General features: G+C 38.5%; 6 protein-coding genes across 10 annotated transcripts in view; 4 read left to right on the top strand and 2 right to left on the bottom strand.

Moving 5' to 3' along the window:
• LOC131437978 (27 kDa hemolymph protein-like) overlaps positions 1-2361 on the top strand; it is a 6121-nt gene extending 3760 nt beyond the window's left edge. Inside the window, exons 3-7 of the mRNA XM_058607692.1 lie at positions 1045-1357; positions 1413-1576; positions 1641-1794; positions 1858-1987; positions 2053-2361. Of these exons, the coding sequence (XP_058463675.1) occupies positions 1045-1357; positions 1413-1576; positions 1641-1794; positions 1858-1987; positions 2053-2160 (869 nt within the window). The 3' untranslated portion in view covers positions 2161-2361. The remainder of the gene's footprint in view (positions 1-1044; positions 1358-1412; positions 1577-1640; positions 1795-1857; positions 1988-2052) is intronic.
• Positions 2362-6515: 4154 nt separating this feature from the next.
• On the top strand, positions 6516-12202 carry LOC131435931 (27 kDa hemolymph protein-like). Of its 2 annotated transcripts, none has more exons than XM_058604237.1 (6): positions 6516-6766; positions 11079-11129; positions 11199-11651; positions 11709-11859; positions 11921-12044; positions 12102-12202. In XM_058604237.1, exons 2-6 carry the CDS (start codon positions 11084-11086, stop codon positions 12120-12122), a joined length of 795 nt encoding a protein of 264 aa, XP_058460220.1. In that variant the 5' UTR covers positions 6516-6766; positions 11079-11083; the 3' UTR covers positions 12123-12202. The 2 variants fall into 2 exon arrangements, with proteins under 2 accessions (XP_058460220.1, XP_058460219.1); XM_058604236.1 differs by having other exon boundaries at positions 6518-6766; positions 11074-11129.
• Positions 12203-21050: 8848 nt separating this feature from the next.
• LOC131439558 (uncharacterized) lies at positions 21051-52038 on the bottom strand. 4 transcript variants are annotated; one of them, XM_058610713.1, is made up of 6 exons: positions 51777-52038; positions 37996-42975; positions 32808-33484; positions 32619-32745; positions 30605-32551; positions 21051-23945 (listed from the first exon to the last, which is right to left on the bottom strand). In XM_058610713.1, exons 2-6 carry the CDS (start codon positions 42908-42910, stop codon positions 23131-23133), a joined length of 8481 nt encoding a protein of 2826 aa, XP_058466696.1. In that variant the 5' UTR covers positions 42911-42975; positions 51777-52038; the 3' UTR covers positions 21051-23130. The 4 variants fall into 4 exon arrangements, with proteins under 4 accessions (XP_058466696.1, XP_058466694.1, XP_058466697.1 ...); XM_058610711.1 differs by having other exon boundaries at positions 51785-52038; XM_058610714.1 differs by lacking the exon at positions 51777-52038 and adding an exon at positions 51412-51764.
• A 6674-nt stretch (positions 52039-58712) lies between these two features.
• Positions 58713-59412, top strand: LOC131438095 (protein PBDC1). The gene is made up of 2 exons (XM_058607898.1): positions 58713-58853; positions 58910-59412. The coding sequence occupies exon 2, from the start codon at positions 58937-58939 to the stop codon at positions 59390-59392; it is 456 nt and encodes a 151-aa protein (XP_058463881.1). The 5' UTR covers positions 58713-58853; positions 58910-58936; the 3' UTR covers positions 59393-59412.
• Positions 59413-59464: 52 nt separating this feature from the next.
• On the bottom strand, positions 59465-60450 carry LOC131438096 (NADH dehydrogenase [ubiquinone] 1 beta subcomplex subunit 7). The gene is made up of 4 exons (XM_058607899.1): positions 60329-60450; positions 60124-60269; positions 59770-59938; positions 59465-59704 (listed from the first exon to the last, which is right to left on the bottom strand). Exons 2-4 carry the CDS (start codon positions 60233-60235, stop codon positions 59608-59610), a joined length of 378 nt encoding a protein of 125 aa, XP_058463882.1. The 5' UTR covers positions 60236-60269; positions 60329-60450; the 3' UTR covers positions 59465-59607.
• A 3714-nt stretch (positions 60451-64164) lies between these two features.
• On the top strand, positions 64165-68739 carry LOC131436601 (vacuolar protein sorting-associated protein 8 homolog). The gene is made up of 4 exons (XM_058605416.1): positions 64165-64382; positions 64458-65995; positions 66063-67548; positions 67609-68739. The coding sequence occupies exons 1-4, from the start codon at positions 64281-64283 to the stop codon at positions 68272-68274; spliced, it is 3792 nt and encodes a 1263-aa protein (XP_058461399.1). The 5' UTR covers positions 64165-64280; the 3' UTR covers positions 68275-68739.
• Positions 68740-71615: the final 2876 nt, after the last annotated feature.

The following is a 71615-nucleotide window of genomic DNA, read 5'->3' as shown; positions in this document are numbered from 1 at the left end:
CTAGTTACACTGTTACAATCATTTGAAGCAAAAAAACTAGTTGACCTGTCATGCAATTGGCATCAGTCTGTTGAATATGTGCAAAAGTTCATGCTTGCGTCCTGAAATCTTACAGGATTGTTTCTGTATCAATCAGAGTAGACTGATCAATAGGATATGAATATTACTCGGTTGTTACGGTTGAAAGATATAGATTAGCGGACCTTACACGATCATTAAAAGTGTCATTACTACCAACTAATATCATTTTAATGAACGTGTATACGCAAATTTGAAATATCATTACTTAGTCATCATTAAAAATGAAAAAAATTATTCTCGTGTAAAGGCCGCTATGAGATTGCGAAAAAAAACAATTACTTTTTTCAAAATATTCGGACTTCAAAACATCACATACAGGGTGTCCCACGCAAAAGTTTGCAATAACTATGAAAAAAAAACAATAGATTTCAACAATTATAAATTTATTTGAAATGTTTATTCATGAAAAAGAATTCGGTTCAAATGACCCCCACGGGTGGTTTGGCAGTCAATCCGATCCACTCAATTTTCGAGTACATTTTCAATTGTTTCTGGCCTTATGTCATCAATAGCAACTTGAATTTCGTGTTTGATGTCTACAATTATTTCTGGATGGTTGGGGTAACATTTCTCTTTGACCGCTCCCCAAAAAAAATAATCCAGCGGCGTCAAATCCCAACTTGTCGAAGGCCAATTCACATCACTATTTCTGCTTATTATTCGATTTTTAAAGATTGTTCGCAGAACATCGATTGTTTCGTTGGCTGTGTTACACGTAGCGCCGTCCTGTCGAAACCAAACATTTTTCATAAATAAATTTCTTGAATCAAACTTTTAAATAAATGTATATAAACATTGAAATCTATCAAACCGTTTTTTCATTATTGCATTTTTAAATTCGTAATTTTTCGCGGGACACCCTGTATGAAAGCGATTTGTGCTGCTTGCTTGTTTTTATCTCACATGTAATGTAATTTTGAAAATTATTAACAATCTTGTTAATATCTAAATCTGCCGCTGCAGCTTATCCAACGTTCGCCGATGACATTCCAGCGGAAATCAAGGATCTGGACATAGAAAAACTTAAGGAACAATTGCCGGAGGGTTTCATTCCTCCGGAATTTCAGAACATTACCTTGCCGAGCCTGGAAGATATTCAGAAAATAGTGAAAGATAAATGTTCGAAGGCAGCCGGCAGCGATGCTGCATTCGAACAAGCGGAACAGGCCGGACAGCGATTGAGTGAATGTCTGAAAGATTTGATCGACTTCAGCGATCTGCAGAACGAAATCAAACTAGCCAAACCAACGGGCGATCTGGATACAGTGTTTAATAAGTAATGTTTGCCGTAATGCGTTACTATGAAAATGTTACCAACATTAATGTTTTAGGTACTGTCGCCGGCGATCAACAGCGATCGAGTGCATCAACACATTTTCCAACGATGTTGAAATATGCTTGGATGACGATGAGCGGGAAAGTAAGCGGGTGCTGGTGAATATTGTGCACGGCCTGTTGAACTTTGTTTGCCACAAAGATGGAGATCAGATCGCACGTAATAAATCACACTTTCATTTATATATGAGTTACATAATAATTTTCACAAACTATCACTCCAGTCTTTATCGCCGAGGAAGGTCCGGAATGCTTCCAGGAGCAAAAACAACCTCTAATCGATTGTTTCAACACGACTCTCAGAGGATATCTGGATGACCCAACACCCAGAGCATCGGAGGGTATTCCAAAGTTGGTAATGGGTAAAAAACAATGCGAGTAAGCCAGTCAGTTAGCAGGAAATTTTTCCACAAGTTTTCATGTGCTAAATTTCTTTTCCAGTGACATGGACAATCTAAGAGAATGTTTCGTTAACGTCTTAGAAGACTGTAGGGAATCTACACCGGCAAATTTGGTGGAGTCCTTATTCAAATTCGTCCGGAGGGAAACTCCGTGTGCCAATTTTACGACGGTAATATTTACAATCGTGTTAAATATGTTTTGATTTCTTACTTTTTTCATACAATTTCCAAAAAGGCACCACATACATCTCGAAGAAACTCTGCTGACTTGATGAAATCATCGATACAAGTTATATTACTCACCTGGCTGATGGTTTTCTTGGCGAAATTCATGATTCACTGATCCATTGAAAGGTTGATAAAGTGTTTTGGTATTTCATGTGATAGGAGAGCCACACAATGGCTACCAAGTGGAAGAATAAAGATGCACGAGAATTTTTATGTTTAAATCTAAGATATTAAGAGTCTAGGTAAACCGGAAACTTGAATACTTGATTCGTTGTGCGTGTACATCAATAAAATCAAATCTTTACATTCGATCGGAGTTTTTGAATATCACTACCAACCAAGATCTTAGTAAAAGTAGATCTTCTGATTGTACCGATCTATCGAGAACTCCTAAGCAGAAAGTTGACATGGTTTTAACATACAATTCGAAAAATCTTCTTATACACCACAACCCCCCGACGAACGATTATCAGTAATTGAAACCTAAGGCTATATAAGCAGATATAATAATAATAATTCGTATGCCCGAAAGTTTCCCAGTTCGGAATGTAAGTGGCGCAAGGTAATACGAAATCAAACGTTGAATGCTTTGATGAACATATCTATTCAACTATTAATTTTTCGTGCGTTGTGACGTAATGTCATAACTTTTTATCAGTACTACACAATAACTGATGGATTTATAAAATTAAAAAGTGATGCAATGAAATCTCTAATATCAGCAACGAATTAGAGATTAGATTGATATTTGTTGGCTATTAGTTACGATATAATGTGCATTTTTTCGGATACGTCATTTATACTATCATATCTCCGAAACCAGGAGTGATAGCCATTTGATCTTCTAACTTAATCAATTACACGATAGTAGCTTTCAAAGTTATTTGAAATCAGTTTAGACATTTCCGAGAAAATCAGGCAGTAAGAAACATCTTTGAAACATGCATGCACACACAGACATTTTCCTATCCTAGCATCGAGCTAAGTCGATTGGTATATAACACTAGGGATGTCTACAGCTCTGATCAAAAGTCGGGTTTTTCAGCAATTCTATAACCTTTCAAAAGAGAAGGGCATAAAATGAATCGATTTATACAAGCTCTTACAGTTTTTGTAATTGGATATTCATCGCCGTAATCTTCGTAAATATTTTTAGTTTCGGAACCCCTATGCTAGAACAAACTATGCCCATCACAGTCCATTTAGAGATAGCCCCCAAATAACCGCTACCTGAACCGTTCAGTATGAGCCAAAAATAACGTTTTCGTTCGACACGTCTGTAAAGAAGTTGCACTTCGGTGCGAAACAAGTGTTTTGCAAATAGCATTAATTATACGTCTGCTTAGCACTTTATGTTAAACTGGTAGGTGGCATAATACTTCGGCATAACCTGCTATGCACTGGCGAATCTTAGACGAATCGAAAAGAAAAGTAAATACAGTCCATATATCAATTTTGTAAGGATAGAGGATAATTGTAGAGGAAAATAGTTCAAATATTGGATAGTATAACAGACACATAGGAAGAAAGAAATGTAAGCTGTTTATCACGTAAAAAACCTGAACGGGGCAGAAAACGGATGTTGTATTCCTAACAGCTTCAGGTATAATTCTAGACAAGAAACCCTATCCTGAAACAGAATAATTATGTGCAATGATTGCTCATTTTTTTGACAGGATCCTTTTCGTTGTTCTGAACGTTTGCGTAGAATGAAATCTAAGCATGAGATCTACGGCTGCATTAGATCCTTGTTTACCTCGAATTCCGCCATTTCATCAATTGAGAGAGATTTTTCTATAGAATTAGAAACTTTAGAATCGTATTAGATTAGGAATAAAAAAATTGTTTTCCCCTTTATGGGCTACTCTGGCCGACGAGGGTGGTTACAACGCTCCGCACTTTCCATACCGGACGAACTAGGCTATGGTGCCCAAATGAACACTAGTAACGAAGGAGGAAACCGACCTATCATTGATAGGTACCTTCCAGCATGTAACCTAAGCGACAGATTCCTTTACGGTTATCAATTTGCAACGAATATCTTCTAGTGCAAGTTTCCCAGAGAGTTTGTCATTTGGACAGGAAGTGTGTGCTTCACCCGGTAACCAGTCAATCATTGAGTCGTGCGTCTGTATCGTATTGGTATTTTGTCATCCTACCAACTGCTTCTGTGTCTTGAATGTCCTCGTCGATGAAACTTTGGAAAATTTCGCATTGTATCCGCTTCGGTCTTGGCCCTGCTTTCCTATATAGTATTTTATGTCTGAAACGGTACAAACGATTATTACTTTAAAGTTCCTAAATAGATGTAGATAAGTCTGGTCTACTGACACTATTCATTTTAATCTACTCTGATTGTTTCTATCTTTGTCGACGTTACGTTACGTTTCCTTTTCCCCCATTGCATTGTTTTTTTTACTATGCCGGAGAAACCTATTAATATCTCAAGCTAATAGATTATCAAGAATAAAGAAATAATAATAATAATAATAATAATAATAATGACCATAACAATAATAATAATAATAAAATTGATAGTAAGAATAGTAGTGCATTTACCTTTTACCAAATCGTAACTTACCGAAGTTAGGTTATTACATAAAATACCTATTTTTCGTCATTTTCTCGGTTTCTAGGGTTTTTTTCCTTGGCCTTAAATCTTCGATGATAATCTTTTATTTCAACAGTCTCGTATCTCGTCAAGAAAATAAAATAAAATCAGGTGTTAGTGAGCTTGTTAAATGATATAATGTAAGGATGTCCATTTAACACTAGATTGCCCAGGAAAGTCACAATATGTACACAATGGAAGGATTGCTTAAAATTCTTTGATGTTTTGCCTTTCTCATATAGAAAGGTTATGCAATCACTGTGAAAACCGGCTTTGAACCGAGGCCCGGAGGGCCGAGTGTCATATACCATTCGACTCAGTTCATCGAGTACGCAAAATGTCTGTGTGTGTATGTTTTTTTAAGAGAGAATCCAATCATTTTTACTGCTTTTGAGATATTTAGGTCTCTATTAAGTTTTGAGCTCTCTAGTGTTGAGCACGCATCCAGGGAACAAGAACTACATGTATTTCGCAAATAAATACTAGGTGTGATTGTATGAAATGGTTCACGTGAGCCGTTCTCTTCCAGAAACACACATCTCACACTTTCAGTTTGAAAGTGACGTCCGTGTCAAAGTTAGAGAAATTTAGGTACATTCAAATCTTTCCTGATTTGAGAGTGTATCCACATCTGATCAATCAGTTTCGCCGTCATTGCAATTTGTAAACATTAGTACCGATACCGAACCGGATCGGAAAAGTTTGAAAGTTTCTCGACGGTTCATAAGAGGTCAATTTACTCTTATTCCTGATAACAATAGTCCTTTTTTTTATTAAATTCGCCAGTTCAGGACGAATGTTATATATTAACATTCATCCCAACTGGATCAAGATTATTCAAATTGGTGACCAAATCCAGGCATAAGAATGCTCAAAACCACCTAATGACCTATTGTCAATTTCAAGCAGTATTAGTCCTGTCCACTTCGTGATCGATTCAGATAATATAATTGATTTTCATTTTTTACATTTATAAGCGAGCGATCGATCTAGGTGCGATCCGACTTTGTCAATACGTAGTATAAATTGACTCCCACCCCCATCCGACAAGCGGGGGTACGCGCCCTGTAGTTCATCATCAAAACTCAGGGTAGATTACGAATCAAAAAATTGTAACAACAAATATATTATTCTAATTTCGGTATGTTCAACCAGTTTCGGTTTGGCAGACCTGTTGCTAACTTATTTCCAATCAATCGATCGTATTCGACACTGAACGTTAGTTGTGATGAGTCCAAAAAACAAATTCATTACAGCAATCATCCAGATTGCATAGATGATAAGGAACTACTACATCTCAATTGGGTGTAATTTGAAACTTGAAGGGATAATTGGTATGGCGAATCAATTTAATTCTTATTCTACATCATTATTCGTATCGAACGCAAGCAGCCCTGTGTGGTGCGCGATAGTTGGTGCAAATGAACTTTCGTATTGTTATACGATCATAAACTTTGTATCAACAAGTGCCGCCGCATTGCTTAGCATATTTACAACGAACGGATGCTTGGTGCACTATCTACACTATATACCTCAATTTCTTTTTATGGGTGCGCTTGTTCTACTTGGAAGCTGCTACGTCACCGGTCACCGTGACCAAGACAGATTATTCGAAACTTCCGGCCTTCTCTCCATCCTCGTGCTCGAACTTAATAAACCGTATCATATCTGTGTGATACGTAAGGTGGTCCATTCATAAACGCAGCTCTATTATCCCGGTACGAGTGTGCGCAGCATCATCCGAGTGTTGCATCATTTTTGTACGACCAGGCGGTAGTGATCACACATTCCTCGTCGACTTGTTATCAATGGTAGCGCGAACACTTTCTTCATCACGGGGTAATCATCAACAAAGGAATATCGATCGGTCGTCTAAATGGATCATTTTTTATTGAGGAATAATTTCCTTATGTGTTGGAGCTTTCGTTCAGGATTAAGTTCCATACTACGCTCTGTAAATATAAAACGCGATTAACCAGTGCTGACTAGTGCATTACTATTCCGCAGGCAGATCGTAGCAGTGCGGCAGGACGGTTCACATTGAGTACAAAAAAACGGTCGAACTCGCGTTAACAGCTCGCCCGGTTCTCGGTTGATAACAGTGAACAAAGTAAGTGTGTTCGAATGCGAAGAACTGTTGGAATATTTGAAGATCGAACCGAAAGCTAGTGTGGCGCTAGAATTTTCTTGAAGACTTCCTATGTTAATGTAGTGCAGTTATGTAAAAGATGTTGTCGATAAGGAGTTCTCCTTTCCTCCTCCTAGAGACTGATAAGTTTTGCCATAAGTGCTAATCATGAACACTTTTCAGTTACCACAATAACACGACATCAGGAGCATCAGAGGAAACCTCGTCAATTTTAGGTTTTTGTGAATAAGTGCTCCAATCATTACAATATTCATTTTCAAGTAATCAACATCATGGTTCTACATATGCCAGGATCTTTAGTTACTTAGTAACCAGAAAAAAACAAATTTAAATCTTTTGTCACATTAAGGACTGCAATGGCAGGTTGTCTGCTAATTGGCATGATCGACTTTAATTTCGCATAATCATGCAAATTCGACTTAGTACGGTCGTTGATTCGCCGTTATTGCAACAGTTCAACTTCAGGATGTGTCTGTTCCACACTTACCTCTAACTTTCTCGTGCAGTGCTACAACATGCTCGCTTTTGCTATCTTTTAATCTTCGACTAACTGCAAGCATTCACCGCAAATCAATTAATAAATTTCTCAGTTCGGTGTTCTCATCGCTACAGTGCAATAGAACTTGTATTTCTTCGAGAGTCTCCACTCCAAACGGCCTAGTAGAGATGACTCCTGGTTCCATTTATTCCTCAGTCGTTTGCTTTGCAACTGCTTGAGATTATGTCTCAGCGGTGTGGTCCGACATTCATTTCGATGGAAATATGTTTCTTTACGTGAATACGTCTTACTTTACTATGAGACACTTTTTTGAAATTCGACCTGTGGAAGAATGGATAGAACTTAATCTTAAATAGCTCGAGTTGTATTCAACGCAACAGTGTGATATAACCAATATTTTAGTTTAAGGTAGTATCAGTTTCGATGTCCAACTGTACTAGTATACAAGGTAAACCATCGTCGAAAGTCGATCATTACTTCTAGTGCGGTAGACAGGGCTGGACGCCGTAGTGACAACTTTCCACCAATAGCAATAACAACATCTCCTTCTGCGTGGTGTAAAGTATCATTTGGATTAGACTCTGAGACTGAGTTCTACAACTGAATTCAGAACCTGGAATTTGGGCCACCTGAATTCTGAATTTAATTTGAGATTTAGAATTAAGTTTTACAATCCAGTTCCGGATTTAGTTCTAGAATACAGGTTCAGAAATTAAAACTAATGTCGTTTTCGCTTGACTAAAATAACCCAGTTTACCAGTTTCCTGGGTTATTATAGTCAAGCGAAAACGACATTAGTTTTAATTTCTGAACCTGTATTCTAGAACTAAATCCGGAACTGGATTGTGAAACCTTAACTACTGTTTCGAACCTAGTTTCCACGTTGTTGAACTGAAAATAGAGTCAGTTTCGTACCTGGTTTTTTATATCAGGTTTGTTCAAATTCCCGTTGCTAACTGCGAAACCAAACACATTTTCGTAAAAAGTGTTTGTTTGATAAAACTGCCCTGGGTAGTTTCAGTTTTCTCAAGCGAATACGGGTAATACTCTGGAACTAGATTTTTGGACTTAGTTTCCTCAACAGATTTCAAAACTGATTTTAGTTCCTCTGTTTGTTTTCGGAATTCGAATCAAAAATCCTGATTTGGAATTCAACTTCAGAATTTTGGAACAAGATTCAAGATATGAGCTTTAGATCTGGATCCCGGAACTAAATTTTAGATCTGAAACTGAGTTTTGGAATTAATTCCTAAATTCAATCTCGGAATTTATTTCCAGAATTCAGAACCTGCATGCTTGAATTAAATTCGGAGCTTGGGTTCTGGAACTGATTCCAGGTTCGGAAATCACTTTTTAGTTCTTTAATTCTATTCCAGCACTTGAATGTCCAGTACTCAGGTTCAGTTGTATATAATCAAATGATGACATATAGCACAGCAGTTTTTCAAATAGTTGGAGCAGCTTTCGAGCAGTTTTTAAACAGTTTTTCTAACAGTTTTTAGGATACTTTTAGAATAGATTTTTGGCAGTTTTTGTGAAGTTTTCAAACAGTTTTTCAAGTAGTTTTAGATCAGTTTTCAAATCGTTTTCGAACAGTTTTTAGAACAGTTTTCGAGCAGTTTGTAGTTGTTTTCGAGCAGTTTTTCGAAAAGCTTTTTGGAGCAGTTTTCGAACAGTTTTTAGGATGCTTTTAAAATAGTTTTGTGGCAGTATTCGAGCTTTTTTTGTAGAAGTTTTCAGTTTTTCAAGTAGTTTTCGAGCAGTTTTTAAACCGTTTTCGATTAGGGTTAAGAACAGTTTTCTAGCAGTTTGTAGCTGTTTTCGAACAGGATTAAAAGCAGATTTTAGAGCAGTTTTTAGAACTGTTTTCGACCAATTTTCATACAATTGCTCGAGTAGTTTTTCGAAGCAGCTTTCAATGCAGTTTTCGATCAGTTTTTTAGCAGTGCTCGAGCAGTTTCTTATCAATTTTTTAGCAGTTTTCAAGCAACTTTTCGAGTGGTTTTCGAGCAGTTTTTAGAGTAGGGGTGGCATTAGCAACCAAGTCAAATCGACTGTTTCGTACAAGCGCTCTTACAAAGAATTGTTCGTTTCGAGGTAATGCCCCAGTTTTCGATCAGTTTTAAAGCAGATTTTTGATTAGTTTTCGAGCAGTTCTTGAACAATTTTCAAGCAATTTCTGAACAGTTTTAAGCATTTTTATCTGTTTTCCAGCAGTTTTTTAAATAGTCTTTAACTGTTTATGAGTAGTTTACAAACAGGTTTCAGAACAGTTTCCGAGTAGTTTTTTGAGCAGTTTTTATTTTTTTAGCAGTTTTTAGAGTCGTTTTACGTGCAGTTTTAGAGCAGTTTTAAAAACAGTTTTTTAAACAGAACTGTTTTCCAGCAGTTTTTCAAGTAGTTTTCAACTGTTTTCGAGTAGTTTACAGTCAGTCACATTTTTCTAATTTTTAGATACCTACTTTCCACTACCATCCATCGGGGTCCCTAAACGCGCATTCATCCTTTGATTGTCCCTTTAACTGCTGTTGTTGATGTCCTTGTATGTAAGCGTTTTTTGTCTCATTTTTGTTTTGTTCAAAGGTCTATCCAAAGTATTTGGGAAAGTACTTTACGTCCGTACGTTGCCGATATGTATTTTTTTCATTTTGACATGATTCAAATTTGGCTTATCTAAGATCAAATACTGCTGTTTCCAAAATCAATAACAATTGACACTGGTCGTGCCCTCGATATTGTCGTTGTTTATTGTTCTTTAGATTTGCTCATCTCGAGACCGGTAAAACATTGTGCTTTGTTTTTCAAACCAAAACCAAAGAGAACTGATGATTTAATTTCCAGTTTATAGATGAGGTGATCTGCAGGAGACCTAGTGGATATCATTGCAAGGTGTTCTGTCATGAAACATTAATTGATGTGTGGTAAAACGGTGGGAAAAGTCCTAAAAATTAGATAAATAAAATGAGGTTAGAGCCTCTTTCAGATTATTAGTGAATTAGAGGTATCGAGTGTTTCGTGCCACTGTCGACGAAGTCTGCATCAACAAGCCCACCGCACCGTCAATAAATAGTCGACCGAAAAGATATGCTACAAAAGCAGAATCAATATTAAGTGTGTACACAATATTTTTTGTTAAAACCACGAACGCGAGCGCACCTCGGAAGCGTGTTTGGAGTCATGCTGATACGGAATTAAATGGACTTTTGGTCTCGATTGATAACTGTAGATGAAACCTTGATTCACTACATGTTTGAGAATCGAATGAGTGCCCGGCAATGGACTAAAGCACATCACAATGGAAAACATACATCAACAGCTGTGCATTATTGCAGCGAATAATGGTCGAAAATCATCGATTTATGGTTATATTCGTTTCTCAATATACCATATTCTTATTTCAATATACAATATTCGCCCGTTTTGTCTTCCCCGGAGTATCATCTGGTTGATGGTTGGTTGATGGTTGATCAGAAGATGGAATTAAAAAAAAAATCAGCTCTCGTGAGGAGACCTTTCGTAAAATTATTTTTCAAGCGGTATCAAAATGTTGGGAAATCAGATTTCTCATTCCCAACGAGTACAGATTTACCGCATCTGATAATATACTTTGTATTTTAACCATTTTTCACTCTCTCCAATCATTGCTCTTCAAAAAACGAATTGACCTCATTTGCGCCTCTTCGAACAGCAATAACAATATCGATAGAGTTTTTTCATCAATTACTCGTTCAAATTATGATAAAATTGATACCATCCGTATTGATTTCAGCGAAGTAAATATGATGAACGTCAAACTACTATCACTGCTCATCGTAGCAGTTGTAGGTAAGTCAATCATATTTAAATAATCCTTAAATTCCTTGCGCTGATCCGGCCGCCTATCCTCTCCTATAGGTCCTTTTCTTACACTTGGCGACGAGATGAATCAGATAGACGTTGAAAAGCTTCGACAGCACTTGCCGGCTAACCTGCAAAACCTATCGATGCCGAATCTGGACGACATTGAATCTGCTTTGAAGGAAAAATGTGTCAAAGCGGGCGGATCCGAAGCGTCGTACGAGCAAATCAAACAAGGTGCCAAGGATTTGGCCAACTGTGTCAAAGGTTTGGTCGATGTCGATCAGTTCCGGCGTGAGGTAGAGGAAGCGAAACCGACCGGTGATTTGGACACTGTTTTCAACAAATACTGCCGGAAGCGAAACACGCTACTGGAGTGTGTCAATACGTTTTCCAACACGATTGATCCGTGTCTAGATGAAGATGAGGAACGCCATAAAAGCTACGGGGTGGACGTGTTCAAGAATCTGCTCAACTTTGTCTGCCACAAAGACGGTGATCAAATTGCTCGTAAGAAAGTTCTTCATCTTTTGACGTTTGATTTGATTATAAAACACTTTTTTTCAGTTTTCATTGCTGAGAAGGGTCCAGAATGTTTCCTGGAACAGAAAGATGACTTGATCAAGTGTGTCAACGATACTTTTTCGGGATATCTAACGGACGTTGACCTGTCCGTTACAACCGTACCGAAATTGGTTATCGGTCCAAAGCAGTGCGAGTAAGTGGACCTTGTCACTAATGTCAACTCGAAGTGTGTCATTAACTATTGATTATTGCAGAGACTTCACCAAACTGCAGAACTGTCTGGTTCGTGAATTGGAACAATGCGAGGAATCCACTCCGGCAAATTTGGTCGAATCGCTTTTCAGATTTGTTCGAAAAGGGTCACCCTGTGATCCGAAGGTAACGATATTTTGACATGATATTCATAGTGTGATACATGTTTTTCTTCATCAATAGGGAAAATCCGGACGCAGATAAGCTGTAGGTTGAAACTCTTCAATTGTGATAAGCTGTGAAATTGTAAATCATCGAATAATAAAGAACTGTTTCAGCATAAAGTTCAAGTGGCTTAAAATACGATCACAGTACAAATTTTGAAAGGAAGAATGGAATTTTAAAAGAAAGAATGGAAAATAAGGACGTAACATATTATCTTACTAATTATTCGAAATTGCTACGTAACCAAGGCCAATGTGTTTGCTCTGCTGCTTGTTGTTGAAATGGGAAATATCATGTTCAGCGAAGTTCCGGACCATTTGATCGTCCTGCTTACTTTAATTACTTTACTTTAACGAGATGAAAGATTTGGGTGTCTTCCTCGATGAGAAATTGACGTTTAAAAAGCTGCATTATTGCGAAGGGTTTTCGCTGCTTAGGGCTTAGAACTGGAATCGACAAGCACTTTTCAGACATTGACTTACACTTCATTATTTTTACATTATTTCACTTCTATAAGACTATATAGTTCAGTTACAAATAATATACTATGCTTATATACTATGCATAATTTGCACGACTATGAAGCAATGCAATTTGATTTTTTTTAACTTTGTTAGATCAAGATTCGATCGAACGGATTAGTATTTGCGGAATTGGTTCGATTGTTTTTCTTTTCGGATTTGTTATTGAAAGTCACAGTAGACCATGTCAAAATAATTCGAGAAATTTTTTTTTTCTCTAACACTTATTTTACGATTAATTGATACTCTGAAGTATATTAGAATCGGTTTTTACAAAGCGTGTTTTATAAATAATTTTTATATTACTTTTATCAATGCTGTTTCGGTGTTTGTACCATGTCATACCAATCGAGGAGATTTTGTTCTGGCACAATGAAGTCATCTAAGTGCTCGAACAAAATGTCTATTTTTCTGAAATCTCTTTCAGCATAAATCAAGCAAACCAAATTTCTCTCAGTGCGGAGACACGGATAGCGTTATAGTGATACCGGATGTGTTTTCGCCTGAATATTCATTGACGTTGTTAGTTTTCAAATTAATTTTAAAATTAAAATTTCATACTATACCACAATTTGTGTTTAGGAAGAACGATAATATAGGTCAAGAATTTTTAGACATATTTTGCAACAAATTTTACATGATTCCTCCGTCTGACAAATGAATTCAGCCAGACTTTTTTCGTTTTTATTCTTAATTTAACGTACTAGCAATTATCTATCGACATCAGGTTCCAGACAGCTTCCTGAATTTATTGGCTACCGATCTATGACATCTTTTATTTGAATCTTAGATGGAGACAATCGATTCCGTCATCTTCTAGAAAAAATGAATGACATTATTGGTCACGCACACATTTGTTTATCGCGACAAACTGATTCGAATGGTATACACTGAAGTCTTTTTTATGCGAGTTTACGTACCGCATAAAAAACCCACATAAAAAAACCTCATCACTCTGGAACTTCGCATAAAAAAAACCTCATAAAAACAGACCGCATAAAAATAGACCTTAGTGTATTAGTGTAAGGAGTTATGTTCTTCCAGCAGTCATTATTGCTATAAGCAACTTAAATCAATGTAATTAAGAAATTTATTTTATTTCGAAAATACGGCCATGTTCTTAAAGCATATGCCGTATTCGAACTATTATGTTTCCAAAAACGAACCGTGCTTATATCAAAACGAGGCAAAATGTCATAAAAAAGAGTACTGTTTTTAAGTGCCTCCAAACAATTGCAGAAAACAGTTTTGAGAAGCGCTCTAAACTCCTGCTACTTACACAAAAATATCGATATCTCTGGTCAAAATGGACGGATTTTAACAATCTATGTTGAATATCAATTACCGTGTGAAATTTAAATTCCAAAACATATTTTGTTTACAAGGGCAATTGTGACTGATATTGTTGAAAAACAATAAAATTTGACATATAACTTCGTACAATTCGAAAACTAAACATCTGATTTCAAAACATTTAATAGCGTTCAGGTTGATGAGGAGACCTTCCATGTTTGTTTGGACTAGTTTAACCAAAATCGGTCCTCAAAGATCTCGAACTCTTTGTTAACAACACATATACAGACACACACACACCGCTCAGTTCGTCAAGGTGAATCGATTGGTATATGAAACTTGGCCCTCCTAGCCGTGTTGTGTGAAATGCCCAGGTAATTTTGACTATACATTTACCGAGCATTTACACATTTTTAGCATTCATTTGTCAACAGAAGGCATTTCTGGTGTCACTGATTACATTGTTACACTCGGGCCTCCAGCATTAAGGAGTGTATCAAAAATAAGCTATCCACATACATTTGTGTTGTATGCATGTATTTGTGATGTTTTTTATGTTCAGATCACAACATGCTGTGTATTTGGCTGTTAGCTTTCGTATGTTTACTTGTTTGTGCGGTATTACTATACGAAAATTGGCAAAGCGGTTTGAAATTCATCATGCCAGTGGTAAAACCATCATTAATAAGTTTGGAGAACACTATTCGTTGGATGAGCTACCAGGAAGAGGCAGAAAACCCGGTTTTTCAAACCCGAAACTAGTTCAAAAAGTGGTATCTCTAGTCTTGAAGAAAAAATCAATGTCAATACGTGATTTGGCCAAAAAAGCAGGAACGAGTGTCGGAATGACCCAGCATATCGAGAGGCGAAATCACCTGAAAACCTACAAGAAGCAGAAAACCTCGAAACAAAGTGTAAAACAGAAGAAGCGATCAGCAACAAGGGCCCGGAAATTGTATTCGCGTCTTCTGCAGTGTCCGGATGCATGCGTTTTGATGGACGATGGGACTTATGTAAAGGAGGACTCAAAAATCCCTTCAGGTTCACAATGCTCACTGTCGTTGTTGGGGAGGATGTGAGCGATGTGGACAGGTCGATTCAAGTAGAGAAACTCGGTCGAAAGATACTGGTAATGCAAGCAATATGTTCCTGTGGTTTGAAGTCAACCATTTTTTACACTACCGGAACTATAAATGCAGAAATCTATTGATCTAAATGTCTCCAGGAGAGATTGCTGCCTTTATATAAGAAGCATAGTACACCTCCACTGTTTTGGCCGGATTTAGCGTCGGCTCACTATGCCAAAACCACTCTCAATTGGCTTGCGGAAAAGGGTATAAATTTCGTTGAAAAAAATATCAATCCACCAAATTGCCCTCAGCTTCGACCCATCAAACATTACTGGGCAATTGTGAAAAGGGTTTTCAAGAACACTGGTAAGGCAGCTGGGAACATGCAGGAGTTCAAAAAACTTGGTCTCAAGCGTCCAAAAAATGCGATGCAACACTTGTCCGGAACTTGATGAAGAGCGTTCGATCAAAAGTTCGAAAATTCTTGAAGGAATAACTTAAATTTCATTCGGTTTTCATTATACTCAAGTTCAACCTCGTGCAATAACGGATCAATTTTTAGTTTGAATAAAATATCGTTTTTAATCATAATTTGAAAGAAAAATTTGTGGATAGTTTATTTTCGATACACTCCTTATTTGCTTTATGCTTTTGGACCATTTATGATATTCAAAAAGCAAAGTCAAAGCAAAGTCTTGGCATAACATTCCTTTTGTGGAATTTGGCCTTTCTGTTTCAACAGACTTCGCAGCCGATTCTTAGTGTACAAAATCATTGCATGGCTAGTACTATGGATCCTACTGACACTAATGGCGTTTTCGTTTTTAAATTGCACTACACCGGTGCAGTGCTACACTGAGGCATGAATAAACGAACAAAAATGACGAAAACATAAACAGTAACCATTGACTACAATAAACTATTTCATTGCACAGAGCTACACCAAACTTTTGATGAGTGCTACACCAGTGGCATCGGTGCAGAAAAAGTGTAGCACTGGTGTAGTGCAACTGGTAAAAACGAACGGTTTCAGTGCAGCTTTCGCTACACCAGTGTAGTGCAATTTAAAAACGAAAACGACATAAGCATCCTTCCAGGTCGGGGCTCGAACATACGACAACTGGCTTGTAAGACCAACGTCCTATGAATTGAATCGCCAACCCGGGATAATTTTTGATATTCATTAGGACCAATTCAAAAAAAAATAATAATAAAAAAACACAGTAGCAGCAGTCCCTTGCTTCAGTTCTCCACTGAATCCTTGATAAGATTTGCTTCTATGAGCTTCTATTTTAAATCAACACACAGACATTCCTAGGCTATGGCCACAGACATTCCACCACTTGGTCACTGTTTTTTTTTGTGCTGATTCAAACAGATTTTAAAAAATTGTTGATAAGTGTGTTCATGTTTGTGTCTTATGAATTTAGTTGCAGTTTTCGTCATCATTGTGTATTTGTTTTATTTTTTTAATATGTATATTGTACATACCTACATAACGCCACCGGGCGTTTCCCTGCTCCAAATAAACAAATATATACATACACACATACACATATAAATAGATAGATAAATACATAAATACAGGGCTTTTGTGGAAGCACGCGAGGACACGCAGTGCCCCTAAAAAAAATATCGAAAATATCACCCTGACTCATCTGGGTATTTTTAAGCTTATCATACATATCAATTCGTAAATGACTTTGATTATCAACTAGCCAGACCAACAAATCGGAATAATAGTAACAAAAAATTGTGCATTAGCGTGTCCCTCAGAGAGAAGTGAAAAAAGCCCTGAATACATGCAAACATACATATGTATATGTACACACATAAAAACATCATAATATTGAATTACTATTTCAATTCTAATAGATTTTAACTAGGGTTAATGTACCAACAGTCATCTCATTAGTAGAGTCACCATGTTAATTTACCGATTACTTGATGGTTATGTGTATGAGATGACTAATGGAGGTGAGATAAAGATGGTACCGCTACCCTGCTTTAATCTCTACTATTGGTCGATCGTTAGTCCTGAGCTGAAACGGTGGTCTTTATTACCGTTCTCGCATGCACTTCCTCTTACATTTCACGTACACATCAACTTACCCATCAGACACTCTTACAAAATAAACTGGATGAACATCGTTTGACAGCTATAAGTGGTTTGCTCACATGTTCAGTCTATATTATTTTATTCTATTTTACAATATTGCATCTCATTCCACTATATTATATGGTACACAAACCACCAATAAACGTCAAAGATGAACTTGATTTACCGTTCATCTGCTGCCATCGTGTGAAACCCAATTGGGATACGTTCATTCCACTTAACACTGGTAATAAGGGCTGGTAGTATGAGAATGAAACATAAAACAGAGCTCAGTTAAACTTTACCGGCCTCTCCAACCCCGGATGTTGGAGCGTAATGCAATCAACATCTTATTCAAGTCGTTATATATCTTATTTTTTTTATTCAATAATGAAGCTAAAAACTGTTACACATATCTTTATCAAATTGTAACGCAAATTGATTGTATCTGATGATGTTTGCAATACCATCAAGCCCATCAACCACGGGAGGGACATTAGGACCAATTCAAAAGATAGACCTTTAAAAGATAATGAAGAATATTCTGTTTTTTTTTTATTACAAGTCAGGACTATTTGTATAGATAGCAGGGCTTATCTTTGGTCTTTGGACCTAATTTGTCAAAATTTTTACAATTTGATTTACAAATTTCATTTGTAATGACTTAATGTTGGATTAGCATGAGTTTTACTGGTTTCGACTGTAATGTGCATTCGGCTAGCGGGTACGACTGTATGAATTTCAATGCACCTTTTACCAGCCAAGCAAATGTGTACTTTGAGATCCAATGATTCTCGGTTCAAGTATCTGCGGTCGCTATTATTATACATATATTTTTTTATTTTATTGAATTTCATGTCATGGAATTTTAGACACAATATTGAATGATCTTACTTGCTAAGTCAAGCAAAGTCTTGGCATTACATTCCATTCTTGGAATTTGGTCTTTCTGTTTCAACAGACTTCGCAGCCGATTCTTAGCGTACAGGTTTGGTCATTTAGGGGTTAGCCAAATTTTGTGCTAGGGCACATAACCGTTTTTATTATTTTTACGTTTCGTTTTTGACTCATCAGCGCAGTCAAACACAAAACGTAAAAATAATAAAAACGGTTATGTGCCCTAGCACAAAATTTGACTAACCCCTAAATGATTAAAAAAATATATTTCAAAATCGTGACGAGATCGAGCAATAATTTAGAATAAACAATTCTAAATGAAAATTCGTATGGCATATGACAGTCTCTATACTTAAGTTAATATAATTAACCAGCTGGAAGACCCTCAAAACAAAGTACGAATTTCAATTCATACTTTGTTTTGATTTTGATTCAATTTTGCACCGAAAGAGTATTTCAAGACAATGAATGTTTTTGTGAGAGTCTCGATTATAAAATTATAAACTCGGCGAAGGACGCATTTGGTTTCACCCAAGTTTTATAATAATGGGGTTCCAGCAGCACTGCTTTCATGTATGAATTGGTCCGGGGGCAAGATGTACCTATTTGTGTGCCCCTAACTAACTGAATGACTTTTTTTGGCTCGTCAGAACACGTTTATATATTGTTTATATTATTCATTTCCTAATAAACGAAACCGTCACACTTGTATAAACAAATTAGAACGGTTCTAAATCGAACAGAAGTAATAAATACGCAAGCCGATCGAGTAATGTTCGAAAATTGAACAACTCGAACGAATTATATTCGAGTTCATACCCAACTCGAACGGAATGCAGAATGGAAATTGCACATTCGATCGGAGTATTTCGAATCGATCAACGTACAAAATAGGGGTGAATATTAGAACTTGGTAATGATGGTCGAGCAGCCGTTAAAACGGTAAACGAAAATCGTTGGAACACAGATTCAATCACAAGAGTCGCATACTGATGCTTCGAGGAACTGCTTTTCAAAGGTAACAACATTTTATGCGAAATGTTCTCACTTACCAGGGCTGGCAAAATCACGATCAAAAAAACATCAAATCACGATCACTACTGATCATGAATCACTTGTGATCTTTCCTTCAAAGATCACTACTGATCTGATCTTTTTACGATCAGTTGATCAGTCATCTCCAAATCACATCTAGGACGATCGGCAATGATCTTCCGTTACACAAAATCACTGCTGATTTTGAAACACAGCTGATCTAGATTTTTGTAAGATCAATCATTGGATGATTTGATCTGTTTTGAGCATTGTGACAAAAATCAAACGTGATCGTGATCAGACATGAATGCAAATTGATTTACTTTTTAAATCGTTGATGTTGTGTTTCATCTGGTGAGGGGTGCGAAAATTGATGACAATAGAAAATTATGCATCCAACAAAAGATTAGCGGTACGTAATAGGGCGTGTCAATGGGACTTCAAAATCAATAAATTTTGATGTTTCGAATGCGTGGAGGTGTTCAAATCGGTGAAAATTTTCTATTTTGTCGCTTTTGGGAATCTAATGATGGGTGAAAGAGCGTGTCAATGGGGTTTGAAAATCAATAAGTTTTGATGTTTCGAATGAGTGGAGGTGTTCAAATCGGAGAAAATTTTCTATTTTGTCGCTTTTGGGAATCTAATGATGGGTGACAGAGCCTGTCAATAGGATTATCAATCAAAAATCAAATCGAATCAAACGATATCAAAAGTTGTTTTATGTTTCCTTTATATTATATATTTTTATATTAGGCCACAAGGCAAACCTTTTGTCAACATTTTTACTTGGGTAAAAGTTAATAAAAAAAATCTTAAATCTAAACGAAACGAATTGAGTCAAATGAAAAAGTTTTAATTTTGTTTACGCGAGAGACTGTTCAAATCGATGAATTTTTTCATATATGTTTCTTTCAAGAATGATGGGTGAATAAGTGTGTCAATGGGACTTGTAAACGAGTTAATTCCAACGCATTGAATGCGGGAGGATGTTGAAATGGATAGTTGATCATTTCACACGCAAATAATTCAGCATTATTAGTTGGGTGATAAACGTCTTAATTTAAAAAAAAAAACAATAGATGATATAAATGACATTCTGTGAATCGATATTAATTCTAATGGCACTATATGTGAAATGAGATACAAACTGTTTAAAGAATGTATGATGGACAGCATAATATCACTAATTGGCATTATAGTCGCTCTAGGGACTGCTTTAATACCGGCTTTAGCAAAATACATACAAAAGATACAAATTAGAGTTCTAATTTTAAATTTTATAACTGCATTACAATTCATGTTATTACATTTCATAAAGTAGAAATCTATATTCAGTTTCAAAATTATTTTCTATCAAATATATAAATTTGTTTGATTTTGATTTGATTTTGATTGGATTTTGATTTGATTTTGATTTGATTTGAACACCTCCACGCATTCGAAACATCAAAACTTATTGATTTTGAAGCCCCATTGACACGCTCTTTCACCCATCATTAGATTCCCAAAAGCGACAAAACAGAAAATTTTCACCGATTTGAACACTCGCACGCATATCACCTGCATTATGCAAAATTTATACAATTGTATCATTTGCTCACCCCTTTGTACAATTTTTGCTGATCCTCATCAAAAACGATTTTCTACTCAAATCATTTCTGATCGCATCAGTAGTGATTTTTTGGAATTAAAATCTTCTCTGATTTCCTAATTCCATAATCATGATCTTACACGAAATCAAATCACATAAGGATCAGATGAGTGCGATTATGTAACGACGATTTTTCTTTAGGCTAGGATCAGTAGTGATCAAATCAGTAGTGATTTTTTAAAGTTCAAGATCAGTGATCTTAAGATCAGCAGTGATCGTCGATCACTGGTGATTTTTGATTTTTGGTGATTTTTCCAGCCCTGTCACTTACCCAAATAAGCCAGAATAACCATACGATTAAAACCTCTACCACAGGCACTTTCAATTAAATAAAAAAAAAGATTAATTTAGTTAATACTTGCACAGGAAAGTCATCAAAACAGAATTCAAACATCATCGGAATATTTTTAAATACTTTGTAATACGGTTTCATACATTACTCTATTATCGTGTTAATATTATTGTAGTCGATATCAGTTAATTATGCTGTACTGATTAAAATAATCATACCAATTGCTACCACACTACGCGCGCAACGGTTCTGCGCAAGCAGAAAGCTCAGAACCCACTTCAATCATCGTCACAATCCAACACTTCTTCCAACATTGAATACAATTAATGTCTACAGGTCGTGCGTATGTTCAAATTATCGCGAAAACTAACCCAGTATGAAGAATTACGACTTTCACTTTCATCACTTCGTTTGCTTTCTTTATACAAAAATACTAATAGAACACAAATTCCCTAACAGAAAAGATCACTGGAAAATTAGAACCGTTGACTATGCGGATCCTCACCGTCACACAGCTGAAATTCTGTACTTCACGGGACGCTGGTAATCAGCACGGAAATGAGTGAATCTATACGACCGTTATGACGTTTAACAGATACATCCTACACAGTTGAAAGTAGTATGCCGTTTCAACATTAGTTGGAATAGTTATCTACGGGAGCTGACATTGGAAATTGTAGGTATAGGTAATAGTAATAGTAAGCAGTGGTAATTATTTACTTGATTCTAAACGACAATTGGGATAACTTTTTTTTGCTTGCTTTCACAATTAGCAATATCTACGTTAAAACGATGTTTTTTTTCTTAAATGCGTTGCTTCCTGGCTGTGCAGTTCAACTTCGAAAGAGTTTCTTGGTTTGTCAGTGGCTAATAAATAATGATAAGTGCTAAATCGCTACGCTTTCATGCTGTCTAATGTTATGAAATATTTAGGTAAAATGTATAGTGTCGATTAAAACATTCATTGCGGCTTTACTAAACTGGATTGTGTATGTTCTCTTTCATATTTTTATTAGCAGTAAATTTTATTTATTCTACGTAGAAGCACTGTCTCAAGATCTTACTATGTAGCAAAAGTACCACTTCCGTTCAGTTTCAATGCAGTCGACACAGTTTTCGTTCACAGTTTTCTTTCAATAATGCATTCCGTTTTTTTTTTCATTACTTAGTTTATTTACTTAGTGTGCTTTGCCAACAGCACTAGCGAATTCTGTTGTTGTTATATAAATATCTAAAAGCCTAAAACAGTAGTAAATAAAATTTACATAGAAAACTCAGATTCAACAAAAAGTCATTGCACTGTTTGGAGGGGTACCATTCTTTCTTCCGTTATGTTCTTCTTTGCATCGAACTAACGTGAACAAATATGTGGGGAGAAAATTAGTTGTGGTTTCAGTATGATTTTTTTAACTTCAGAAACGAAAGATAAGATTGTCAAAACAGAATCTTCTGAACGCGCATATGTTGTTTGCCAAGACAATTTCAAAGAATTAGATTCTTTTAACAATTGTTTCGAATAAGTGTCCATTTCGTTCCGTATTACATTGTAACCATCTTATCACACAAACTCCCAACTTCAAAGAAACTTGTGTTCTCTCAGACGAACCGATGAAACTCACCAAATGAAAGGCCGTTTGATGGATTCCTGTTGATCTTCCAACAGTTGTTCGATACTCGAGAGAACAAGCTCGGCGAAGTTAATGAGTTTGATGACTAACCCGACATACGGATGGACATCTATCGTTTAATATTCGTTCACTATGAATAGTTTTTTTTAATATTGATATAAGATTTCCGTTTTGCTCAGATTATAAATTATAGCCGTTCATTATCAGTTTTTCCAGTTAGCAGCGAATACTGGATTCAAACCGCTGACTTTTTCTGTTATTTTATTATTACTCTGAAGGGAAGACGAAAATAAAATATTTCCAAAACTTTATTAGGAACACGTGGCCTATCTACAAAACGAATATAAAATAGATTCTATATTTTCAAAACAATATAGAAAATAGAGAGCATGATACTAGCATACATTCTACGCGATAAATGTCTTCCGTGATAAAAGAAATTTTCGAAAAGGAACATTGTACAAAATATTTAAAAGCATCTTTCCTCAGGAAAAAAAAAACAAGAAAACATTTCTCAGCCATCCAATAGAGAGCGATCGCCCAGAAGACCAGATTAATCGGTTCATTGCCACTGTCCTACACCGGGCTGACTAGGATAGGGTGGGTAGTTGTAGTTCGAGGGTGGCGGAGGAGGTGGATACGAATGGTACTGGGAATCGGATGGGGAGTAGGGAGCACCAGTCGTCGGATAGTAAGGGTATGTCGGTGGAGGATAGTATCCTTGAGTTTGGTACTGGGAAGTCGCTTGATAAGGATATTGATAGGGATTGGTTCCACTTTCCGGAATATAGGTCGGAGGTGTTTCATAGCTTGCAGGGCTTCCACCGGTGTTTCCGGCAACCGGAGTAGGAATGCCCGGAATGGCGGCACTCTCAGGTCGATGGAAAGCTGATCCATTCGAACTGACCGTCTGAGTCGTACAAGGAGCATTATTTGTGGCGGTCGTAGTGTAGGATGCGTACGGAGTAAAGGAAGGAGTACCAGCCGAACTTGGTTGCATCTGTTGATAGCTTGATGCAGTATCAACTGGACTGGCAATGGCCGTACTGGTCATGTAACTCTGAGATTGCTGATGCGATTGATTCTGCTGATGTTGGCTTGAAACAGAGGATGAGGGAACGTGGCCGTGGGACGATCCTCGCGATTGGCTCCTCACTTGCTGCTGTTGCTGCTGATGATGATGAGGTGATGCCGTCGGTTGCTGCTGCTGAGGTTGAGAAGTGCTACTCAATTGCTGTTGGTAGTAGTTTGTAGAATCCGTTGGAACAGTGGTTGAGCTCATCGTCGTCACTGTTGATACTGATGAGGATGGCGGTTGATAGTAGTTGGAACGATTCACTGATGATGGTGTGTTGTTATTGGATGCATATGAGGAACCTGAACGCAAAACAAAATGTACGTTTGGAATAATATTTACTCTTTCATTACCTAATCTAGATTTATTTCACCCAAGCAAATTACTACCAATAAACTATGCATGCCAAACATAAAATAAAAAATTAATGGATAATAAATGGAATGAGTTTCAAAAACCATAAGCAGTAAAAACAAAGAAAGTTTTAAAAAACGGGTGGGTAATTTCACATACATAACTGGAGAATGTGAATACGAATAAGATATTCATAAATCTTTCACACATCCGCATATCGATAATCGTTGACGATGGTTCTAAAAAGAACAGATTTGTGCAATTTTTCCGAAGGTTACATCTGTTATTTTTTGTCATCATTTATTTATCTACACCAGAATCTAAATTCAGAACTAGGACTTAGGAACTGGAACTGACATCAAGGACTACACTCGGAAACTAGGACATGCTCAGAATTCAGTTGCAAAGTTCATGTTAGGAATCCAAATCAAGAATTCAGTTTCAGTATTTAATTCTAGAATTTTGGAACTGAACTCATTTTCCAAATTTAATTATAGAACTTCAATTTTGAACCTGAATTGAGGAACTGAATTCTTGGAACTTGGAATCTAGTCTCAGAGTTCAAAGTCCGAATTTGTTTCCTGTAGGCAGGTTCTAAATTCTGAATCAGGAAGTAAATTCTTAAGCAGAATTCAGGTCTAAAGGTCATATAAAGAACTTTATTTTAGGATTCTGAATTTGAATAAAGGAACTAAATTCACTTCTAAAATCCAAATCCAAAAACCAGTTCCAAAAATCTAGTTCCAGAACGATTTATTAATGTTTAGTTGAATTGACGTGAAGTCGCCATACCTAAGCTCAGTTTTGCAATGACTGGGTGGCAGGGCTTGCATATTGAAGCAACGAATATGAACGAAAGGGTTTCACTATCTGTGCTATTCACACACATTCGTATGTCAGGTAGAATTCACAGCGCAACCCAAGCCAGGAGAGCTGCTTCGTTCGTTCATTAGTTCATGAATATGCCCGCTTGCTGAGACCTATGCTTCATGAGGTTAGCATTTGATGAATGGTTCTCATATTGTAGATGCCTATGAGGAAACTAGTTTCATAACTTTTAGTTCCGATGAATATTAATTTAAAGAACATTGCTTTTAGTGTTTCTAGGATATGTACACAGTGTAAACTGCCAAGAAACAAATGGATCGTTTTGAAATGGGCTCAAATGCAAAATTTCTGCTATAAAATGTTTAAAGTCTGTTTGAAATGTGATCAAATTTGGTCTTGGAATGCGAACATTATGTTAAAAATGATTTCTGTAAACCTACTTTTTAAAAATAAACCGTAAACATTGCCTATATGACGTTGCTTCGCGTCTTGTAGCACACCGTGAGGCATGGTCTTCTTTCTCGTACAATACTAACGAGAGTGAACCCTTCATTTCATTACATTGTCATGGATTGCTTAGTTCATGTGTTAACTGAGAATGAGAGCACAGACAATTTACTTGGCAAGGGGAATTGGTCTGCTCAGTAGCATATACTCTCACGCATCCAGTTTCTCTCTAATATAGGTCTCTCATTCAGCTATGTCAAGCAAAGTGTTCACAGCAGATATTTTTTGTTGCTTCGTTCGTTTGAGGATTCACAATACAAGCCCTGCTGGGTGGAAACATAAGTTGGAGAAGTCAAATGAATGATCTACTCACAGAAAAGATGATTTTTTGTAAAAAAAAATGCACTCAGAGACAGGACGGAAAATAGGTATAGAGCGAGAAGATTAGTGTTTGCTGTCTGATGAACAGAGAATATGTTTGGATATATGGTACCGGTCGTGAGGCGGCTAGGATTAAGACCTTTATTCGATATACGCTCACCAACCAAGTTTTGTGGTAGAACTGTGTCTACCACAGCTCAGGGTGGTGGTAATGGTAAACGCGTATGCACTCTGAGCATTTCTTTTTCCTAAAAATCATCTTTCTGTAAGTTTATCATTCATTTAGCTTTTACAATATATGTTTCCACTCAGTCATTGCAAAACTAGTTCCAGAATCCAGAAAAGGAATCAGTTCCAGTCTTAGTTTAATTTTTTTTATTTGATTACAGAGGTTTAAACCTTAAGGTCATTTGCCTCTTGAGACCAGAAAAACTTTCTGACCCCAAGTACAGGGTTGGGAATTGAACCCAGGTGGGCTACATGAAGGCATCGACTAACCCATCACAGTACAGTGATATATACAGGTATACAGTGTATACCGTCCTGTTTAAATGCTGAACCTGTATTCTGGAACTAATTTCTGAAAATGAATTCTTAAACTAAATTTTAAACCTGAAATTTAGCTCAGAATTCAATTCCCGAATCCAGTATTCAAAAGCTTATTGCTTCAACTGATAATCTGTTAAAATATGATCCGTATCTAATGGCGAAAACAGATTGGAAAATTGACATATGAATGCAATTATGTAATGAAAATCATGAAAATGTTACCGCAGAGACGGGACTCGAACCCGTAGCTAACTCTTAGCCGGGGAAATTGTTTTACCAATTAAACTACCCTGCATATGAAGACACATGAAGAGAAAGTCTGATTGACTAAACGAAACCAAGCTTGCTTCGCTGTACTTGGTCATCACGGCTTTCACTTTACAGTCCTATATCTACGGAAACAAAATCAACAGAAACACGCACATCGATCACGAGACTATTTTTCCCTTTTTTCTTAGCGGCGGTTCCACCTTTTTATCAGAAATATTGCAAAAAATGCCTCAATTTTCTTCACATATTACGTTTCGTCTTCGACTCATCAGTGCATTAGCAGATCATGTTGAACTGCTGATGCAAACCTACTGATTAACATAATCCTCTGAGCAGACGTAAAGCAGACTTATGTTGATCCGTGGGTTTGCATCAGCAGCTGATGCACTGATTAGGCGAAGACTAAACGTAAAAATATGAAATAATTCATATGCACTTTGCACAAACTGATTACCCATAAGGTACCAATTTTGCTGATTGTCTAACAAAATTACTTTTTCTTTTAAAATGTCAAACAACTTTTTCTTACGTGGACCCACACGGATCGAAGGATGCGGCAAACATAGATATTATCATCAGTCACCATTTCATCAGCCACTGCCGATCGCCAGCTGAAGGTTGGATCTGCCAAAATAGACCACTGCGACATTATCTGATACTATCCTAGTTTTAAGTTAGTCGTTAATTAAAATCAGAAAATGCCCTTGGCATCTTAGAGCTTAAGCAGTATGCCTTAAAAAATTATATTATTGAATAAAAAAAAATTTCTTCTTGAACTTGATGAAAATTCCAATTTCAGATCCTGAATACAATTCTAGAGTCAAGGTTCTGTATTTAGTTCCAGGTCCAGAACTTAATTTTGAATCCAGGTCCAACAATCATTGCCAGATCCAGAATCTAGGTGCAGCATTTAGACTCTGAGCTCAGGTTGAAAAAATTCAGCTGCAGGTCCAGAATACAGGTTCCGAATTGTCGTACACGTCTCGAAGTGTGTTCAGTTGTTTTAAACAGCATCCACAACATAGCAATTTCAAAAATAAATATCCCGTGTGGCAGGCCATCTAAACCTGTGGTTTGAAGACCTTCATTTACATTGCAATCAGGAAATTTATGCACAGGAGTGCCAGAGAAAACGTTAGCTTCATTTCCGTCCTCTACTCAAGCAAGACAACTATTTCGTTCTGTTCTGGGTGTATTTTAGCATCTTGCCATTGCGAAAAATGGGTCATGAAGGCATATGTCACGGAAAACCCTCAGATAAAGCCCAAGAAAATGCACCCTCTCAACACGCTAGTGCTACGCTCCGAAGTAAAAATATGGAACTATCGACAAGCGGAAGCGAGACAAAAGCAAAGGCTTGGGATTACATTCTATTTGTAAAATTTGGCCTTTCTGTTTCACCAGATTTCGCAGCCGATTCGTAGCGTACAGAATCATTGTATGGTATCATCGTACGATCCTAATGACACTACGAATCCTTCCATGTCAGGGTTCGAACGCGAAATCGAGACATGTAGTTTAAGACAAACTGATGAAAGTAATCAAGCAGACAGTGCAAAACTTGTTGTAAAAAGTCAAACGAAAGACTTCGCAATTTGTCTTCGTATAATTTTTATCACAATGCTCGTCCACATATAGCGGTTTCGGTCAAAAATGACATCATTGTACGGTCCTACTGACATGGATGGAAAATTTTACCTCACCCGCCATATAGTCATGACTTGGCTCTATCCAACTGCCAATTGTTTCGATCAATGTTGAACGCATTTATCTCAATACTCTTTACTTTAGTTTAGAACTCTTAAATTGCCAGGAAGACAGGAAAAAACTAGATTCCGATGTATAAAATATGTTGCCAGTTTTTCACAATAGAGACTCAAATTTGAGGCAATCCAATTAGAATCCCGACACTTAAATTATTCTAGAACAGTACCTCTAGTGGTCGGATCTGAAGATGGGCTATTCTTTCGCGAACGGCTCAAAAGAACTAGTTCTTTTGAAAGAATGAATGACCAATAGTTCTTTTTTTTAGAACGGTAGTTCTTCAGTTCAAAGTTGTGGACCTTTTTTTTTTTTGCTCGCTCAATCTTTTTTGAGAACGGTAGAACACAGTTTAATATGAACCTCAGTTCTAATTGGGTTCTCGGTTAGTCATTCAACAAGCAAACTAACTATGAAAAGAATGACGAACGAATCACGAGAACTAGTTCTTTTAATAGAACTCTGCATCAGTGAATGGTTCTTTGAAATAAACTGTTTTGCCCATCTCTAACAGTTCGGCTGAAAAGTTCGTATCGTTTCTATGAGAGGGCGCCACTAGAATTAAATCCATACCATTTTCAGTTAGTACCAACCTTCAAAAGATACGTGTATAAATTTGACAGCTGTCTGATTATTAGTTTGTGAGATATTGCATTTTGAGTGTAGCTACTTTTGTTATTGTGAAAAAATGGAAAAAAAGGAATTTCGTGTGTGAAGTGGGAATTTCGGAGTGAAGTGATGGAGCCATGTTTCGTCCATTGTTATATATCGACGAAAAAAATCGGTTTTATTTCGATATAACAGCTCCAAACACTGCTCAGAATAATCAAATCGTTGTTGTTTTTGATCGATTGTGAGCTCACTCGACACCCATTTTGCACAAAGCTTTCTCATATAAAATATTCGTGAATAATATGTCCAACACGTTCCTTTGATATCTTTAGGGTGTGAGCTATCTCGATGAACTTCACTTTACGGTCATTGAAAATCATTTTGTGGATTTTTTTCACGTTTTCATCGGTAACAGCCTCTTTTGGACGTCCACTGCGTTCATCGTCTTCGGTGCTCATATGACCAGTACGAAATTTTGCAAACCACTTACGAATTGTTGCTTCGCCCGGTGCAGAGTCTGGATAACACTCATCAAGCCAATTTTTGGTATCGGCGGCACTTTTTTTCATCAAAAAGTAGTGTTTCATCAACACACGAAATTCCTTTTTTTTTCATTTTTTTCACAATAACAAAAGTAGCTACACTCAAAATGCAATATCTCACAAACTAATAATCAGACAGCTGTCAAATTTATACACGTATCTTTTGAAGGTTGGTACTAACTGAAAATGGTATGGATTTAATTCTAGTGGCGCCCTCTCATAGAAACGATACGAACTTTTCAGCCGATCTGTTATCTGTAATGTTTGAACAGCAATTTATATAAAAACTACAGTACACATAAGTGAAATAAGCCGCTCCTTTAGTACTAAGTTATAAAGCGTGATTTTTGTAGAGGTATAGGATTTGATTTAAAAAAAATACAAAAAATTTGAGAAAATTGATGAAATCTTCATTGGAATATATAAAACGATCAATATAATTTAATGTTTGAAGATAATTTCAAGCAAATGTTAGCCACGGTTCCGAATCATGCGCAAGGTTCAATTTTGGCACACTCTCTCCAACATATCGGCCGGTACTTCACAAATAATGCCACCGGTCCATAACCCACACCAAACAGTGATTTTTTTTAGGATGCATTGCTAGCTCTTGCAATGCTTCTGGCTGATCTTCACTGCAAATGCGGAAATTTTTTTTGTTGACATATCCATTCAACCAGAAACGAGCTTCGCCGCTGAACACAATTTTTCGATAAAAAAGTAAATAGTCCTCCAACTTTGCCAATGCATGTTTCAATTATAGACCAAACTGAACAAGTTTGAGAATGACACAAGACACGACTCACGCGTGAACTAACAAAAACTGTGTTGCCAAAAAGATATCAGCAAAAATTCACTCTTTATAAAAATTTCCAGTTAGCAAATATTTATTGCATTCGTTTATTTTAATCCGGCTTTAATCCTTTGTGCTCGTTTGCCGAAGGTAGAATAGACTATTTTAATCGGAAATAAGTTTCCGTTATATTTGAACGGAGAACGACAATGATAGTTTTGAAGCCTCTGACAATAATGTTGCACCATTTCAAATTTTAACGAAAAACATAAGGAGTCAAGAACTATAAAACAAAACTCTTTATCCAAAGTTTTAAAATCAACTTAAAACATGAATGAAAAATAAAAAATAACAAAAGTATAAAACGCAACTTTTGAAACTTTAACTACTGTTGTTACACCATTAAAATGTTAGAGAAACTTACCATTGTAGGTGGACGACACCGGACCAGCTGCATAGGGTTGATGCTGCATTGGCGAGCTAGTGTACATTCCGACAGGTGGTGCTGCCGGACCAGCCGTCGATTGAGCGACTGGCGGTGGCGGTGTTTGTTGTGGATACATTTGCGGCTGGGAATACTGATCATAGTAACCGGAAGCGGCCGACGACGGCGGATAGCCACCATAGGGTCCGGTATTGTTGCTGCTACTATTGTTGTTGGCTATTGAAGTGTTTCCACCGATGATGGTGTGTTGAGCAGCCGATATCGGTGTGGCTGTTCCACTAAGGGAGCTGCTGTTACTGTTTTGGCTGTGGTTCATCACGACCGCCGGCGAAGGAGATGGCGAGGAAGATGCAGAAGATGACGAGACCGGATGGTACGGGGAAGGGTTGTTACGTTTGCTCAAAGCTTTCTTGGCTGCGTTGTAGTCATTTTTCGGTTGTTTGGGAGGTTTTTTGGCAGCTGCTGCCTTCTTTCCTGTTGGAGTTGCCTTCGGTTGATAATCCATGAAATTGTCGGTGGGGGTCGGTGATCGAGTTATGTTACTGAGACAAGTCTGGAACTCACTCTGATTCTGGTTGTTGATAAGAGCCGACGTTGTTTTCTCAAGGAAATTCAAACTGGACTCATATTGGGATGGTGGTGGTGGGGGAGGCTGAGAATGCGATTGCGGGCCGTAGTATGATGGTGAATTGTTGTTTCCTGTATAAGGATTCCAGGACGAGTGTTGTGTTTGCGTCGGTGTCTGCTGCTGTGGATGATGTTTGTGAGTTCCGTAAGCAGATGCATGCATATGCTGCGGCTGATGAAGAATAGAACTTTTAGCAGGAGCAGACGAAGGATTTGGCACACCATATGTCGACTGTTGATTGTGGGATGGATAAGCTGCAGACGGCTGATACTGTTGTTGCTGTGGAATCTGCGGAGATTGATGCGATAGAGTTTGTCTTCCTGGTGCGGGATAGTGTTGCCCTTCCGAAGATACAGATACCGGCGGTTGAATTGTCGAAGCTTGTTGAGTTTCTGTTGAGGACGCTGCATGCGATGCGCTTGGATTCGGTGGTACTACAGAACCACATTCTTCAGGAGTTACCGATTTTGTCGGAGTAGAAGCATCCGGAGTTTTGCCTGCCTTGTGCCTGTAGTTTTTCAATGATGATTGAGATGTTTTCGTTTTCCTCTCTACCAGATTCGGTTTGTAGACAACCTTCTCTCTGAGAGGTGGGATTTCGTCTTCTATTGTTACTGTGGCAGGTGGTTGTTGATGCGTTTGATGGCTAGGAACTTGAGTATGATTACCCGTATGCTGGAAGTTTTTGATAGGTCCTTGTTTCTGAGGAGCCAACGAGTAAGCCGACTGAATCATTGGAAATTTCGATGAACCATGCTCTATAGCAGCCTTTGAAGCTGCATTAGAAAACGATGCTACGCTGGCAAGCGGTATTTTGGTTCTCTTGCATCCTACCATACCATCTCTGATCTCTCCTTCTTCCAATTCGTCGCTCTTCATATCACAATCCACTATTTCACCTTTCTCGGGATAATCATCAATATTCATAGAATCTCTTTCACTATCGGGATCCAGTGGAACAATGCTTGAGTCAGACTTTTCTTCATCGTCTGAATTGGATGGAATACTCAAAGAGTTTCCTTCCGAACAATCACCGCCAACCTTTAGCGAAGTGCCGGCCTTGGTAGCCGTTGAAGTCATACTTGCTCTCCGACCGGCGGCAGTAGCCGAACCTAACGGACCACCCTTGGTAATACCATCTTTATTCTGCCCTACCTTGAAAGCAGTTCGAATGGCAATTATTTTACCAGTCTCAAGCTGCATATAGATTCCTTTGGGTGATTTTAGCACCATTACTTTCTGGCCAGCCTTGAGAACAATATTAGATTTGTCCGCCGAACTTGTAGGAATTACAACGTCTAATAGATAAGAAAAAATAATCATTTTTTAAATGAGGGAAAATTTGTACCAAACAAATACGCTCACCGATTGGAAGTGTCATTTCCTGTGCAGTCATGCCCTGCCGTTGCCAAACTTCGGCCGGTATCCATCTGGTAGGGCGATTGCCACCAATCGCATTTTTACCGGCGTCTCCTGACTGCATTGGGCGCACCTAGTTTCAAAATAATGACCGATCAATAATTAACTTTAAGATATCAAATGTGCCGCACTCACCGATGCCACCGGTCGATGAATGATTGAACCATCCGGAGTTCGGATCGCTCTGTACGTTGTTCCCATCGACGTGTACGAGTAGCTGGGTTTGGTAGCAGCTTGTTTCTCCAACTCATATCCTCTCTGAGCTTGACGTTTCTCAGCAGAAGACAGTTTCTTTTCCTTCCGGTCAATCAATAAACTCTCGTGAGCAAAAGGAGCTTTCGTCAGTTGCTTCGAGTAAATCTCTAACAAATTCTGCATGACCACATCGATAAATTTATCTTTCTCGTCACTAAAATCCTGCATTTCACTTTCTTCTCCATCGTCATAACACAAACTGGTCACTTCCTTCATTGACAGATGAGCATCTGGGTTACACTCATCCACGATCCGGTCGCTCATACCCTGCTTGTTGATCTGGCGATCGTAGATCTTCTTCTCCAAGCAATTATCCATCACTAACCGATAGACGAAGCATGGCTTTTTCTGCCCGTAGCGATACACACGACAGACGGCCTGCGTGTCGTGACACGGATTCCAGCTTGCATCGAACACAACAACGCGGTTTGCACCGACCAAATTGATACCGAGCGATCCGGCTCGGGTTGACACCAGGAAGAGATGAATGTTCGGATTCGAGTTGAACTCGTTGATTAGCTTTTCGCGCTCTTGAGCTGCTGTTGATCCATCCAAACCTGGCAGGGGGTGACAACATAATTTTATGAGTTCTGATCATATTTGAATAAAATAAAATAAATTGAATATTTGAAACAAATGTAAGATAAGAAAATGTTTTAGTTTTTAAATTGCATTTTTGTCCGAAGAACCCTACCGTTGAATACGTATTCTAAAATTCTACTCGAAGATTGAAAAATCCTTCTTTATGAATTCCATTTCGAAGGCTTGTAATCAATATTTCTCACTTCTGGGAACAGAAACCTAGTGAGTCAATGATATTTCTATCGACACCATCAATCCTCAGTTTTGAATATTTTGCCCTTATTTTGCTTCGCTGTTTTCTCTCAGAAAATTTTTCCAATTGAGCAATTCGTAGACTCTCAAAACGATAGGGTTTACTTGACCGACCGTTCATACGAGAATTTGAGTCATCGATTGGCCACCAGGAGGCAGCACCCGCAACAGATAATGGTTTGGGCCGCTGTAACCGCAGATGGGCGCTCTCCAATCGTTTTCATCGAGCCTGGCGTCAAGGTAAATGCGACATATTATCGGGAAAGTATTCTGGAGGTTGCTTTGAAGCCGTGGGCAGACAAACATTTCGGTGGCAGACCATGGACGTTTCAGCAGGACTCGGCACCGTCTCACAAAGCTCGAGTGAACCAAGAATGGCTGAAAAACAACGTTCCGAACTTCATCACGTCTACACAATGGCTCTCGAATTCACCAGATGCGAATCCAATGGATTATTCTCTTTGGGCCATTTTGGAGAGCAAAGTCCGAACTAAAAGATACACCAGTCTCGAGGCGCTGAAAAAAGGTATTGTCCGCGAGTGGGCCTAAATACCTGCAAGTCACATTCGACAGCTTGCGATTCGTTTTTTGACCGTCTCAAGGCCATAGTCAAGGCAAAAGGTGGTCATATCGAGCAAAAGTGAATTGATTTTGAATTTTGTATTTTTTTTACACATTTTGTACTTTGAATTAAGTAAAAGTAATTTTCCAAACTGAATTTATGGCCCTTTTAATTGATTACACTTCGAGTGCCGGACCCTGTATACCCTTTTCCGCAAGCCAATTGAGAGTGGTTTTGGCATAGTGAGCCGATGCTAAATCCGGCCAAAACAGTGGAGGTGTACGCTTCTTATACAAAGGCCGAAATCTCTTCTGGAGACACTCAGATCGATAGAATGCTGCATTTATAGTTCCGGTAGTGTAAACAATGGTTGACTTCAAACCACAGGAACATATTGCTTGCCATACCAGTACCTTTAGACCGAATTCCTCCACTTGAATCGACCTGTCCGCATCGCTCACATCCTCCCCAACGACGACAGTAAAGTATTGTGAACCTGGAAGGGTTTTTGAGTCTATCAAACGCATGCATCCGGACACTACAAAAGACGCGAATAAAATTTACGGGCCCTTGTTGCTGCTCGCTTCTTCTGTTCTACACTTTGTTTCGAGATTTCCTGTTTTTTGTAGGTCTTCAGGTGATTTCACCGCTTGATACGTTTGATCATTCTGACACTCGTTCCTGCTTTTTTGGCCAAATCACGTATTGACATTGATTTGTTATTCATGATTAGAGATACCACTTTCTGGTTCAGTTACGGGTTGGAAGAACCGGGTTTGCTGTCTCTTCCTGGTAGCTCATCCGAAGAATAGTGTTCCTCGAACTTATTAATGATGATTTTGACACTGACATGCTGAATTCCAAACATGTGTCCAGAGCCTTAATTTTCACTTCCTTTTCAATACGCGACATTTTCAAACGCACAAACAAGTAAACAAACGAAAACTGACAGCCAAACGCACAGCATGCTGTGATCTGAGCATAAAAAAGCCATCACAAATACATGCGTACAACTCAAATGTATGTGGATAGCTTATTTTTGATACACTACTTACGTTAAGCTCCAAACACTGCGATGTTTTGATACTCAAATAGTGAAAATTACTTGCAATTGATGTCCCATAACACAATCTGCTGTATTTTAGGTAAACCGACAAGTTATTGTGAGAGAAAAAATTCTCTAATTTTCGAGCAATAAATAAGGTGAACCGTAAAACAATTGCATTACGAATTGCTTATTTACGTTGCAATCAGCTGATTTTGAAGTTCCGATTTAGATCTCAAGAAGATGTCGTGATAGGGGGCCGGTCAAGAAGACTTCGCAGCCGACTCATGAATGTACAGGACTATTGCATGTCCAGTGCTACGATCATTCGGCCACTAAGAATCCTTCCACGCAATGACTCGAACATGCGAGTTATACATATTTTAGTTGGAGCTAACATATCAAAATTTTCTTACAAGTATCAAAAACGGAAATTGTTTAGATACGATATGTTGATCGGGTTGTTACACACTTAGAACCAATTCTCAAGCTCGGTAAAATTTAACTGATTGTTCAGTAATCAATATTGTTTTCCGAGATCCGTTTAGTAGATTCACTTATTTTTCGGCAAAATACATCTGTTTGCTGAGATTTGGCAAAAAAATCCTGAACTTATCGGTGATTATCAATTATCCCGAAATTAGCCCTTCCGAAATTTCGAAATATGTGTTAGCTTTAGCCGAAACTCGGCAACCCGACATCTGTCATTTATGTTTTACTTTTTTGCTTGGCACTACGCAGTTATTTTTTTGACGAAATATTTCGGAGATAATTTTCAGACCTCGTCCAAAAGGAAGGCGTGAGAATCTACGATCTATCCAGTTTATGCCAACAGACTGATAACTGGCTCTTAACTGTCGAATGTTTCTCCGAGATCCGAACGCGTTTCACATTCGTTTATACAGCTTTCAACATGTCATAGTAATACCATAAATCAAATAAACTTAGATTTCCCATTGTACGGTGACACCGACAGCGCTTCAAGTGAGAAACGGGTGTACTTTTTTCCATTAGCTACTGTGGTTGTGTTAAATGCGCAGGCAACTTTGTACCTGCATAGAAATATTCCATCCTGGCTATTGATTACAAGACTTATTTTTTTATCCAGCTGGTTGATTTACTCTCATGCACTATTTCGATTAAACAGAATTGAACGCTATTTAGCAGAAATTTGATTTCTAGAAGTAACAGGCGAGCAGGAGTTAGTTTCTTTCTAGCAGCATAAATAAAATATATATAAATTCCTCAGTGTAATAGTAATGTAGTTGAGCAACTCGTGACACCAAAAACGCCGTCTTGTGAAAAATGGGACGGTTACCTGTGCATTTAACACAATCACAGTAGCTAATGGAAAGAAGTACACCCGTTTCCCACTAGAAGCGCTATCAGTATCTCCGTACAGTGGGAAATCCAGGTTTACTTGATTTATGCTAGCAGGCAGCAGACGAAGAGGTTGTTCGTTCACAGTATTTTTTGAGATCGCCAGATCACCATCGCTAATTCTGTGCTCCTGCTATTTCTGTTCATAATATTAATGTATAACCAGACCCTGTCAGCTTGGAGCGAAATCAATCTTCAGTTCAGCAACGCCATCGCACGGCATTACATTCAACATATCATGTCAATTGTATGGGTGCGCAGTGCTGCTATTTTGGCGCACACGAATTTGACATTTCTCTCCCCTACTTCTATGTATGAGACTCGATGCGGACTCACCTGAGGGCGACATGCTCGCAAAAAAGGATGTTGCCAATTATTTGTTCGGGAAATGTGAGAGCTGTATATCTTGTTAATATGATGTCTTTGGTATAACTAAGAATTCTTACCCTCTATTAATTTGACCCGAATCAAACAAGTGATGTGCAACAGTTTGCATGGAATAAATTCATCATTAACAGCAGTTAGCGATCGGAGTTCGCAGACATATTCAACAGTTAAGAGTCAGCCATCAATATATTGACGAAAACTGAATATTTAATATTCAGCACTATCCATCCTCGTGAAGATAGTTGCTTGCCACAAATTATTTTGTGAGAGAAACGACGTTCAGACCACCAGAGAGAAAGTTTGATTCACGGCTTCTGTGCTTCATGAGACTGAGCACACTATACCATCTGTGTATATGTGGAATATAATTGCTTCCACTAGCGTTTTGATTGTGTGATTCTTTTTGGCTGGCAAGATATCCTCTATGTGAGCGGTGGAATTCTTCGCTCACAATGCAATGGAAACCGGTGAATAAACATTCCAAACCCTGACTATCTTTCTTCTTGATTGGTTTATCGTTGTAGAAAACTACAAGGGACACCCCTTTGGGGTTGTTCGAACAGTTGACGTAGTATTTGTTATGTATATTTGGGCAGCAGTTTTTTGTGTTCCATGTATATTACTTGTTGATAAAAGGTGCTGATCACGTTCATCCAGCAATCCAACACCGAGATCAGGTTACCTCGAATTCGAAAAAGCAGAAATTTTACTCTAATACCCTCAAAATGTTGACAATTGTATTGGTAAACTGTACGGTTGTTTAATAATATTTCGTTTTCGACTCATCAGTACATAACAGTTTATATCAAAAACTGAAACCAATCATATGCGCTAAGAATATTACTAAAACTAATACTTACGGTAGTAGTTGGTATTTTTCGCCCAGTGATTTTCCGTGCCGGGTATTTTGTGCTTCTGCAGGAACCGCTCGATCAGGTTTAGCGTCAGCAAGCTTTGGCTGAACACTAACATCCGATCGCCCAGTTTGATACTGTCAACCAGAATGTGGAAAAATATCTGCATCTTCGGTGAGCTCTCCATCAAATCCGGCGAGTAGGTTTTCATCAACTCGAAAGCCCACTCGTACGGTATTTCGTCCTTGTCTTTACCGTTAGCTTTGCCGCCATCTTTTCCACCATCTTTCGTTTCCTTTGCTTTAAAATCATCTTCAACTTTCAGCAGTTCATCCTTCAGCTTAGTTCCATCTGTCTCGGCTTTCGGTTCGCCAGCTACTTTGTCTGTCACTGGCTCTTTGTCCAATGCTTCTGCTGTCACAGTGGGTTCAACTTTTATGCAGACTTCTGATTTGATCTCTTCTTTTGTTTTTGTTCCATCAGCTGAGACCTCCAGCTCTGTTTTAATTTCAGTTTTCATTTCGGTCTTAATTTCTTCTTTTATGTCTTCTACCTTGCAGATAACCTTTGTATCCATATCGACAATTTCCGTGGGTTTTTCTTCCTTTACGTCCAGCGATTTAACCGGTTCTTTGAGATCTTCAAGTGATGGTTGATCGGCAAATTGAGCATTAGCTTCCTGCTGAGTAACAGCTGCGTCTAACGGAGGACCCACCGGCGGTTGCGGATGTTGTTGATACATAGGATCAACGGTGGGATTCGATGGATCCCATTTTTGTTCTGGTGGAGCCTGTTGCGTACCGTACTGATTGTACTGCTGTTGGTCCTGGACCGGCTGCTGGGGCTGCTGCTGCTGTTCGGAGTAACCGTATTGATTCGTGTTGTTATAGTAGTTCCCATTATATGAGTTATTCTGTTGTTGTGGCTGCTGGTAGTAGTTATTGTTACCCCAATAGTTGGAGTTTTGATAGCTATTCGATGCATAATTATTCTGATAGTTCTGATCGTAGCCGTAATTGTAGCCCTGATTATAGTTGTAATCGTTCCGACCATAGTAATTGTTACCGTAATTCTGATACGGATCGTTCGATGAGTACTGATTTCCATAGTTATAGTTGTTAGGATCTTGATTCATTCCACCTTGATTGTAGTTGTAAGGTGCCGGCGGTGCACTGACGGGAGCCTGATTTTGATAACCTTGATTCTGATAACCGGGATACATTCCTGGCTGTTGCGGCGGTGGCTGCTGCTGTGGGACTTGCTGCTGGGTATAACTGGGATATTCCTGTTTGATAGCATTTGGATCAGTTTCAGTCTTTATCGTAGGAAGGTTTTCAGCTGGGTCCGTAGCTTCTGCTGCCGGTGGATCTTTATGTAGCGTACTAGGACTCACTGTTGCAGCGGGAACCATTCTGCCATCTTTTCCTATAGCTTGATTTTTCATAGCTAGTTCCTTCTTGGTAGTTCTTGGCTTGCGAGGAGTTCCATCTTTCTTCAGTGCCAACGGTTTCGGGGGTTTAGGAGTCGATGGCTTTTTGCCTGGTTTTTTCTTTTCTTTCTCTTCCTTTTTCTTCTCAGTCGATGGTGGTGGTGGTGGCGGAGGAGGAGGAGGAGGAGCAGGTGGCTTTACGGGTTCAGGTGGAGGTTTGACGGCCGGTGCCACCGGTTCTGCTTCCTCTATTTCCAAATCCAAATCACGTTCACTTTGCTTCAAAAAGTTATACAACACATCGGGATGGTTCCAAATCTTGCAACACACTGCAAAGGCTTTAAGCGGATTTGGAACAGCTTTAGTTCGGACGACTTCATTCATGAAAACGGTATACAGTTTTCGTTGAAACTCGGTCATCCTGATTAGCAGAACGTATTCTTCTTTCTGAGGGAGACTGGTCTGTAGCACCGAATGTGATCTCCTCTGGACAAAACCAAGCAACAGTGAGTGCAACACATGAGCCCGGTAGCGCATTAGCTTAATGTCCTGTGGGGTGGAATCAATGCACTGTCCATTTTGAATCGGACGTTCGAACATATTACTGAACTCTGTCTTGGTGCCAAGATAATTCGGACGAACGAAATCCACCATACACCAATATTCAAGCAAATTGTTTTGCAACGGATATCCTGTCAAGACGATTCTTCGCTTGGACTTGATCTGTTTCAAAGCGACCGAAATGCTAGCGTGAGAATTCTTAATACGATGCCCCTCATCACAAACTACCAAATCCGGACCTGGCTTTACCAATGCTTCGTGAATTTCATCAAACATATTCTTCTGCTCTTCGGTAGATTCTTTCTCTTCGTCCACTACAGCTGACTCTCCCTTTTTCTTCTTCTTCTTTTTGGTCATCTTCTTCTGACTAAGCAGCCGGTACATTTCATAGCCAATCAGCAAAACACCACCACTCTTTGCCCATTCCAGCACAACCTTCGCTCTTGATTTCAACGTTTTATGACTGTCGTTCAGGATGAATATCTTGAAATTACGCGACCGTACATCACCGTGATTTTTCAGAGGACTATTTTCGGGATCCTCCGGAAGCCATGTGTTAAACTCGTTCAACCAATTCTGCAGCGTATTGATGGGCATAATAATCAGCACCGTTTTGGAACTGGTGTGTCTTAAAAATATATCACAGAAGCAAACCAGCTGCAGTGTTTTGCCAAGCCCCATAGAATGGGCCAGTATGCAACCGAATCCGGTAGAAGTGTCGTATCGCTCAATCGATTCTATAATGTTGTCAAACAAAAACCGCACACCCCCGATCTGATGAGGTTTGATGATGCGTGCAATCTGCGGCGCCAGGAATATGTCCTCCTCGCCCTCGCTGTGACCAACATTAATCACAACTCGTCCCTGTTCGTCCGGGACATTGTACGAATCATTAACATGTAAACCACTGTTCTGTGGATCATCATCGGAATCGTCCTCCGGTTCCTCTTCGTCATCGGACAGCACGATGCAATCGTCATCCGACGAGCTATCAATTGTCACCACTTCCTTCTTTTCCGGAGCCGGAATGATCTCCGCTTCACTGTCCTCCTCTTCGTCATCTTCATCGTCAAAGTCTTCTTCACTGTCAACCATGTCATCGAAGGTCCGCACTGGAATCGAAGGAATCTGCGCTGCCAATGAAGACGATCCGGCCGATTTGACCGGAGCAATGCTGACAGACGGGGTTAGATTGGTTTGAAGGGGTCGTGCTTTCGGTGGTCTTCCTCGGGTTTCGAATGGATTTTTCACGTAACCAACCTTCACCGGTGTAGAAGTGCCGGGTTGTTGAGTTTTCAAAATGGAAGCATGTCCCTGCAGGAACTGCATCACCTTTTGTTCCGTTTTGTTTGTTTGCCTTTCCAGCGCTAGCTGGCGCTGTACCTCTCGAATGATTCTCTGCTGTTCCTGGACCCGTGCCAATCGTTCCAATTCTTGACGCTGTGCGGCCAAAGTCGACGCGTCCAGCTGGTTGTCGTCCATCACTTCTTTGATGTTCTTTCGCAGATTACTCACCTTTCGCATTGCAGCATCTTTTTTGGTGATTTCCAGCGAAATTTCTTCGGTGCATTCGAGCTCCTTCACCCGGCTGGTACTGGCATCGGTCTTCGATACCGGTTTGACACTGATTTCGCCCATTTCTTTCAATTTTTCGGAAATGTCAAAATCCATCTGCTGCGCCGATGAGGTCGGTGGTGGTGGTTCTTGCTGTTCTTGCGATTGTTCCTCCTTTGAAGGTTGTTGTTCTTCCGCAGGATCATTTTGAAGTTCATTATTTTTTTCGTTCGGCGGGTGCTCCTCTTCCGTGGTCTGCTGTGTTGATGCGGGAGTAGAATGAGAAGGAGGAGGAGGAGTAGTTGGAAGTGATGGTGGAGGCGGTGGCGGAGGCGCCGGCGGTGTTGATGGTTTTGATGGTGGCGTTGATGGTAGTGACAAATCTCGTGGAGTCCCCGTAGTTTCTGGCACAGGCAAAGACGACTTTTCCTCCAGCTCGGATGGTTTCTGCTCTACCAGAGGCTGCTGTTCATGTTGTTCTACAATTTGCGGAGAAGGTTGTCTTTTTGTTGGTGGCGATTGTGCTGGTGGTTGTGGTGGTGGTGGTGTGTGTTGAGTATCTGCTTTCGTTGGTTTATCATCAAGCAAATTAGATATCTGGAAGGATGATTTACTGGATTCGATACCGCATCCGTGGTTATTAGGCGGAGTGGTGGGAACGACGGGTTCAAGTGTTTCAACTGCCGGAGGAACACAATTATCTTGCTTCTCAGCTTCCAGTTCCTGTTTGGATTTTTTTATCAGAACATTATCCAGAATCTCGATTTTTCGTTTTGGAGGTATCCCTGGGATACCATCAGTCGTGTCTTGACCTCCAGAGCTAGGGCCGATTAACATATTTTTATCATCACGAAACGAAGATTTTGGTTCAACAGATGATGGTTTTTCTGGCGACTTCTGAAATCCGGACGGACCGGGAATCGACGTTGGTTGCGGGGGAACGGGAACCGGGCTTTGATTGCTGCTGGGATAAACTGGATATCCGGAAGTTGGCGGAACACCAACCGGCGGTATCAGTGAGTGGTGGCTTACCGAAGGATATCCAGTGGCTGCCGTTTGATGGTGGTACGTGTGTCCTCCGTAAGGAGCTTGATGGTGGTACGAATGCTGGTATGAATGGTACGGGGCATGCATGGAGTATGGATCATAGTGACGGGATGCAGCGGCTGCTGCGGCAGCATGGTGATAATACGGGTCCTTGGCATGATGGTCCATCATCGACGATGGGGCTCCATAGCCGTAGTGTTGATAGTGACCTCCGGGTGGAGCTCCCGGATGCATTGGAGGCATTCCAACCGGAGGCCCTACCTCACCGCTACCATCCGGTTTGCCATCCCCACTCGGACCTAGAGGCGGGTTACCACTGGCGTTTTCCATGCTGGGATTGTCGCTATCGATTATTTCTCACAGAAACTCATTTTAACCATTTTACAATCACAAATCTGAAACAGAGAATAACAGAACATCATTTAAAATATCATTCAGTTTTGAGCAACATCCCACCCACACTTCACCTCTGTGCACGGAATGAGTAGCCTGCAATCAAATCCAACTGAATTGGTTTACTTTGCTCTCCTTATGTACAAGTGGTGAGATGTGCTGTGTGACGTGCTTCTGCTCCGTTCTTGCAACTATACATATGTGAAATATTTCATCCATGCGCATTCTCACATTTCGGTTCGACTGCCGAATACCAAATGTGCCTTTCTCTAATGTTTAACTGCATTGGAAGGACAACAGATGCATTTACCGGGGGAGGAGGTTGTATTATAATTATAATAATTCATCAAGCAGGATCTCCTGCAAAAACCTCCTGGATGATGGCAAAATCGGGTGGAAGGCTGGTGACGGAAAACGACAGTCACAACGAATCGCACTCGGTTTGCACTGGCTTCAAGCTCCAATCCTGGCGATGGCAAATATCATACGACGGGAGATGACTATGATGACGATGATAAGATTATGCATATTTCATACGGTACAAAGTTTGAGAACAGCAAGTTGAACGGCGTCGGTATGTGACGACGAAGAAGAAACAAAATGCTCCACGGTGCCATCTTTCCAGAAATTGTATTAGCAATCTTCCAGCGTGAAACCAATAAAAAAATGTTGCACTTTTTGAGTAAGAAGTAAGCTTCATCACGAATAAAATCTCTTATTTTCAAACTCTCGATTTGTGGTACAAACAAAATTGCAACAATTATTCCAGTATCAAAAACGCTTTAATTCTAAAAGAGACCATTTTTGCTATTCAATTTAAACAAACAAAGAGACAATTAAATAAATGCTATTTCCGTTAAATTCATGTTAATATCCTCTCTCGAAAGAAGCACTATGATGGAAATTATCTGTCATCGGTTACCGGAACTAATCATATGATGCTTGAGAAACCAACAATGAACGCCAATCTCTAGGCAAATGGAAATGAACAGATATTTCGCGTCGCATTAAATCGATACAACAATATTAGCCCTGGATCGGATTACGATGAAGCTTGTTCGACGAGATCCAGAAATACTATGCAAGTGCCATTGTTCAAATAATCTTTATTACCCCTCTAAATGCATACTGTTGCTTTTTGGCAACACGAAAAAAATGAATTCATGATAAATTTTTCAGTTGTGTGATATAAACACCAATAATTCAAAATTGAAGTTTTCTGAAATGATTTGCATTAACGAGTATCAAAGAGGATGCCAGCCCTACGGATTCCCACCTTTTCTACGGACTTTCGGATGACCTTTAAAAAAGCACGGATTTTGCATTATTTCTTCAAAAAATCATGCATTATCCCTGGGAGACAGATTGAATGGTGCTGTCACGGTCCCAGGATCTAATTATCAAATCTTATCTCTTTTGCTGTAATTTGGCCATATGATGATCGAATCGTGTCTACTTTGCTACCTTTGGGAGCCGCAAGCGACGTGGACAACATCGTCTAAAATTTGCTCACCTGGTAGTTTGGTTGCATGTTAAATGTAGTTCTCTCTTCAGATAGCACTGTAGAACAGAGCTTAAAATTGTCATGCATTCTCAATGAAAGAATCCAATCCAACAGTCTCATTTTCAATGTTTTACTGTCTCATTTGTAAATGACCGACACCAGAACAAACGAAGAGAGACGAAGAATTTTCGTTTTTCATCGAAAAAATGAGAGAGTATAATTGCCAACGTCACTCTTTCCTCTATGACAAGACGAAACCAAACTAACGTCTGCAGGGAGCATTAACAGAATTTCAATTCTCATTCTTTCATCGATGTATTGAAAATCTGTTACGCTAGCTATAAAGCTATAAAGAGTGACTAAAATATGACAAATAGAGGTAATTACATCCCAGAACCTCTTTGGAAACCAAAAGTAATACAAATTCGAGCACCAACATGTAAAAGTCATCGTGAAACCTTTCTCTGTCATTTTCGATTCCCATAGCTTCGGTTGAATACCGACACTGCATATTCACTGAAAACAACAAATGACTAAAAGGGCAAATGAAAAAAAAGAACACAACTTTGAAACTACTGTTCCGCTTATGTCATTGACTGGACATAGATTTCGTTCTCATAGTTTGCAAGCGAAGCTGAGAGTGACATCAATTTCTCGTCATTTTCGTTTATTTTAAGTCAATGAAAATGATTTTTATAAGCTCTTCTGTAGAATGCTTGGTGCTTTCTCAGACATTCGTTACTTTCACTCAATTCCATGCTAATGTTCTACTCACTCTCGAATCACTATTCGTACTCTACTATGCGAATGCAAAAAAAAACATTTATTTCCACATTTAAGGTTGTAGATTGAGTGCATTCTCATGAGCAACATCGACAAAGATAGAACCATCAGAGCACATCAGAAAAGTTGGTGTTAGTAGACCAAACATTTCGATATCTCTTCTAGATAATTAAAATAATAATCTATTGTAGCACTTCAGACATAGAATAATATGTAAGAAAGTAGGGAGGTGACCGAAGCGGATACAATACGAAATTCTACGAACTTTCACTAACGAAGACATTAAAACCACAAAAGCCGTTGGTAGGACGACAAAATACCGATACCATACAGACGCAAGACCAAATGATTGACTGATGACCACCGGGTGCAGCACATTCCCTGTCCAAGTGTCAAATTCTCTGGTTCACTTGCAACAATAGAAGATACTGGTATCTTTTGTAGCAAATAGGTTACCGCAAAGGAATCTGTCGCTTGGGAAATTCGAAGTTCACAAACGCAATAAAAGAAAACTCAATCAGAAAACTTGTACATGGTTTGCATCTTGGTGAAATAATGAGCAGCTCTGACATCAATTTTGGAAGATAAAGAGTGTATCGAAAAGTAGTTAGCAACATTGATTATTCATTAAAAAAGCAAAAAAAACATATTTTGACATCAGTTTTCGATATATTGTAGAAAAATTACATTTTTATGCATTTTACTGATTATATTGAAGAAAATCCTAGTTTCTGTAAAACGCTCGTACTTTAAACTTTACATTCTTCATTAGATTCTGCACAGTTACTTTTGTGACTTTCCTGGTGGCAGCTGTCCAGTTTTTTTTAACTCCTGCATGTTTTGGGACACTGTACCTTCCTTCCGAAAGTGCCGCTTGACAATTGCCCAATACCTTTCAACTGGCCGAAGATCTGGACAGTTCGGTGGGTTGATGTCCTTTTTCACGAATTGTACACTACCACTTTGAGGTTTTAACCTTAAGGTCATTCGCCGCTTCGGGCCAGAAAAACTTTCTGACCCTATGTGCGGGGTTGGGAATCGAACCCAGGCGGGCTGCGTGAAAGGCATCGACTTACCCATCACACTATACCCGTTCCCTGGCTGGGACCCGTTTTCCTACCGGATCGGGGTAAATCCTTCATGGAAAGGGTCTTACTGAACTTCTCGATAACATTTTTGACACTGGTGTGGTGCACTTTCAACCGTTTTGCAATTTCGTTGTACGTGACACCACTTTCTGAGCACCAAGTGTGCAGAATTTTCTTCCGCGTTTCCGGATCAATTTGACTCAATATTGAAACGATAAACCGTACCGAAACCAATCGATTGCGCAGCTGTTATTGGCATGTAAATAAACATGTCACCGCAAAACACGCTGCAAAAAATTAAGCCATTTCAGAGTAATAACTGTTTGAATGTTACTAACTACTTATCGATACACTCCTTATTGGAATTAGAATCCGGAGACATCGCAGTCGCAGTAAGTTTTTATAGCCATCAAATGACCAGGCCTACAAATTAAAATCGTTGTAAAATCTGTTTTGAAGATTTAGTTTTTTTTGTGTCGACAAATACATGAAGATTAGACATTTTCAACTTTCATCACTCCGGAAGTCGGATCCGAATGAAAATCAATCTCATTCAAAGGAGGGTAATAAAGTACGATCGATAAAAAAATTACTGACTAGTTTAAAGGAATTCACCATTTGCTCTTTCAGTCATTTGCGGTTTTCAGTGAAAATCCCATAGTATGCAGTGTCGGCATTCGACCAAAGCTTTGAGAATCGAAAATGACAGAAAAAGGTTTCACAATGACTTTTACCTGTGCTCGAATTTGTAGTAGTTTTGGTTTCCAAAGAGGTTCTGGGAGGTAAATACCTCGATATGTCATATTTTAGTCACTTCTTATAGCCAAGCGTCACAGATTTTCAATACATCGATGAAAGAATGAGAATTGAAATTCGGTTGATGCTTCCTGCAGACGTTAGTTTGGTTTCGTTTTGTCATAAAGGAAAGAGTGACGTTGGCAATTATACTCCCTCATTTTTTTCGATGAGATACGAAAATACTTCGTTTCTCTTCGTTTGTTCTGGTGTCGATCATTTACGAATGAGGCATTTACGAATGAGGCATTGAAAATCGATACACTGAAGAAGGATGTAAATAAAATTCCGAAATACGTATCTGTATTATAACGTTTGATACACTTTCGTGAAAATAGTGACTTTGTGAGAGTGTAATGACGTGACATAGTAGAATTAAACGGTACAACAACAGTACTATTAGTGATTGAAAATGAGACTGTTGAAATGGTTTCTTTCATTGAGAATGCGTGACAATTTTAAGCTCTGCTTCTGATACTTTTGTATATCAGGATATTATTTTTTAATCAACTGGATGAAACATGGTAACAGCTTATATGTAAGTATTATTTACAACTTTCATTAACATCACTGCACCATGCCATATTGCTGATATGGCAAGATATACTTGAATTCATTGAAATTCTTTCTTTCTTTGTCTATTATATTTGTCTCTATCTCAGCACAGTGTTCAACAAAAGTCACAACTGACATTCATACCTGCACCGTGATTCTGATTTCTTCAAAACGGTTGAAAACTCGTGCTCATGTATGCTCGGTGCCGATTGACTCGCTTGTGTTTTCAAAACCGGGCTTCTGTGTGGGTTTTCGTTTTCTTTACCTCGTGTATGAAAACGAACACCGCACACAGCGTGCTGGTGTTGTTGTGTTTTCTTCTTCCGTACTAGCGCTTGTACGTACCGGTGCACATTATAAGACGGATTGAAATTTTGAACACTCATCGTCTTATAATTCAGTCACAGGAAGAAGTCAGATCCGGATGAAATTCAGGAGTTGTGTATAGAATCATAAGACCATTCATTTGATTCTAAGTCATCACTGAGACAAGTAAGTTCGTTCCATTTTTGAGTTCATCACCGGAACCGAAAGCCGGGAACTGGTACAGCCGGAATGGATAGGTTTAGCCGTAAACTGACAGTCATTTTTACACTAATCACCCTGTAATGCCAGAACCAGGAATCGGATCGGCGATGAAATTCAGGAATTTTCTATGGGATTTTTACTTTTCATTTGAATCTAGTTTAATGAAAATCGGTACCCAGAAAATTAAACGCACGAAATCGTTACATACTTTTTCGGGTTAGAGTTGGGTACGGGTAAACATTTTTATTTTTTATCGAGTACGGGTCGGGCTCGGGTTTGGAAGCAAAATTAATCTCGGATTCGGGTCGGATATGGTTAAAAGTTTTATTTTCGATCGGGTACGGGTCGGGGTTCGGATTTGAAAAAATGGTTACTCGAACATATCAATTACATAGCCTTTCTACATTGCGAATGTCGTTTTCTTGAAATATTTATATATTCATGTTTCCAGTTATTCAGATTAAATAAGTCGTTGCGTTTTATAAACCCTTTTTTTATTCAACACACTGTTACCCTCAATACCGTAATGAAAAATATTTTTAAAAAACAACTAGATTTCTCAGGTTCATCAATTTGATCAAAATAATTTGAAAATTTGTAAGAATGCATATTTTAAACCAAATTCCGATGATTCTCATTGATAAAGAATACTATTATTTTTACAGAAATTGGTATGCAATCATCATAACACACTCAAGTCAATAGCGTTTGGCAATTTCATATACAGAATGTTTGTCATCATTCATTTTCGTGAACTGAGCAGTTATTTTGAAAATCAAATGATTTTTATTATTACTCGGGGGTAGCCTAATTTTGTGCTTAAGGAACATAACCGTTTTAAATATTGTTTACGTTACTGAATAACCAAACCTGAATCGGCCAGGTAAAGTCGAAAATCCATTTTCGTCAGTTTAGACATGGCACTTCGGTGTCACACAAAAAGTGTGTTCCAAATAGCAGAAATCTTACGTCTGCTTAGCGGTTCAAATTGAGCTGCCGAGTTTTGAATTAAGCAGTTCAATTTGAATTGCTAAGCACTGATGAGTCCAAGACGAAACGTTAACAATATTCAAATGTATTTTTTTATAAGCACCTTTTAACCGACTGGTCATTCGGGTCCGAAATTATTGTAAGAAATCAGAAGAATTTTACCTCAACTAAACCAAGATAACCTAAATAAATAATAGAAAAGGAAGCGATCAAATAGGCCAACCATTTCGGCGCGGTAATGTTTGTTAGTAGAACATATCAGCAAGAGGTGCAATAAAAGTTCATTTCGTTCCTTCTCATTTTATACTATGCGAGATGTAGAATTTGTTATTAGACATGTGTTCTGGAAATCTGTACAAGAACCTAAGAAAACTGAATAAAACTAAGCATTCCTTGGAAGAGTGTCCTCGTAGTCACTAGTCCGAAAATTCCTTCTTGTAAATCTGAAGATAGCTCTTCAGTTTTGAAGGTTTTTAACGTTCGTCGTAATAATTAATTGATTTGTGCACCAAGTTCAGAAATTATTCATCCTCGTTGATCCTCTCGTTCAGATAGTTCTAGAACGAGTTTTACCATGCTTCTATTCCATACTCACTACTTAGTGGAGTCTGTACGTAGGCAGCAGGTTCAACCATTCGAGGAAGTTTTTACCGTGGCTTTCGTACTATTCCATTTGCTTCACAGTAAAATTGTTTCGTCTTAACTCAACAGGGCCGTTTCCTTCGCACGATCAAGTTCAAGATTGGAACAACATTTTATATGACCTAAGTGCAAATGACAGATTCTCTTCGTTTATTTTCTCTTTCAATTATTACAATTATTATTAATAATTCAGTGTAGATTAAAGTATAGTTTAAGTTATCATCCTTTGAAATAGTTAGAGAAAAGGATTCCTAAGAGTACGGTAAAAATCTACGGAGAAAATAAACAAGGATAATAAATCATTTACACTTAGGTCGTACAGAAAATTATACACAGATTTGTCGGAATTGCCTTGTTTATGTAACAAAAATGTGCACTCGATTTTCTCAGAGATGGGTGGAGCGATTTGCACAAAATTAGATTCAATTGAAAGGTATCTTGGTCCCATAGCTTACTATTGAATATAAGCTGGATCGGCCTTCCTGTTCGGGAGTAACGGGGTAAAATGTGCACAAAAATATTGAAAATTGCACACGATTTTCTCAAAGACCGTTTAACCGATTTTCTTCAACTTTCATGATTCAAATTAAAGGCCTTATAGTCCCATAGGTTGCTATTGAATGTTATCTAGATCCGACTTCCAGTTCCGGAGTAACGGGGTGAAATATGAAAATTGAACTAAAAAAGTGCACTCGATTTTCTGAGAGACCGCTCATCCAATTTTCACAAATAACACAAAAAACAAGCCAAGTACATTTAAATACCCGTGTAATTCTTCAATCAGGCAGGTATTGTTAGTTGATGAGCAAATACGTGAATTTTGAGCATATCGGATTATCATTCGTGGTTCCGGAAGTACCGGGAATGTACTCGTGTACTCCAAACCGGAAATCAGTCAAATTTATTCAAGTTGTTTCTAGTGATGCATTCGTATTTCATGATTCCAAATAAGTATCTTATTATTCATGTCATTCTTTACTTCGAGCCAAGGGCGGCTATGCAGCCACAGATCAAATGTGACTACCCTAGTTGGGTATTTGTTTAAATTTGCTGCATTTGCTTACCCGGTATCGAACTAGCAATACTAGAGGCAGAATCATTTTTAATCCTCTGCGCAAAGTTTTAGTTGCACTACTACCAATGCGGCGAGTAAAAATGGAATGGCAGTAAACAAATAAAGGTGGAACGTAATTCACCACAACCACATAAGTAATGCAATTTTCTCCGTTATCTGGATGTTCCGACAATGCAATTGCTCTGCTTTCTAATATGTTGGGATAACTATTCTGAAATGTATCATCAACATACCTTCGGTTCCAAGAGAAAATATCATCCTGCTCACCGTTCCGTTCATCGTTCATCTATCCGAACTCATTCAAAATGAGCGAATTTCATTAAATATTCAACAACCAGCAGCGACAAAGTGAATATTGATTTGCTATTTTTTTTTTTCAAAAAATTAAACTCAGAATAGTGAACACATAAATACATCACACACTCAACACAGTACCAGACGTGAGCCCTTTTGGCACTGGTTTCGCTTGCTGTCTTACTGCCTGAGCTTGGCTGCTCGATGTGTGTGTCCCGGGGAACTCGCTCCACTCCACAGCACTATACACTTTACCAGTGGATGGACCCACAAAGCTTGAGCCAACTCCCCATCAGCAGTGGCAGCCGCACAGCAGACTCATCAACATTCCAGGCTCCATTTTGACATCTATCCATAAAACAGAAGTGCTGATAACAGCATCCACGAAGTGTCTTCAGAAATCTACAGACCTCAAACAATGGCCCATTCACATATTCTTGATCTATTCTGCACACGGATGAATTTTCACTACCATTCATCACATTAAGTCAGAACAAAATCCATTCGACCGTGAATGGAGAACAAAAAAAATCTACAACTTCATTCAACCTTTTTACCTCCTAAGGATCCGTTTCCGAGTCAAAGAACAGTCGTAAACTATTACACACTTTACAAATATACTAATCCGCACGTTTTACACTGTTTAATTTTTGATCCTACACGAATTATTCCAATTTTTCACGCCAGTTCAAACAAGACTTCACAGGCAGCCATTAAAGCGAACGGCGTTTCTTCACTCTGCTGCTTCTCTTTCTAGTTTTCTCGTCTCGAACCGTCTTCTTTTGCCAAACGGAGCACTCTTTCGACTGGATATAACTCGACGGCACCAACACAAGGGTTGTGTTAAAATCAAAACATTTTTTTTTTCATGTGACATTTGTTAAATAACATCGCCTTACATGCTCCGCAACACATCTCTAGCTTTGATGTATTTAATTTAACTCGAACGCGATACACCTATCGGACACACGGAGAAAATCGGTCTCCAGTTGAATAATTTCTTGCGTTCGTTCAAGAAAACAACGGCGAAACACCTTGCGAAAAACTCAGCTAGACAAACTTCGAACGGAAATTGTACACAGCTTATGACTAATATAATATAAATTATATACATTACCATTTACTATTATCAGTGAGTATTGTTTTCCGAATTCCGTTTCATAACGAATCGAAATTGTTGAAGAACAGTATAACCTGCACCAAAGACATCATATTAACAAGATATCCAGCTCTCACATTTCCCAAACAAATCATTGGCAACATCCTTTTTTGCGAGCATGTCGCCCTCAGGTGAATCGAATCTCATTCGCTCCAAGCTGACAGGGTCTGCCTGCACACAGAGAAATAGAACACATTAGATTCTAATATATTGAGTCTTTAAATCAACTTCAAACAACTGTCTGAATCAAATAATCTTTGAAATAACATTTGAGTCAAATAAAACTGTTTTTGGATCGAATTTAAAGTAGCAATGTATATTAGATTCAAATATATTGAGATATGGGTTCAAATTTCAAAATTTTATTGAAACAAATCAAAAAATTTATATGATTCAAATGCCTTTTACAGTACATTAAGTGTATTTGAATCGAAAATGTTGTTGGATAGATTTAAATGAAAAAATATGTCAACTCTTGCATTAAACTGAAGCAAATATACTGAGTCTTAGCTTCAAATGTATGGGTGTTGATTGAAATGTTTCGTCATTGAATCAAATGCCAGATATTTTTGATTCTAAACCATTTTCATTGAATCAAACAATGGTACTAGTTTATTTTGTGATAATTAACACAACTTTTGCTAAGATTTCATTTTTTTACATCATTCAAACGGAAATTGTACGGAAGTAATAACTTTCGAAGCAGTTGACGAATTTAAACTATCTGCACTATTGAAATCGTTTGAATTGTGCGATACTATAGCACAGACTAACAGACATGACAGTACGAGTAAATTCTCATAAAAATAATTTTTCGTGATGCACTAGCTCCATCTATATTGTACTGCGCGAACTATTTACTATCTGTACACCCCTTGTGTTTTGTAAGTTTTTTTACTAGTTGGTTTCCCCTCGTTTGTCAACACCGATCAGCTGCTTGTAGGGATGCCTGATCTCATCAAAATATTTGGAAATGAATCGTCACAATAAATTATTGGATTACGTTGATAATATATTTAACTTTTTCGCGATGTTGGAAGGTAACCATTTATTTACTCAACGTTGTTCATCTACAGTATTTTGTATTAGTAGTTTTCACCCGAAATTAGGTGGCTGCAGACCAGAAGCAAGTAAATATTGTAACAAAACGGGTTCGATTTTGTATTGCGTTGGAGGAGGAAAAGTAGGCACAATTATGTATATAGTTTTGGCAATATGTATTAAATCTGTATCCTGCATGAAATTCGCATGGACGTATACAAATCATTACTTTACAGGTATGCTGTATGAATGGCAACTCTGTTGGTAAATAAAAAAATAAACACAGTCTAGATGACAGACAGGATGTCTGTCGTGGCGCCATCATGACACATGTGAGTACTGTCCCAAATAAAGGAATATTCGAAATGACCGTTAAAATGATTGTAGAATCTAATTTGAGTGTCCTGTCTGTTAGTCTGTGACTATAGTGAGTGCTTTCATATAAAAGGTAGATTATGAATTATGTATGTAAAGCGAAATTACATTTTCATTCATTCCAGAGAACGGTTTCACAGTTCACTGAGCACACAAAAAGCATTCAATTATAAATAAAAATGTTATTTACAATAACTAGTCAAAAAATTCTTTTTAAATAACAATTTATTGAATTTAAAAAAAATCCATCATTGAATCTACACACAGTCGCAAACAGAACAAAAACTAATTTGCTTTGAATCAAATAAAAATTTTATTTGATTCCAAGTGAAATAAAATTCAGGTGGAAATGAAATATATTTGAATTCAAAGCACAATATATTTGAATTTAATGTTTCTTTTATTTATTTCTAATAATAATTTGTTTGATGTAAATATCAAATGTATTTGAATCAAAGGAATATAAAAATAAGTGCGGATTCAAAATAAAATATCTTTGAATTCAAAGTGTAATATATTAAAATTTAAAATGATTTTTTCTGCGAGTGTGACTTAACACTTATCATCGCTGGTTAGACCCGTGTCCTCGAAAGCTTTCTTCAATTTTGACCAAACTTCCTGAGCTGTTCGTGCTTCCCTGACGTGGACGTAGTTAACCGAATCAAGAAGCAGAATAATCTTCGCAATGGACTCAAACAGTCAAGCAGAGTCTGGAACATCAAGCTCAATACTGCATTGAAGAGTTTCGGACTAATTGCTCCAGAATACGATCCATGCCTGTACTACTGGATCCAAGATGAGAAGATTCTTTGTATTCCCGTGTATGTTGACGATGTGCTGATATTCTCTAACGACGACCAATGAAATAATAATTTCAAGAACAAGCTAAGCAGTAGATTTCGCATGAAAGATTTTAGACCTGCTGCAAGCTGTTTGGGTATTCGGATTGTTCGCAAGAAGAATTCTGTTATGCTGTATCAAGAAACTTACATCAATTCCATCTTACGTCACTTCAACATGCAACATGTGGAAGCTGTTACCACACCGATGAATGCCGAAGAAGCTAACGAAGGAAATGTCACAAAAGACACCTGAGGAAACTGAGAAGATGAAGAACATCCCATATCAAGAAGCTGTTGGATGCCTGATGTATCTTTCACAGAGCACTAGACCAGATATCCTGTTTGCTGTTAACCTTCTGAGTAGGTTTAACAATTATCCTGGACCGAAGCACTGAGAAACAGTGAAGCATCTCTTACGGAATCTCCTGGTGGCAACCCGTAAAAAAATAAACCATTGATTTTACAGCATAAACAATTGATTCGCAATTAGATATATGGGTTACAATATATTTTATTGTATCTTGACAAGATTTTTTTCATTTCCAACGATTCAATGTATTGTTCCTACGATTCTACAATTGAATTTATTGTACACGTGATGTTTTAAACAATATGCAAACTGTACATTTTATTGTTTTCCAAGAAAACATGTATGAGAAAACTTCATGATTTGAATTGTTACAATACTTAACAACCTATACATTCTATTGTAAAAAGCATTTTCACAATTGATTGAATAGTGTATAACAATACATTAAAATATTTTTCAATGGTCAAAGCAAAATTGTGGCAGGTTTTATAACAGCAAATCATATTGTTTTTCAACAATATTTTTTATTCGGGAAGGACTGATGTCACAACTGATAGAAAAGGACCCTATCGAACTGCTATGCGACAATCAAAACACAATATGTATTGCTCGCAACGGCGGATACACACCACGAACGAAGCATATTGACATCCGTCACCACTTCATCCGGGATGCATTGGATCGAAGAATTGTCAACCTTTCTTACGTTCAAACAAGTGAGCAAGTAGCAGATGGTTAAACCAAACCACTCCAACGAATAAAGCTCGAAAATAATCGAAAGGCGATGGGATTGTTGATTTGAAGTCAACAGCTTAAGGAGGAGTGTTAAAGAACAGTAACCTGTGACCTAACACTTATCATGGTAGGCATAGATAATAAGATTTCATTGAATAAAATTATTATACTTCTAAACGTCAATCAGAACAGTTTAATTTCTTTTCGCACTCTCAATAGAAATTTAAAATATCTTTTTTTTGTATTTCGTCAAATACTGTCACAAACCGATCATTATGGTAAGCGTTTTGAAAAAAAACACAAAAATACACCTCGTCCCAAGGACTATTTGATTTCTTCGTCTACAAAAGCCACAATTAACCCCAGTTCTTCAGAGACAGGTATCATCAACTGCTACCAACGTACAAAAAAACGTAAACAAGATACAGAAACCATGATACGCCAACCAGTGACATATCTAGGGAGGGTAGGAGCGACGACACGACCAGGTACTTCGAAGAAAAATCAGCATTAAAACTGTTCGCTAATGATTCACCGCCAGTTACCACAAATCTAGCGACCCCTTGTAAATGATAAAAATAATCTTCTCGAGCAACACTGTTTAAGTTGCTATGGACTAGTTACCAAGGAACCCCAAAACAAATAAACATGTTTTGAAAGCGGTGGAATAGTTCTATTAGTGTTAAACTTTGTTCAAATTAAGCAGAAATGCATTTGAATGAACTCGATTTTCGGAATTTAATCGAAACTAAGGATGAAACCAACGAACGAGGACAATGATCTGCTTCCAGCGATTCATCCGTACACTTCAACTGCTAGCTTTTCTGGGCAGTAGGATTCGGTGTAATATACCGGTGTCAAAATTGTTTTGTGTCGGTTGATTGCGCAGAAGTGGAAACAGTATTTCACCTTGTTGGCCACTATTCGAGGATTACTAGTGGAATTCCACAAAGAAGTTATTTTACCGTACGTTATACAGGTACCGCAGAGCACTAGCCTCGCTCAGCTCGTTGTCGGTCATTTCCATGTCTTCCTTCTCACACAACGGTTTCAAGTCAAGACCTGAATTTTGAACTTGGCTTTATAAAAGACATAACTCATACTCCTCATTTTTTACATTCCGCTCGAGTCAGGTAAATCCATTAAAATGTTCCGTAATATAATAACCGATCTGAAATTTATTTTGTTTACATTCATCTTGCCTTCGATATGCAGTAACCAAGGTTATGGTGACTGTTATTCAAAATCAATAAATAAATCAACTTGTGCTGCAAGTTTAAAAAAATTCACTAGCGTTTTCGATTTGACATTTCCAGTTACTGAGGGGTAGTTAAATTTACGATACAGTTTTGATAGACGAGTGGCAGGTCGTGTCGTCGGTAGGAGGTTGCGAAGGGAGCCATCGCCCCGGACGCAACGTTTTTAGGGGGACGGCAAATCAATCCTTGGGACCTTTGCTTCACTCGCCCAAGCCATCTTTCCGGAGATGGAGTTCAGCTGTCACAAAACTAACGATGGGGGCGCAAAATCTCTTACTTTGCTATTTTGCCCCGGGAGCCAAATTTCCCCGGTACACCATTGCTGCCAACAACTACAGCAACGACCAAAACAACTGACAAAGAAACGGACGAGAACGGTGGACGATGAGGTGACGAACGGATCACTATGAAATATCACTGAATTGAAATCTACCTCAAAAAATTGCGACGGATTGAGCTAGTTTAGAAAAGTTTGAAAAGGTTTGGGCGGAATCAGTGTATCTAAGAAAGTTTAGGGATTCGGAAGGAAAACAAATGGAATGACAATTTCGCCCTTTAAATGTGAAGTCACGTATTACTAAGAATGAGATTTTGGCAAAATCGAAGTTTCTATACCAAATTGTTCTGTTTCAGAACATTCAAAGGAAATAATAACTCATGTTGTTTACACTTGTCTAAGTGGAGAATAACGACAATTGTTAGATTGTAAGAAACACTTTTTTAGTTTAGACTATGACTGAGTAGGAAAGAATTAATTTCCTTTATCTTTGTATATAATTACGAATGAAATAATTTTAATCTCTTTACGCACATACATTTTTGTAAGTATTGACTTCCTTTAAGAAACAGCTTATCTGTTGAATGTGTTGAAACTATAATTGGAATGTAACTTATTTCATGGCAATCTGTCCGTGTTTTTAAGTTGTATGTATATATTATTGTTACTATCCAATCAATCTAAATTTTTTCCTTTTTTTAACTTATACAATTTTAAAAGTTTACGAGGGATTACACAGGATTAACAAGTTCAGAAAATTTCAACATGGATTAAAAAGGTTAAAGTTTAAAAGTTAAGTGAGATTATTTTGGATTAGATGAGTTTTATTGTTTGAGTTAGTCCAGAGTTTAGAATGATTTCCCCTTTGTTAGAGCAAATTCAGCAGCTGCGAGATTCATATGGGTGGTCTATAATATAACTGAAACTGAAACAAACGTATCCCCAGCAAGCCGTTCTAGTTTTATTTATTCGACCAGTTTTTCTGTCAAATTTAAAACTGGTCTACGATGCCGTTCTATTTTTTGTATATTTGAAACACGAGTAAAACACTGCTGGGGCTGCCAGTTTTTCTTGTTATAAAATCCAGATTTAAATTTTGTAACTGACATAAATTATGCATCTAGAACTAAAACACTCCTGAATATGCCCTTATTATCCAAGTAACAGTTAGAAAGGCTACATAATTCTATTAAGAAATGCTCACTTTCTATTCAAAGTGTAGAAATTTGTGCGATGAAATATACAGTAAACAGAAAATAAATCATTGAAGCCTGGCTCCCGATTTTTCAGATGTGTGTTCAAATTTTCCAAACCCTAATGCATGTTTAATTAATTTATTGAATTTTCTGAATATATTAGTATTGTTTTCTACCATTAATATAAAGTTATAGACTTTCATTTCACTAAGAAAGAAACTAATGTTAATTTTTTATTGGAATAATTCTAGAAAGAAAGTTATCCGAAAACAACATTAACTTTTATATGTACGATATGGCATTCCTGCTACGAAGATTAAACTGTCATGATAAGATTGCATGCATGTTGGATTAATGAAAGCATACTGATTCAGATTTATATTAAATATTCGTAACACAGTTTTCGAGGCATTTTTTCTGTGTTGTTTAGAAGTATTCAAAGTGATATTAGATAAAGCTGCAAGCAATAAATTTTTATTTATTTTTAGGATACTTTCAACCAATATACAGTAGAAATGGATGTTCTTTCTAGACCAGCAGAAGAATTCGCCAATGATAGCACTGTGGAGGAACTGTGGGCTATGAAAGCCGTCGAACATGCAGAGATTTATTTCAACCTACTTTGCAGTGTTGATCCTCGACAACTTCACCTAACACCATATGACAACGAGATATATGAAGAGTTCCGTAAGCAGTTCCCCGACATGAATGTTGCAGTGGTAAACGAAAACGAGCTGAAAAGCGCAGAAGGAAAAACAAAGTGGCGAAATTACATGGACAAATTCAACCGGCTAGAAGATTACAGCTATGGAACACTGTTAAGAGCTGATGCTCGAGAAGAATTTCAACCTGGCAATGCTATCTTGGTTGTAAGAATCCAATTCTGGGCGATAGAAATTGCAAGAAATAGGGAAGGTCATAATGATTGCATACGACAGAACTTTCGCGGTTTAAGTAAAAAGGAGGAATAAAATTAGTTCCCATTTATAAACCATGCGTTTTCAACGAATTGCTTTTGGATGACAATAGCAATCAAAAAGTCATTTCCTATATCGGTTCCTTTTTCTATTAACGAATCGGCTGATATACAGATTATGATTGTGGTAGATCTGTTTCAGAAAATGGCTAATGTTTTAACAAACATGAATCTTGATGCAGCCATTTGGCCAACAATCTTCCTTGCTGTTCAGGCGAGAAGTTCGCGAGCTTGCTTTTTTTCGATTCTCTGTTTTCTCAGCAACAGCCGCTTTTCCCGTTCGTACTCCTTCATTCGGTAAATGTAACTAAAAATGTCCAAAGAATTGATTATGGAGTACTAAGCATATCAGAGCTATACTAAAATACGCACTCTTCATGTTGACAGTTCAGATAATCATGCTTCTCGTGGGCACATTTGTATGCAAATGGCCAAACATCAGCTCGGCAGGCCATATGAGCAATTAATTTGTGAGCACAATAGTCTCGATTCTCAAGCGGCACCTTAGCAGCTTCCATTTCTTGCTCCGTTGCAATCATTACTGTAAAATTCAACAAATTTTGTAATACAAAGAAATGTTTTGTTTTGGAATCTGTTAAGTGGGTATCATGAGCTCTAACTATTATGTAATTATAAATCATAAATATACAAAAATCCATTACATATCAAGAGAATGCTACGGCTTGTGTTAAATATCTTGAACAGAGAAGAAGAAACGAAACTTACCCCGTTCTTTACGACCATTGGGGAATCCGAAATTAGCATCAAAGCTTGGTTTTACGAGCGGTTCCGGAGTTGCTTCCGGATTCGTGACATACCGCGCAACATAATTGCCCATACCAGATAGTTTACTAGAAGATCCCCGGTATTCGCTGCAAAGATTTGAAAACTATTATAATCCAGCATAATAAGAAAAATTTAAGCAGCATACTGCAAGTATCTAGCGCTTATTTGGAATTAGTCAAGTTCTTGCTGTACGGGTTATCTGTGAACTTTGATGAACGAAAAAAAAACAGATTAGATGTCAGATTACTCGCCCGGTGCAAAAACAATGGGTTCAATAAAGAGAGTGCCTATAACCAATAAATTCAATAAATTAGAGTGCCTATAGTCACTCTACAATAAATATGGAGCTCATCACGACGAAATATTGTAAAGGTGATACCTTTTTAAGGAGAAAATTTGAGTTTAAAAGGGTCGTGTTGATTTCTCGAATAAATCTAAACTATATCTGCACGTTTACAGATATATTATTTGGAGGATAAATTATTGTTCCATGACTTTCTTTCCTATTGTTTATAAAACGATAAATCGACGTTCCGGGTAATCTTATTGACAATTTCTATTATGGTCAGACCCGATTTTATAATGAATAGGTTGTCAAGTCACGTTACCATAGAAAAACGAAAATGCTCTTGAATAATTGAAAATTGAAATTAATACTCTATCTTTTATAGCTCGCTTGCAACGCGTGATATATACATGTTTGCCAACACTCTTTTTAGCAATTGGTGCTCAAATCTATGTAATTTATTTTATTTCAACAGACTCCGCAGCGTACAGAACCATTGCATGGCTAGTGCAAGATCCTACTGAGACTAAGAATCCTTCCAAGTTGGTGATCGAACACACCAAAATTGATTTGTAAGACCAGCGCCCTATACATAGAAACAGCCTACCCGTGTTATACTTTTAAAAGTCTATTACGTTGATTAAATAGTGCTTTTGCGTTGGGCCGTAGTTTTAGTCAGATATCAAAATTACTGATGGGCAATACGGCTCATTTCTATAGCGGCCCTTACACGAGTCATTAAAAATGTCATTACTAAAAAATAATATCATTTTAATGAACGTGTAATGGTGCACTAATGACGAAATTTCCAACAAATTTGAATTACATCATTTAAATGACATCATTTAAAATGACATTTTTAATGCTCGTGTAAGGGCCGCTTATGAGCGGCTCGTTCGTAAGAGCCGGTTCAATTGAACGGCTCATTGGCTGTTTTTCAATAAACGTCAATGTAGAGAAGCGGTTCGAGAGAGTGAGTGTGAGAGCCACGGAAATGCATGAGCGGTATGGGCGATCTAAAATTGTGTTTCACAACTAGAGGTGTCCGTGTGCGAGGAAGCGGGATATTGAAATAAATAAGTTGAAATTCCATTTGGAAAAAAATCTATTTTTCTTCTCCTATTACGACAGAATTCTTTGAAAATTCACTGCTGAATAAATGTTCCTATGTATTTTTGACAGCTTCATTAGAAAACATCATCGTTTAACCAACAACGCAATCAAATTTGGGCGTACACAGATTTTCCAAGGCACACAGATTTTCCAAGTTGAAACGCAGATTTTAAAATGGCAACTCTGCTTGAGAGCCGCGGATCAATTTTGAAGAGCCGTGATTCGTTCGCTCATTGCTACGAGTCGGTTCAAATGAACGGCTCGTGAGCGCTCGCCCATCACTAATCGAAATGACAAATTTAAAAAAAAAGTTAAAATCATTCGCGAAATGCCCACAAAATCTATTCAAAAATCTGCACGAAAAATCTGCTTGGAAAAAATTATTCGGTAATTGCTCGAAACAAAATGCTTGTTCGAAGAAGCTGCTCGAAAAACTTGATTGAAAAGTGAAATTTCTATGAATGTGCCAATGCCAATGCCTTTTGTGCGAGGCAAACTTCACATAAAATAAATTCGCTAACGGTCGACTTGCTGATGCCAAGTTAACTTATGTATCTTATCTAAAATTAATCTCTAATTACCTGAACCACTAATTATCAAAAAGATATATACTCGATGCGTAGAATTATTTCCAATCAGCATGTGTAATAATATCGAAAATCTGGTTAAAATTAGTCGAGCTGTATTAGATATTCAATACCAGATCAGTGTCTGTTCGGGTCCATTTTCCGTATTTTGAAAATACATCCTTACACTTAGAAAAAAACCATAGTAACCGTAACCTGTTCTTCATTGTCATTTCAACTATACGCTTAAATAGTAGCAACAATCATATATGAATATTCACCATCTGTATTGTATAAATTACTAGACAACAAAGACTACGACTTGACTAAACTATTTGTATTTATGACTTTTCTGGCATGGTCATCCTGACAATGGTAGTCATCTCAAACATAAGAACAAATAGTTAAAATCACAATTTTTAGTAAGATGAAATTGCCTCTCGAGCCTTGATATATATGAGAAGCGAAATAGTTATTGCTACCATGTAAACATGTTCACAGTATAATAATGTTACCATAAATAGAAACATGGTTTAAAAGATAATTATGAAGTTTGAAAACACTAGTCATGTAGTCCATATCAACAGAATTTATGTAGTAAGCACATTATCGTATAGTGTTTTTCAACCTACTATGTATTACATTTGTGCTGACTATACAAATTGTCAATGAACGGGTATACTGTTATTGTCACATAAAGTTACAATTTAGCAGAAAATTTCGTACATGGGTAACACATCAGTGATGGATTTGAACAAAATATTCTATATTGTGACTGTGTACTTTGGTAGGTCTTGCAGGTAGGTAAAGTTTGTAGCCTTACTAGTTTCCGTCGTTGAAGTTCAATTTTTCAACAATTTTTCCAGTGAAATCAACATCTCGTATACGGTTTATTATTCATTATCGGTCGCTGTAGAAACAATATTAAGCGATTGATGAAAAGGAAGATTATCATTTGATTCCCGGATTCATTTCGCTCGAATCCGACGGAAAATCGGTATCGAGGTTTGCATCTGGACTTGGCTAATAATTTCTTTTCTGCTGCCAATTCCTGCTTTAGGAAAAACTCCACCGGACAGAGCCTTGGATCAACTGATGCTATCAAGCAATGTTAAGCAATATTTCACCAGGTATATTATCATTTGATTTGATGCGAAAATAAAATAGAGTTTAATGAAATTATTTTGTTGTTCTTATTTTAGAATTTAAATTCATAAAACTTTTCAACATTAGCTCATGTTTTGCTGATCTTCAGCATTGTTGAATCAACCACTGCTTCTAGTTTCAAAATAACTAGAAGTGAAATGTCAAAAATATCATGACACTGGTTATAGCAAAAATTACAATGTAAAAAAAATATTCGGTCATGGTTAGGCTAACAATCTCAATCGTATTAGTTATTCATACAATACACTGTTCAATATTACTATTCTAGAGCTGATACCATTCATAGTAAACATGAACTTGACTATTGTTGAAATCATGTGATTACATAGTCGGCTGAAAACCACTATACGCTCATGGTCAAGTTGGCCCTCTATATAGTAACAGTTACCATACTATTTTTCTGAGTGTATATTTATGGAGAGGGATTTGGATAGTTGGTGAAAATTGCCCGCATAGCGTTTTGGCTACCTGGGCAGCCATGGCCACCAGACGGCTACCAAAATTGATTCAGTGACGGTTGTCAAATCCTATTTGACAAAACAATGTCGCCTGTATCTAAGTTAGCCGAGCGTTTTTATCTTCTCACCTTCGCTGAAAATGTCAAAGATTTCAATGTGGAAAAATCCTGGTGGATACGGTTGTATCGTTTGAGTTGTATAACTGCCAGCGGTGAGGCAGTCGGTCACCAGAATGTCTGCCAGCTATATTTTTCCAGCTGGCAGCGTTTAGTCAGCCGTCTGGCAGCCATGCGTATGCGGGTGGTTTTACTAAAATTGGAAAACTTGCGACCCAATTTTGGATAGCTACAAGGAAGCGTGCATTTAATAAATTTCACTTTTATCGTGCCAGAAAGAAAAACAAAGTACGTGTGATAAAAATTTCGGTGCTGTTTTTCCGGAAAAATAATAGCAACTGACTAGTTCTGATGATGGCATGTTAATGTGCGATCAAGAACAGATAAAACGATGAATAATTTGAAAGCACCGTCTTTACACTCGCTGCTAGATTCGGATCATGGTTCAAATGACAGTCTGCTTGCCGAATCACTGCAGCTTGATATAGAGGAGGTAGGCAGCAGCACCAATTGATAAGCCTTATCAAGTATACTTTTGAGTGGTTACTGAAAAAATATTTCATTTTAGCTGGACGATGAAGAGTATTCCCTACCGGTTGTTGATCAATTACCGACGCTGGAAAGTGTCCTAAGTGAGATTGATAGTGATTTGGATAGTGCTTCTGCCCTGGGAAGATGCATCGTGGATGGTGCTTCGACAACTTCCGGAGCCACAGCGAGCGATTATGTTCGTGGAGATTTGGGATCAACACCCACTCCATCGCTATGCGACGATTACATGCGAATGGAATCGATACTACGGCATGTTGTGCTGTTAGGGGTAACCGCACAGCTTACATCTGCCGTCGATCGAGTTGATGCTGGACTGGCTACATCTTGCACGGTTTCCCGAATGATTGCCGTTGGTACCTCTCACGGACATATCCTAGCGTTTGAGTGTACGCAAACTTTGAAATGGTGCTGCCAGGATGGAATCTCTCAAGGGGCCGTTTCGGCACTGGCTTTCAACGAGGATAACACAAGATTGCTGGCTGGATTTGCCAGAGGGAGTATTCTTATGATCGATACGCTTACAGGGGATGTTATTCGAACCTTGAACGAAGTTATCACTCCGAATACGGGAGTGTTGCATTTGAAGTGGACTAATAAACCGGCCCTGGCGTTGTGCTCCGATTCGGGTGGTTCGGTATGGAGTTTGAGTTTTACCAGACGGCTTGGGATACGAGGCTGTGATTCACGCTGTCTGTTCAGTGGTGCCCGTGGAGAAGTTTGTACAATAGAACCATTGTTGCTTGGTGACGAAGAACATTCCTTGAAAAATTATACCCTCGTTGCATTGGCCACGTTGAGTAAGTTTTTCGTCGTGATGATCCGACCCAGACTGAAAGTGGTCAAATTTCATCCGATGGCTAGCTATCCGGATTGCTTACCATTATTGGCCTGGCAAATGGTTCTAATTCAAGCGGCCGATTCATCTCGGACCGTTGATCCCGTCCTGGCTGCCGCACGAGGAGCTGATCTTTACTTCCATCAAATTAGTTACTGCAGTGGTCGAATTTCACTAATTTTTCTAAGACACATCCAGCTTAATTATAGACTGTTGGCACTGCATTGGCTTGGGCCAAAAACGATTGCCTGCATGGACACAATGGAAGTATTGCATCTATCGGATGTGCGAACCAACAAAGAACTAGAATCGATCGAGTTGACCAACGTTGGTCTGATGTACAATTCGGCCCAGTTCAAAGGTTTAGCCACCGGAGGCAATGTCAGTCCTGCACTTGCCCTAGCCGGTGGCTCGGCTTGTTACAACACGGTAGTCTCTCATGGGAATCAGCTTTATTTGCTTGCAGGAAAAAGTATGCACGCAGTCAGCGCAAGGGCCTGGAGTGATCGGATATCATATTTGACTTCGATGCAACGATGGGACGAAGCGATCGAACTGGCCGTGGAAGGCTACAGGGCAGCGGCTGGTAGACATCGACGTCAAACGGTGGCGAAAGAAAGGATTCTTCGCATGTTCGATGAATACTTAGCGTCCACAAGGAAAACACCCGATGTTTGCCTGGAAGCGATGGTGGCCTGTTTGATCGAGATCAATGAAAAGTGAGTTTTTGTTTTCACAGATTTTGACAGGACTATCCTAACGACTTGCTTGTTTATTCAAACGCAGGAATCCTCTATGGCAGGATTTGTACGACCGTCTAGCAACGCCGGATCAATATTTGATCATCATAGCGAAACACATTGAAAACGATGAGCTGGATTCGATCGCTCCGGCGGTGGCTCAAGTGTTGTGCGATTTATTCTGGCGTAAACGGTTCATCGCACGATTGGAAAATTTGATACTCAAACTCGACTGGCAATGTTTGGATTTGCATCAGGTACTAACGATCTGCAGGAAGGAGAAAATGTACCGAGCACAGATGTATCTCAACACGAAAGCGCTGGGTGATTATACCGTATCACTGACCGATCTGATTCCTCTGATAAACGACAATAACGAAGACGACCCGCATCACCTGGGGAACTGCCTGCTGGTGTACGTATCCAGTTGTCTCGCTGGACGGGGCTATCCCACCGGGGATATTACACCGGAGATGATTGCCACGGTGAAACACGAGGTTTTGCGCTGTCTCACCGTAGTACACTCGAAACTAGCTTCCGAAGGAGAACTACCGTATCCTTATTTGCGCACACTTTTGAATTTTGATACTAGAGAAACGTTAAACGTAATTTCGCTTGCATTCCAGGAGAAAGAATTCAACGGTGAGCTTGGTCTTTCCCAGCGCCAGCGAATCATTAATATTCTGATAGAGATTCTAACTCCTGAGTATGCCACCTGGTCACAGATTGGCTGTCTGCTGAATTTCATTGCCCAACAAATAGCAACCCGACTGCTGCCGGAAAATGATTTACTACTAGAAAGAGTGGTTACCTATTTGACCAGGCAAAGTCATGAGAGGGAAGATGCGGGAATGTCCCGAAGAGAACATTCCGAACAGGAACAAACCTGGCTTGAGTTGTTACGTTCCAATTGTCTCAGTCACATCTCGAATGAAGAATTGTTACGAATTTCACGCCAAAGCAAGTGCTACCGAGTAACGGAGTTTATTTTGGAAGAATTAGGTCAATATGAGGAAATATTTGACTGTTACCTTTTGGACGAATTTAGATATAACGAGTTATTTTCGTACATCTCCCAGTACTGGGAGGATTCGAGAAGACAAATTTTGCCTTTACTAAAGCGGAACTTCAAGCGTATTCTGGATATCAACGTCGAACAAACAACCAGAATTATAACTGAGCTGTTCATGAGACATCTGAATAACTTTCTGGAACTGCTAGTGGACACACCCGAGAAATTGTTTCTGTTTCTCAGACAACTTTTGAAACAATCGGTTCAGCTTGAAACACGAGATTGTGAAAAATACCTGCAGCTTTTGTGCCAGTATCAACCGGAAGAAGTGATCGAATTTTTGAAATCGAATGACTCCTACCGGTTGGATTTCGCTGTCAGCACTATTAGAAGTCATGGCATGAGCACAGCGTTGATATATTTGTACGAGAAGCAAGGTGATTATCAGTCGGCATACGAAATTGCAGTGGAAGCACTGAAAGATGCCCCGGAGAGTACTGCCGAGATGTGTGCCCTACAGGTAGGATTTCATTCTGCTTCTAAGAGAATTCGAACCGCAACCAACATTCATCTTTCACAGGTTTCCGGTCTATGTATTCGCGCTTCCGCACTACTTTCAGAGGCGGAACGTGAAGAGCTTTGGTTTTCTTTGCTAAAGATTGTGCTCTCCCGAAGTGATTTGACTCAGATAACGAAAAACATTCTCACCTCGGCCAGCGAGTTTGTCGATCTGGCTAAGCTGGTCCAACTGGTACTGACATCGGGAACAAAAACCGGTAATTTCGGTGATATTAAGCATGTTCTCATCGGCATGCTATCAAACTCGGCCTACGAAACCGTTTTGCTAGAGACGACTTCTCGCATTCTCGGTAAAGATTTGCACTCGGTTCTTCAACGGGATCTACGATTCGCTCGGAAAGGTCTCTGCGTGAAATCGATCAAGTGCATCATTTGCCGATCGAAGCTGTACAATGCTTCAAAGGATCCCATCGTTGTGTTTGGAAATTGTGGTCACGCACTTCACCAGGATTGTGCCAGTCGTTTCTGTACGACGACCGTAGAATCGCCTGCCAGTCAAACCAACAATTCGACCAAACTGAGATGCCCCCGTTGTGATACCGTCATAAGCGAACGGGAATCAGTGAAAACTTCCGAATGCCGTTATGATCGAAGAATGAATCGAACTGTGCGCGGTGACGACGCCGAGGTGCTCAAAGTCAGTGCTCCACCTCGGATCGGACTGTGAGCCGGTTGGTAGGTTCGATAGTGACTGCTTTTTGTTTTCACGCTTGTATCTCTGTACTGATTTCGTCGGAGAGTCCGACCATAAACCCGAATGCCATTTCAGCTCCGTTCGTGGTAAGCTTTTTAGATTATTCCTCTTATCTATAATATTTCGGTGTCAAATTACACTTTAAATGATTTAGGTATGTTTAATATTTTTAACAAACTTGATTAAATGGAGAAAAAAACATGCTTGAATCACAAGTTTTGTTGTATAGTCCAAACAGTTTATGCTACTATTACTATTATTTATTGGATCCTCTGAACTGTATACTTGTAAACACTATATGTGACATTCAACTAATAGGCATCAATTTCTAACAATTATATTGCAGTTATTTATCATTACCCAGAATAGTGTTAGTAGGATTCTAAGGAACACCGCACCAAAGTTGTTCGATGTGCGAAATGAAATAAAAAACAAAAAATAAACGTTTCACCATTTGGAAATATAATATAATGTAGGCCTATGTCAAGATGGGATGACAGCCAATCCGACTAGGAAATAGTTTTGCGTTGTTTTTCAAAAGAAAACAAGCAAAAAAATCTATCTGGATGTTCCATCTTCGTGCCATTGTCATGTGAGAAGTCCTGGGGAAACCCTTTTTGCCATTCTCATATAGAAATGTTATGAAAACACTGTGAAAACTGACTTTTGAACCGAGGCCCGGAGTGCCGAGTTCCATATACCATTCGACTCAGTTCGTCGAGTACGCAAAATGTATCGCGCGCGCTGAACCGATTTTCACAAACCTAGATTTAAATAAAAGGTCTTGTAGTCCATACAAAATTCCTTATTTTTGTTTGGATCTGACTTCCGGTTTCGGAGTTATGGTGTAAAATGTCCAAAAAAATCAAAATATGTGTACTATTTTTTCTCAGAGATGGCGTGACCGACTTCCACAAACATAGATTCAAATGAATGGTCTCATGGTCTTTCACAAAGCTTGTGGATTTCATGTAGATCCGACTTCTGGTTTCGGAATTATAGGGGAAAATGTGTAAAAACTTTTCTACCATCACTTAGAGGGATGAAACAAAAAAACGAAAAAAAAAATCCAAACTGATCCCAAAACTACTCCGCTCGATAGTCATTATCAGTAGACGGCCAAACAAACTGATTTCGGCTACCCTGAATCCCAGTTTCCGATTCCGGAGGCACAGGAAATAGTGGTCATATTTTCTCCAATGGATCTCACCAGTGGCGTCTCGTGACGACATTTACGGGCTTGATGAATAAAAAGAAAATTTGCAAAAAAATGTTGTTTCCATTGTTAGTCTCGGGACTTATTGATCCATGTGTTATATGTTGCAGCTTTAGCTTAATTATTGTATTTAATGAATGTAATACGGAACGACTTGAATAAGATGTTGATTGCATTACGCTCCAAACATCCGGGCTTTGGAGAGGCCGGTAGGGCTTAACTGAGCTCTGTTTCATTTTCATACTACCGGCCCTTATTACCAGTGTGAAGTGGAAATTAAATGAAGTGAACGTATCCCAATTGGGTTCCACACGATGACATCAAACGAACGGTAAATGCAGTCCAACTTTGACGTTTATTGGTGGTTTGTGTACCATATAATATAGTGGAATGAAATGCAATATTATAAAATAGAATAAAATAATATAGACTGAACATGTGCGCAAACCACTTATAGCTGTCAAACGATGTTCATCCAGTTCATTTTGTGAGGTTGTGTCGTTTTCAGGCCTGATGGGTGAGATGATCTGTGAGTGAAGTGTAAGAGGAAGTATATGCAAGAACGGTAATACCTGCACACTACGGCAAACCTTGCACTGAAACTGCGAAAACTAACAAAACAAACAAAAACAAGGACAACCGCTCAACAACGGAAACTAGTGAATGCAGTGCTCCTGTTTCAAAAACACCTTCACCATCTAACCAACTATCAACTGCAATCAATGTACAAAGCGTCAGTCCGCTCCTCTATAATTTTTACGTAAATGACATTGACAGCTGTCTAGTAACCCCATGTACACTAAGACAATTGGCAGATGATGGTGTGGTTTCAGTTACTGGACCCAAAGCTATTGATCTGCATAAACCATTGCAAGATACCTTAGATAACTTGTCCGATTGGGCTGTTCATCTTGGTATCGAATTCTCTGCGGAGAAAACAGAGTTAGTCGTCTTTTCAAGAAAGCATGATCCCGCGCAGCTTCAGCTTCATATGATGGGAAGAATGATCCAACAGGTTTTAACTTTTAAATACCTCGGGGTGTGGTTCGATTCCAAATGCACGTGGGGAGGACACATTAGGTTTCTGATAACAAAATGCCAACAAAGAGTAAATTTTCTTCGAACAATAACAGGATCTTGGTGGGGTGCTCATCCGGAAGATCTAATAAAATTGTATCAGACAACGATACTTTCAGTGATGGAATATGGATGCGTTTGCTTTCGTTCCGCTGCAAACTCTCATATTATCAAACTGGAGCGAATTCAGTATCGTTGTTTGCGAATTGCTTTAGGGTGCATGCATTCGACACATACAATGAGTCTTGAAGTTCTGGCGGGAGTTCTTCCATTAAAAGATCGATTTTGGGAGCTTTCATCACGCCTGCTAATAAGATGTGAGGTGCTGAATCCCATGGTAATTAATAATTTCGAACGACTAGTCGAGCTTCGATCTCAAACAAAATTCATGACAGTATATTTTAACCATATGTCACAGGAAATCAACCCTTCAAGATATATTCCTATCCGTGTCAGCCTCCTAAATGTCCCTGACTCAACTTTATTTTTCGATACATCCATGCAGCGCGAAGTGCGTGGAATCCCGGATCATCTACGTTCGACGGAAATCCCAAAAATATTTTCAAGTAAGTTCAGGCATATTGACTCTGAGAAAATGTTTTACACGGACGGATCGCGAATTGAAGAAGCGACAGGGTTTGGTATGTTCAACAATAATGTTTCGGCCTCATTTAGGCTTCAAGAACCTGCATCTGTTTATATAGCAGAGCTAGCAGCAGTTCAATATAGTTTGAGTGTAATCGTCACATTAATTCCAAACCATTATTTCCTCTTCACAGATAGTCTGAGTGCAATTGAAGCCATTCGCTCAAACATGACTGGCAAGACTGAACCGTTTTTCCTGGGCAAAATAAAACAGTGCCTGAACGACATATTGAACAATAATTATCTAATCACTATAGTCTGGGTCCCGGCTCATTGCTCCATTCCTGGCAATGAAAGAGCCGATATTTTAGCCAAACGTGGTGCTATTGAGGGTGAAATTTATGAGAGACCAATTGCTTTCAACGAATTCTATAGC

This window comes from Malaya genurostris, chromosome 3, assembly GCF_030247185.1.
Source record: "Malaya genurostris strain Urasoe2022 chromosome 3, Malgen_1.1, whole genome shotgun sequence".
Classification (NCBI taxonomy): Eukaryota; Metazoa; Arthropoda; class Insecta; order Diptera; family Culicidae; genus Malaya; species Malaya genurostris.
Note: the sequence above shows the minus strand (reverse complement) of the source record. Positions and strands in the feature narration are given on the sequence as shown.

Excerpts from the sequence above, each read along its gene's own strand:
- LOC131438096 (XM_058607899.1), bottom strand. The coding sequence starts at position 60,235 with ATGGGCAATTATGTTGCGCGGTATGTCACGAATCCGGAAGCAACTCCG. Across the intron at positions 59,939-60,123 it reads CAATGGTCGTAAAGAACGGG|TAATGATTGCAACGGAGCAA; the intron begins GTAAGTTTCGTT and ends TGAATTTTACAG. Across the intron at positions 59,705-59,769 it reads CTGAACTGTCAACATGAAGA|TTACATTTACCGAATGAAGG; the intron begins GTGCGTATTTTA and ends GGACATTTTTAG.
- LOC131436601 (XM_058605416.1), top strand. The coding sequence starts at position 64,281 with ATGAATAATTTGAAAGCACCGTCTTTACACTCGCTGCTAGATTCGGAT. Across the intron at positions 64,383-64,457 it reads TGCAGCTTGATATAGAGGAG|CTGGACGATGAAGAGTATTC; the intron begins GTAGGCAGCAGC and ends ATTTCATTTTAG. Across the intron at positions 65,996-66,062 it reads TTGATCGAGATCAATGAAAA|GAATCCTCTATGGCAGGATT; the intron begins GTGAGTTTTTGT and ends ATTCAAACGCAG.
- LOC131439558 (XM_058610713.1), bottom strand. The coding sequence starts at position 42,910 with ATGGAAAACGCCAGTGGTAACCCGCCTCTAGGTCCGAGTGGGGATGGC. Across the intron at positions 33,485-37,995 it reads GAAAAATACCAACTACTACC|GTTTGGATGGATCAACAGCA; the intron begins GTAAGTATTAGT and ends ACCCCCTGCCAG. Across the intron at positions 32,552-32,618 it reads GGAAATGACACTTCCAATCG|ACGTTGTAATTCCTACAAGT; the intron begins GTGAGCGTATTT and ends CTTATCTATTAG.
- LOC131435931 (XM_058604237.1), top strand. The coding sequence starts at position 11,084 with ATGATGAACGTCAAACTACTATCACTGCTCATCGTAGCAGTTGTAG. Across the intron at positions 11,130-11,198 it reads GCTCATCGTAGCAGTTGTAG|GTCCTTTTCTTACACTTGGC; the intron begins GTAAGTCAATCA and ends CCTCTCCTATAG. Across the intron at positions 12,045-12,101 it reads GGTCACCCTGTGATCCGAAG|GGAAAATCCGGACGCAGATA; the intron begins GTAACGATATTT and ends CTTCATCAATAG.
- LOC131438095 (XM_058607898.1), top strand. The coding sequence starts at position 58,937 with ATGGATGTTCTTTCTAGACCAGCAGAAGAATTCGCCAATGATAGCACT.